The 69,806-nt window shown below is 43.9% G+C and overlaps 6 protein-coding genes and 2 long non-coding RNA genes across 11 annotated transcripts in view; 5 read left to right on the forward strand and 3 right to left on the reverse strand.

Moving 5' to 3' along the window:
• The window catches only part of SAMD8 (sterile alpha motif domain containing 8), a 21,902-nt gene extending 11,608 nt beyond the window's left edge, over positions 1-10,294 (reverse strand). Inside the window, exons 1-2 of one of the 2 annotated variants that reach the window (XM_077930641.1) lie at positions 10,073-10,294; positions 715-1,297 (exon numbers count right to left, since the gene is read on the reverse strand). In XM_077930641.1, coding sequence (XP_077786767.1) covers positions 715-1,292 — 578 coding nt within the window. In that variant the 5' untranslated portion in view covers positions 1,293-1,297; positions 10,073-10,294. The remainder of the gene's footprint in view (positions 1-714; positions 1,298-10,072) is intronic. The other variant, XM_077930642.1, reaches the window with a different exon arrangement.
• A 3,111-nt stretch (positions 10,295-13,405) lies between these two features.
• LOC114597051 (dual specificity protein phosphatase 13A-like) lies at positions 13,406-17,801 on the forward strand. The gene is made up of 3 exons (XM_028729119.2): positions 13,406-13,615; positions 15,579-15,796; positions 17,544-17,801. Exons 1-3 carry the CDS (start codon positions 13,455-13,457, stop codon positions 17,765-17,767), a joined length of 603 nt encoding a protein of 200 aa, XP_028584952.2. The 5' UTR covers positions 13,406-13,454; the 3' UTR covers positions 17,768-17,801.
• Positions 17,802-20,558: 2,757 nt separating this feature from the next.
• Positions 20,559-26,289, forward strand: LOC114597050 (dual specificity protein phosphatase 13A-like). The gene is made up of 3 exons (XM_028729118.2): positions 20,559-20,724; positions 22,977-23,194; positions 24,800-26,289. The coding sequence occupies exons 1-3, from the start codon at positions 20,564-20,566 to the stop codon at positions 24,985-24,987; spliced, it is 567 nt and encodes a 188-aa protein (XP_028584951.2). The 5' UTR covers positions 20,559-20,563; the 3' UTR covers positions 24,988-26,289.
• Positions 20,988-22,103, reverse strand: LOC144328061 (uncharacterized). Its single transcript, XR_013393305.1, has 2 exons — positions 21,718-22,103; positions 20,988-21,131 (listed from the first exon to the last, which is right to left on the reverse strand). It is a non-coding gene; the product is annotated as an uncharacterized LOC144328061 (long non-coding RNA).
• Positions 24,842-41,796, reverse strand: LOC114597052 (uncharacterized). Its single transcript, XR_003706685.2, has 4 exons — positions 40,012-41,796; positions 34,901-35,044; positions 26,287-26,465; positions 24,842-24,954 (listed from the first exon to the last, which is right to left on the reverse strand). It is a non-coding gene; the product is annotated as an uncharacterized LOC114597052 (long non-coding RNA).
• Positions 25,014-35,307, forward strand: LOC114597047 (dual specificity protein phosphatase 13A-like). The gene is made up of 3 exons (XM_028729106.2): positions 25,014-26,525; positions 33,474-33,691; positions 34,839-35,307. Exons 1-3 carry the CDS (start codon positions 26,239-26,241, stop codon positions 35,048-35,050), a joined length of 717 nt encoding a protein of 238 aa, XP_028584939.2. The 5' UTR covers positions 25,014-26,238; the 3' UTR covers positions 35,051-35,307.
• A 951-nt stretch (positions 41,797-42,747) lies between the features above and the next one.
• Positions 42,748-55,270, forward strand: LOC114597049 (dual specificity protein phosphatase 13B-like). 3 transcript variants are annotated; one of them, XM_028729117.2, is made up of 4 exons: positions 42,748-42,885; positions 46,398-46,603; positions 49,445-49,665; positions 52,065-55,269. In XM_028729117.2, exons 2-4 carry the CDS (start codon positions 46,443-46,445, stop codon positions 52,271-52,273), a joined length of 591 nt encoding a protein of 196 aa, XP_028584950.2. In that variant the 5' UTR covers positions 42,748-42,885; positions 46,398-46,442; the 3' UTR covers positions 52,274-55,269. The 3 variants fall into 3 exon arrangements, with proteins under 3 accessions (XP_028584950.2, XP_028584946.2, XP_077786769.1); XM_028729113.2 differs by lacking the exon at positions 42,748-42,885 and adding an exon at positions 42,930-43,178; XM_077930643.1 differs by lacking the exon at positions 42,748-42,885 and having other exon boundaries at positions 46,401-46,603; positions 52,065-55,270.
• A 6,349-nt stretch (positions 55,271-61,619) lies between these two features.
• Positions 61,620-69,806, forward strand: part of DUSP13B (dual specificity phosphatase 13B) — a 19,642-nt gene continuing 11,455 nt past the window's right edge. Inside the window, exon 1 of the mRNA XM_028729110.2 lies at positions 61,620-61,701. The gene's annotated coding sequence lies outside the window, so the exon portion shown is untranslated. The remainder of the gene's footprint in view (positions 61,702-69,806) is intronic.

Genomic DNA, 69,806 nt, shown 5'->3' on the forward strand with positions numbered 1-69,806 from the left:
TTTTTAAAAAATTAAGAATGGGAAGACACAAGATCTACCCACCAGGGAGGAATGGCAGATGAAGCTGATGGACTACATGGAACTGGCGGAAATGACTGGCAGAATCCGAGACCAGGGAAAAGAGTCGGTGGAAGAAGATTGGAAAAAAATCAAAGTATATTTACAAAAATATAGTAAAATTAATGAATGTTAGAAGGATGCTGGAATGAAGTTACATGGTTTTAGCAGAAATGTTATAAAGAATAAAGTAAAAATGGATTGTTAACGGGCCAAAGTGTAAAATTTAAAGTCAGATTGGGTTAAGGTAAATTATAGAACAAAAATTGAGAAAGATGGAAAGAATTTGCTGAAATAGTAAATTGAACTAGAATACAAAAAGGGAGGTGTGAGAAGGTCGAGGAAATAAGTAAATGAAAGGTAAAGTTATGAAATATTGGATGTGTTTTAATGTTGTTGGTTTTTTTTTTCTCTTTTTGCTGTTTTGTTTATGTTTTTTTTCTTTATTTTAGATGTACTGTAATGTATGTCTGTTAATTTTTATTGGGTTTTCTTTTTATGTTTTTTGTAATTTTAAAATGCTTAATAAACATCTCTTTAAAAAAAAATTAAGAATGGGAGAAGCAACACGAAATTCTGCAAAACACCTAGTTTGGCCTCAACAGTTTAGCAATTCTGATTTTTAGCACTTTTTCCTAAGCAGGTTAAAGCACTTACCTGTCTAGGAATATGTCTGGTAGTGGTGGGTATGTCTGCATGTCAGGAACTCTCTCGTGCACGATAACCATGACAAATGATGTGAAGCCAAACACAATAAAAACATATATACAACTCAAAGCTGTCTTCCAATACTCTGGGTTCAGTCTTCGCGTAGGATGTTTGTTTTTTCCATTTGCATACTGATCAGGGTTCAAATCGGCAACAGGCTCACAGTCATCACAATCCCGTTGAACCTCGCCATTGCAAAACCAGTCTGTTCCTTGAAGGGAGCCAATCACAGGCGACAGGGAACCAATGGGACTATCACTGTTATAACCAAGCTCTTCCAAAACTTCAATGTGGTGCTTCTGTAACTTGCGAATTGACAACATGAGCCGCTTGATATCACCTAGAACCTTGATTTCCAGAGGAGGAGACCTCAAGTCGTATTCAGTCAGCGTCAGTAATGTAATTCCATCTAATCTGTGCTTGTCACACAAAATGTCCACATACTCACAGAAGCCTTCTTCCTTCAGCCATTTGGCTACATGCCTGGTAGACCAACGCTGAATGCAAAGCTGGCTGTTGCCTTCCATCTTCTCTACCTGCCAAAAATCAGATGTTTTAAAGACCGAGAAGACAGTGCCCACATCATTATAGCACCAAGTTCTCAATGTTCTGGGATATAACTTTCAAATGTACTTCAGACAGACTTTCCTACGAAGTAACAAAATTACATTGTATTCAGCTGCGCATGTATACCCTTTTCAGATTTAATTTTTACAGCCCAGAGACCTAGTGCTTCCCAACTGGTGACTAGACTCTCTGCTTGGGAAGGACAAACTGTATTCCAAATCAATGTACTCGCCTACAAAAGCATTTTTTCTGGCCTGTCCAGCCACCCACACCTTTTTTAACAATGGGTGGCATACTGATGACGTGGAAGAACTGTACTTCCCTGACTCCCACTTGAAAGGAACTTTCCCGGCCAATTAGTCACAGGACAATTATTACTCATCTTGAGCAAGTAGTTATTTCTGAAACAGATATATTACGTAAAAGTGTCAAACTCAACTCATTCTGATCCCTGGCTTCACTGAGGAAGTTGACCATGTGAGGCAATGCAGGCCATTAAAAAGAGATGTGCCCTTTCCTCACTATGGAGGAACGGCACGTCTCCAACTAGGAGGTCCTCTGCTGTGCCGTGTTTTGCCTTTCCAGACAGCATCTCTTTCTTTCTTTTCTACCCACCCCATCTCTAATAGTTCTGTAGTATTACTATTGCTATTATTATTAATTAGAAAATTTGTATAGGCTTCATCTGAAGATCACAGGATGGGTCACAACAGAAAAATAGAAAATTAGAACACAAAATACATAAGAAAAAAGCAAAAACAAGAAAAAGCGTCAAAAGAATTGGAAAGCCATGGTGGTAGGATAGAAAACTAAGCGCAGCCATTTCTGAGATAGCGCAAGCCTGTGTATACCCTGATTCTGGCTTCAGTGTTTGTTAACTATTAGGAAAATACGTGCCATTTTTACAGCAACGTCTCCAAGTCAGTGTTAGAAATTTAGATACGAAAGCCAGGCACTAAATGGCACTTTGAACCTAGGTTATGGGAGCAACAACGGAATGTCCAGGCGCATTTTTTTTAATAACAATAAAATGAAAAAGCTGAAAATGAATGAATTGCAGTGAAAATATTATGTTCATTTTTCACGAGGTCTAGTCCTTCTCCTGCCCACCCCCCAATATTCTTAAGAGGGTCTCTTCTCCAGTCTTCAGAGAGTAGCTGGAAGTGGGGAGGCAGAAAAAAGGTCCTCCTTTCCTTCCACTCTGCAGTTTTAATCTGAAATCTTAGGTGAAGTACTGCGCCCAGAGCTCAGAAACTGCTCACGCTAATGAAATTCCCTGTTGCAAAATGCGCCTGGAATAATGGGAGTTTTGAACACTGCTCTAAGTTCAAGAGAATGAACTTTCATGGGCAGCACCAGCGTAAGGTCTGTTTCTTTTTTAGTGTGGATGATCTGCATGTGGAAACTTGTCCCTGCAGTGACAATAAACTGCCATGAAAACTTAGATGGTGCTAAGGGCAGGACAGAAATCTGTAGATTCTTACTTAAGAAACTTACTTACTTACTTAAAAGAACAATTACAACAAAACAAAAACTCCACAATCTCAAGCCTTCAGAAGATCACTTGCACATTCATGTAAAGGTAAAAAAAGCCAAAGGACCACTGGACAGTTAAGTCCAGTCAAAGGCTACTATGGGGAGCAGCGCTCATCTTGCTTCAGGAGGAGGTAGCCGGCGTTTGTCCGCAGACAGCTTTCCGGGTCATGTGGCCAGCATGAGTAAACTGCTTCTGGCGCAACAGGACACTGTGACGAGTGCCAGAGTGCACAGAAACACTGTTTACCTTCCCACCGCAGCTGTACCTGTTTATCTACTCACACTGGTATGCTTTTGAACTGCTGACAGGAGCTGGGACACAGCAACAGGAGCTCACTCTGTCGGGCAGATTCAATACATTCGTGTTTCACTTAATCAAGAATCTATTTGTCATTTTCTACTGACATTGCAAATTGAGTTTCAACATTTTCTTGCCTGAACACAGAGAAAACTGATTGTAAAAATACAGTGGTACCTCAGGTTACAAACACTTTGGGTTACAAACTCCGCTAACCCGGAAGTAGTACCTCGGGTTGCGAACTTTGCCCCGGGATGAGAACGGAAATTGACCGCCGGCGGCAGCGGGAGACCCCGTTAGTGAAAGAACACTTCAGGTTAAGAATGGTTTCAGGTTAAGAACAGACCTCCGGAACCAATTACGTTCATAACCGGAGGTACCACTGTATCCTAATCCTTACGTCAACCAAAGCAGACAAAAGGTTCAGAGAAAAATAAAATACAGACTCACCAGAAGATTATTCTCAAGATTTTTCAGAAAAAATCAGAAGACAGATACCTAAAGGGTTGACCAAAGAAATGCTCTTGATGCTCAAATGCTTCAATTAGGACTCCTTTAGAAGAGATGTCAGACAACAGATTCTTTGCTTGGCAAAGCAGGAAAAAGAGCACCATCCTTCAATTTTCACACAGTATGAGTCACTCACAATGCTGATCAAGCATACATACGCTCATACATCAAAGGTCACATGTGATAAGTCTTGTACTTGGGAGTAAGTCCACCGTGAATTCCAAACATTGGAAAGGTGGGAGGGTCAAATGACTTAAGAAATCATGCTCTCTCAATAGACTTCCCAGATAATTTTTCATCAGTAGCTCTATACCAGGGCTTTGCTGTTTAATTTTTACCCTACATTTCTACAAGTACATGCACCCAAAGCATATTACAAATCTTGTTTAGGGAACGGCTAACAAATATTTCATCCTGTTCCAGAGGAAACAAACACAACAGTATGTCAATCTGTACTGTAAACCAGAGACATTACAATAAACGAGGGAAACTCCTGCTCTTAGGCCCATGAGCAGTTGCAAACAGTGTTAGAAACCGAGATATGAAAGCTAGGAGCTAAATGGCACCTTAAGTCTAGGTTATGGGCGCAGAAATAGAATGTCTAGGCACGCTTTTTTAATAAGAATACAAAGCTGAAAATGAATGAACGGCAGCTAAAATATTATGTTCATTTTTCACATGGTCTAGTCCTTCCCACCCCCAATATTCTTAAGAGGGTCTGTTCTCCAGTCTTCAGAGTGTAGCTGGAAGTGGGGAGGCAGAAAAAAGGTCCTCCTTTCCCTCCGCTGCAGTTTTAATTAGAAATCATAGGCGCAGTACTGCGCCCAGAGTTCAGAAACTGCTCACGCTAGTGAAATTCCCCGTCACAAAATGCGCCAAAACAAGGGGAGCTTTGAACACTGGTTGCAAACCAGAGAAACATGGGAAACACATGTGACCAAGCCTACACCATAGCCTGCTCTACTGACTGCAACAGAATGCTTCTTCTAAGCCTAATTTCAGTGAGGGAAAAGGACTCTGTGGATGCCAGGGAAGCACTCTGCAGGTAGGTGTGGACCTGCTGAAACCATGTTGGTGACACTTGCAAACAAGTTTTACTTGCTGGGTTCTACAAAGGGTTAAGCCAGTACCTCAAAGTAGAACCAACTACATCTAGACAGACATCAGAAGAAACACTGTGGTATTCATATTGGCTACTTAGATAAATACCACGGCTTTTTCAAATAAATTTTCTGGGGAGTAGGCATCCTGCCCTGCTATTTCAAGCAATACATGGCCCACCTTTCCCAAAATGATCTTCATAACTACACTTGACACAAAGCACAGGAGCAAAGAGACAAATCAGAAGAAAAAAAAGCCAAAGGAAGACAGGCACAAATGTTTTCTACTTATCATGTATTGTGAGTTTTAGCTCCTGTAAAGGTATGTGATGCCCCAGCTCTCAGACAGAAGAAACTGCAAACAGTTCCAAAGAATTTTTATCGCGTTTTGGTTTCTAATAATTAAAACTGGATTACAGTATCAGAGACAGTATCTACCAAGCTTAGTCATCATGTGGGACTAATCACGTCTAGCAGTAAGGCTACCAATTATAATCATTTCAAATATGCAGTAGACATGTAACAGCTACAACCCAGGAAAGGTTCCTTCCAAAATGCTTCTTGTTTCCAGTTCATCCAGTACACTTCCTGAAATTCCAACCCCGTGCCTGACTAAAAATCAGTATGTAAATTGGTTCTACAACTAGAAAGTTTAGCCAACTACAGCAAAGTACAAAGACTCATTAATATATATACACTGCCAGAACATATAAAGAGCTGGACTAGAGTTATGGAAGGAATAAATACCCCTACTTTTACAAAATACAGAAGGGATGTGAGTACTGAGAGACCACCCACCCAAGTTATTACACTGGGTCTGGTTCTTAAATAACTGTCATAGCCACTTGCTATTCACATTCTAAGCAAGACGGAATAATTTATGCAACACCTACTGTATTAAGTTAACTGCACCTATATAAGAATTTCAACCAACTCTGTAACAACTGCACTGATATATGTCGGTGGCAACCTATGGCTTTTAACCTTATTCAGCATGGTCCAGGCCATTTGCAATGGGTACATGACTGCTGCTTTGGGTATTTTGCTTGTCTACTTATTTAAATTTCTTTTATTAACAGTGATGTTACAAGGCTAGCTTTGTTTTAATAAGATAGATATAAATAACACAAATTATACCTGAATTTCCAGGTCAGTTAAAAAGTACATACTGTGCTATAAAACTGGATTGTGTGTCTTCACTGGCTGGTTACACTGATCATTCTTTTATATTTAGTTACCAAGATATCCAATCCGACATGGCTTTCAAGAGAAAGAAGATATTGAGCCTCCTGCAGAGGGAGAGCTTGCCAATATACTGTAGAAAGAGAGCATGTTCACACCTGAAGCTAAATTTCAAAACTTTTCACATCCAGCTGATAAAAAAGTGGGAATGCTGCACAATACACAGAAATCCTTGGCAGGGAAACAAAGCTTGATTCCTCCAATATCTCAAAGTTAATGATACTATTTGATTTCTCACACCCGTTTGAAGCAGTAATATGCCAACTCTAGATAGCTGAATTACTCCCATGACCTTATATTAACAGAGGACCACCATTTAACAAGCAAAATAACAGCAAGCAAGTTGAAGGATTAAGAAAAATTAAGGGCCAGGTCAAACAAAAGACACGACAAGTTAATGTCCATAATAAATGTCTACTTGGGTATACAGTATATGAAAAGCCACTTGTCCAAATGTACATAAATGTTTGTGTGTTTCATAGAGTATGTCATTTTCATGCAGTTCACTAACCAATGCTACTCCATACTCCAAGTATGTAGAAGCTTCCATACTACTTTGCCTTCCTGGTCCTCACGACAAGTGCCAATGTGTTTACTTACTCCAGGAAGAAACATTAGCGCAGACACACATATTTCAATGAAAATTGATCTTAGAACTGCTGACTGTTGTAATGACAATCTAAGTTTACATTCTAAATGTTAAATGTTTTACGAGTGTGAATGAGTGGCATAATGCAATCTATACGTTACCAAAGAATGTGATATTGATAAGCAGCAACATCCTCAATACATTCCCCTACTCTACAAAGGGAAAAAACCAAAAACCAACTTTTAAGTAATAGCTGTGCTTTAATCATCAGCGTCCTACAGATCTACTGAATAATATATGGCAATGATTCACAGGCTGAATCAGCTCAACAGAAAGGCAGATATACACTAGACTAGAGCAAGCAGAACTGCATGGTCTTTCCTCATTTCACACAGCAGGAAAAAGCTGGGAATGCCTCCTCGATTCTCTGCTAAGCAAGCTGCCAGAAGTTTTCCTTACATTGGCACCAGCCTTGCAGGAAATCTGAAGAGAGGAATAAAGGTTAACTCAGCAAACCTGAAGAACAAACTACAACAGTTCCAAGTAATGCAAAAGGCATCTAAAGGAAATTTATAGAAAGACCTACATTGGCTCCCAGTACGTTTCCGAGCACAATTCAAAGTGCTGGTGTTGACCTTTAAACGGGCTTTAAACAGCCTCGGCCCAGTATACCTGAAGGAGCGTCTCCACCCCCATCGTTCTGCCCGGACGCTGAGGTCCAGCACCGAGGGCCTTCTGGCGGTTCCCTCATTGCGAGAAGCAAAGCTACAGGGAACCAGGCAGAGGGCCTTCTCGGTAGTGGCGCCCGCCCTGTGGAACGCCCTCCCATCAGATGTCAAAGCGATAAGAAACTACCTGACATTCAGAAGACATCTTAAGGCAGCCCTGTTCAGGGAAGTTTTTAATCTGTGATATTTTAGTGTATTTTTGGTTTCTATGGAAGCCGCCCAGAGTGGCTGGGGAACAAATAATAAATTATTATTGTTGTTGTTGTTGTTGTAGTAACCCAAAGCTTCTGTCAGGGACGCGGGTGGCGCTGTGGGTTAAACCACAGAGCCTAGGACTTGCCGATCAAATGGTCGGCAGTTCAAATCCCGCAACGGGTTGAGCTCCCATTGCTCGGTCCCAGCTCCTGCCAACCTAGCAGTTAGAAAGCACGTCAAAGTGCAAGTAGATAAATAGGTACCGCTCCGGCGGGAAGGTAAACGGCGTTTCCGTGCGCTGCTCTGGTTCGCCAGAAGCGGCTTAGTCATGCTGGCCACATGACCCGGAAGCTGTACGCCGGCTCCCTCGGCCAATAAAGCGAGATGAGCGCTGCAACCCCAGAGTCGGTCACGACTGGACCTAATGGTCAGGAGTCCCTTTACCTTTAAAGCTTCTGTCACCTGTTTGGTAGACACACAACAACGTAACTTGGAAAAATACATGCTTACTTTTCAAGTAATTCTAGAGTGTTCCCCAGCACATAAAATATACAAACTCAGAAAGCTAACAAAGTTATTGGAAAGGCATTTACTAGTATTGCTACTAAAACATTACTGGGCATCAATAAAAACAAAAAAACAGATGTGACACCAACTAAAGCAGTATGGATATGATCTTGCAATTTGATCTCTCCTGCAGGAATGAGATATGAAGAATGAGGGGGAAATGGTTTCCCCCTTTTTTTTAATGGGGAAAAATTACATTGAGGAAAAGTAGAAACACTTTTACACAATACTTTATCTCTCCTAATGAAAAGTGGAATACTTGCAAGATCAACTTGTGCAGTGAAGTATAATGCACATATTGTTCCATAAACTCTCACATTAGTTAGGAGTTGTCCCAGGACACAGCAAGACTTCTTTACAGAGAAGATGGCAGGACTCACCTGCAGGCTGCAGCCGCGTTATTCTAATTATTTTAAAGCCCTTTCACCACCTCCCTTTACAGCAGCCTGAGAACACAGAACAAAAGCTTTTACAGCTTATGAAAATACTCCAATAAGCTACAATATTGATTGCTGGCACTACTAGCAGCTCTCCTCCCATGCCAAATAGTAGCTGGAAGGCAATTTTCCTCTAGAGCCTGGTTTAAAGCAAAAGGGTAAAACCCCTTCATATTCTCTGCCACCCCAACTCTGATTGCCTCTGCAACTGCATACTGCAGTTTAAAAGATTCCTGCAACATGAAGTTTGTCCCAAACCTACTAAACTTCAAATACCAATACAGTACATGCTGTTGTAGAGTACAAAATGCAACAGCTAGAGCACATGTTGTGAAACAGCATGTTGAACATTTAAGTTTGGGTAGGTAGAAGATCACATCAACCTGGCAGCCCTGGAAAGGCTGCTTTCCAGAGAGGACAGGGCTCTTCAGCGAGCAATTTAAAGCTGCGCCTTCTGCAAATTTTTTTTATGAAAAACAACCCTGCTGGATTAGACTTTTAAAGCTTGGGGTGGGGTTTTTTTGGGGGGGGGGGTTGTGTTATTGGGTTATTGTTGTTGCTTTGTTTCCAATTATGCATTCTGTGGTTTTATATTCTGATTTTATTATGTGAACCGCCCCGAGACCTCCGGGTATAGGGCGGTATATAAATTCAACAAATGAAAATAAATAAATAAAAATAATAAAGTGTCATCCGGCCTACCCATCTTGTGTCCGGAATACCCCAGGAAGCTCACAAGCAGGGCAGAGATAACCACCCCCACCAAGTGCTGGAGCAGGGCTGTTTTGCACCCCTAAACTAGCCTATTTTGCAGCCTTAGAGCAGGCTACTTTGCACTCTTAGACCAGGCCGTTTTGCACCCTTAAACGATGTTATTTTGATTGATTCTACTTCCATGCCACTTTTTATTCAAATCCCAAAGCGGCTTACAAATATAAGATAAAAATAACATAAAGTAACTTCACGAATACTGTACAGCATAAATGGTATAGAATACTTAACAAATCAGTGGTAAAACAACTCCAAACCCCAAATAAAACAACTACCATCTATGTTAACAATATTAACAAAACAACTAAAAAAATAAGCTAGCAGGCTAATTTGAACCCTGAGACCAGGCTACTTTGCACCCTTTGGCTATTTTGCCCCCTTAGGCAAGGCTACCTATTTAATAATAATTAAATTTCTAACTTCGTTTTTCAAAATCATATATCTTGCAGAAACGATAGCACCCTTCAAAATATAAAATTCTTCGAAACGGGAAAGCCCGCGCCCCGACAGCTAGAACCCGCCACCCCCCTTTCTTCGGCTCCCTCGGGAGAAGCAGCAGCTGAGCCTGCGAAGGGTAGACTGCTCCCGGCTGTGGAAGCTCCCTTCGGCTCCACACAGCAGCCGTTGCTAAAGGCAGAGCCGGCCGACCGGCCAGCCAGCCAACGAACGAAACCCGCCTCCGCCGCCTCCCCTTCTTCACACACACCCCTCAGAAGCCGAAACTCCCCTCGCAAGCGCCTTGGCGGCGGGGCCGAGCCAGCCGGAACCTACCCGCTCCCTCCTCGCCGGGCGACGCGGCCCCGCTACGTGTCGGCAGGGAGAGGCCGAGGGCTTCGCTGCTGCTTCTTCTGCCGCCGCCGGTGCGCCTTCGCCATGGCACGGAGGGGTCGCCGCTGGGACTGAGGCGGCTGGGAGGCTGCGGCGGCAGCGACGGCGGAGCAGCTCGACCCTGCCAGGCAACCGACCCACCCACTCACCAACCGGGCGCGGCCACGTAGCGGAAAGGGCGGGGCCAGGCACTGACGCAGCTTCCGCAAGAAAAACAAACAAACAAGGGGGCGAGACGGCAAGCGGAAGCGGGCGGGGCCGGCGGGGCCACGCCCACGTCACCCTCCCGCCTCGCCTGCGCGCGGAGCATTCGCGTGCAGCCTGTAAATAGTACATATGCTTGGCTTAAAGCAAATAATCAGCAGTCTGGTGCAATGCATCTTTTTCCTTATTGACAAAGTAATAATTATAAATACATAAGAATAAAAATGTGACCATTCCATGTAACCATCCAAGCTCCCAAAATATCAAGACCTCTTGCGATGGTTTGACCCCCTTTCCGTTTTAACAGTACAAATTCGACAAACACCCTCCATATCTCCTCCATATAATTTCTCCTGCATATTCCCCCTCTTACCTTAATGGCACATGTCAATTTATCATTAATAGCTATATCCCACACCTCTTTATAGAATTTTTCCATTATATATTCCGCTTGCCCCTTTTAAATTTGTTTTCTTATTATTATTTTATTTTGACAAAGTAATAATCATAAATAATTGAGAATAAAAATGTGCCCCCCGCCCCATTCCATTGTAACTATCCAGCCTCCCAAAATTTCAATGCCTCTTGCGATGGTTTTACCCGCTTTCCGTTTTAACAGTACAAATTCTACAAACACCTTCCAGATCTCCTCAAAATCATTTCTCCTGCATATTCCCCAGCAGTGGCGTAGCGTGGGTTGTCAGCACCCGGGGCAAGGCAAGTAATTTGCGCCCCCTAACCCGTGGATTTCAGCACTCGAGTCTCTTCCACTAGATTGCGAGTGTGAGCGCGCGCCCCCCCCCATGTTGCGGCCGGTGCGGCCGGCCCCCCCTGCACCCCCCACGCTACGCCACTGTTCTCCAGCTTACCTTAATAGCACGTGTTAATTTATCATTAATAGCTACTGTATATCCTGCACCTCTTTATCCCATTCTTCCATTTTATATTCTGCTTGCTCCTTCCACTTCCTAGCTGTCATAATTCGTGTGATGCAATGCATATTTCTGAAGATCTTAGCATTAAATCTCAGCACGGGATACCCAAGGCATGATGAATAACAGCAACAACTAGGAAAAGGTAGAGATGACATTTTACAAGGACAGGAAGAAACACCTTGGACAGAATTAATTGCCCCACACAGGAAGAACGAGGATATAGTTTGAATGCCTCACTTGTAGTTCTATAAATCATTTAATGTGACAACACAAATGGAAGTTATTACTATTGCAGTTGTTGTTTCAAGGTATTATGATGATGACCAGAATGTAATGGAAATTAGTAAGATTTTGGAACGCAGAAAATAAAATCAGTCATCAATTCTCACACGTGGGTGGCCACCTAAATAGTATAATTTAGTATTTGAATGATTGGTTTTAGTAATGTTATTATAAGTTGGTATTGTTATAACGAGGCTATTATTGGAATATAACTGAAAACTAATAACAATTATTATCAAAAAATAACGTGTTTTTATTTTATGTTGTATGTTGGACTGTAAAATTTAAATCTGAAAAACAAAATAAATAAAAAATAAATAAAGAAGATTCAGTGCCTAACACTACAACATGAGGGTTTCCAACAGAAGGAAGGTGAGGACAGGTGACCTCACCTAGGCCCGAAGTCACCCCCCACCCAAGCAGGCTCAAAGCTTCTCAAAGCTTTTCAAAATCATTTTCTCAGCAGCTAAGCATCAGAAACATTCCGCTTGCTGTAACTAAAAAGATTGCAACAAGGTAGAGAACAGAGCCCATTGTTTTCTCAGGCCTTTCTCAGAACCACATTGCAACTTGCTTTCTCTCCGGGAACCATGCCAGAACAAGAGATTGAAACATATCTGAACACACTGAAACCCCCTCACCCCCTTTCCTGCCAAGAGTCCACAATAGTCCCAATACAGCTTTCTGTACATGCTCAGGAACCTCAACATGGGGCAGGACTCTGGGAAAAGGAGGAGAAAGGAGGAGGGATCTGGAATGGGTATATATGCTTGTGCACATGATTGTGAACTCGTGCATGCTTTTTGTGACTTATCACACTTGCTCCTTCTACCAGTTCATGGATGGTAGAGATAAAAGCCTTTTCTCCGAAACTATTCCTTGAGTGTCTGTTGACTCCCACTTCCCTTTCCCAGGCGCAATATTTTTCCCACCCGAGGGCAAAGCCTCATAAGGCTACAATAACGAGGCTATTATAGGAATATAACTGAAAACTAATAACAATTATTATCAAAAAAGCACATGTTTTTATTTTATGTTGTATGTTGGACTGTAAAATTTAAATCTGAAAAACAAAATAAATAAAAAATAAATAAATAAGATTCAGTGCCTAACACTACAACATGGGGGTTTCCAACAAAGCTGAATGTTCAGATATTGAGGACAGGCAAAATAAAGCCTTTCGCCACACAGTACAAAGTTAAATTTTGGAATCTGCGCTAATAGAGGCAGTGACGGCATCCAACTCGAATGGCTTTAGAAGATGATCAGACAGATGATCTCAGGACAGGGTGTTAGACTAGATGGGCCCCTGGCTTATTCCAGCAAGCTCTTCTTAGGTTCTGAATATTCCTTCCTTCCTCCTCCTCCTCTTCTTCTGAATATCGCCCTTTGCAAAAAGAAAAAAAAAGCTCCATCTTATCCTGTGTAAAGCCCACCTAAGGCTTGCAACATCTTTTCTCGCGCTGCTGCTCAACGTGGCAGCCAGGGGTCCAGAGAAAAGAACCCTGGGGGAAAAAATGCCTGTGCAATCCATGGCAATAATGTCTGAATGAAGAGTGCTTGCTTGAGAGGGAATTAATAGCTCCTGTGCAAGAGAACGCATGAGACTGGAGAGATCATCTCTGGCAGAAGTCATGCTCCTGTGTATTTCCTCTTCTGTTCAGCAGACTTTGCCTTTCAGCTACAATGACCATTGCTGAATGCCCGTTTGCCTTCAGGGTGTGCAAAAATGGCACCTCCTTTCCAAGCTTTGATTTAACAGGTTGCATGCTTTGCTGCAGCCCAGCACCTGTCCAATAAATTCAAAATGACAAGCACACAGGCTAAAAGAGCGCATTAAACAAGCAAGCCTGGACCACTTTCTCAGGTTTCAGAGGGAACAGTTGCTACTTTAATAAGGATGGCTGAAGAGTGTGTCTTCCTCTCCAAAGACCCTGAGTGTTCTGGAACATCCACAGCTGAGACCCCCACTCTTAAAGATCTAGAACAGCTCCTGAATTCTGGGAGGTCTTCCTGTAACCATGTTGATGAAGTATGGCCTAACCTTTTCTTAGGAGACCAGTAAGTATATCTCTGTGGAACAGCTCAGCATTTTTTTGGCAGTGCTTAAGAGCTCCGCCAACGTAACTACTGCAGCCAAGTCAATGCCCCTTCCAAGGAATGTGTCGTTCTGTGATCTGGTTGGGTCCAGTACCTTGTTATGCATGACTATACCTCATTTAAACCAATGGGGCATTCTGACACATAACCGGTGGTAGGATTGCACATCATCCTGGCTTCTTTGAGAAGACAGTCTTGCAATTAATTGTTACGCACCCGTAAGCAATTTATGTATTTTATTTCATGTGCATTCAGAATGCCACACAGAATCTGGAACAAAATGTTGGATTCTTCAGTGCATCACCTTTCTTTCCACCACCTAGTCCTTTAAAAAAAAAAAATTCTAACCCTCACAGTTGCAGTGACACATGGCTGTAGGCCATGCACTTGGTATATGAAAAAGGCGAAAGAGTTCAGCCAGTGTGGCTTCCGTCCCCTTCAGAGTGACCTAGTCCTCCCTTGTGACTTCTCATTACCTTTGCCTGACTGTTTCGGTTGCTTTAATTGTCTAGCTCTGATTCCAGTGTAAACACACATCTAGACTTGTTTATTCATTCCCGGTAACCAATTATCTGTCACATTTCCGGTGAGGCTACTGGAACCCTAAACCTGACACCACAGTTGCTTCCAAGTCCATGGATGTACCATGATTCAGTGCCTAACGTAGGATTGGAATACCACTTGTATTTTAATGGTGAATTTTGGACACAATGGAGAGGTAAACAAATTTGGACTATCATAAAATATGCAGGAGGAAATGATTAATAACAAGACCCACAAAACAGAGGACGGAGGTCCAAGAGATTCCTTGGAATCTTGTTTTTATGTTGTATGTTGGACTGTAAAATTTTAATCTGAAAAAAAAAAATGCAGTTCCTAACACCACAACATGGGGGTTTCCAACAAAGCTGAATGTTCAAATATTGAGGACAGGCAAAATAAAGCCCTTTGCCACACAGTACAAAGTTAAATTTTGGAATCTGCGCTAATAGAGGCAGTGACGGCATCCAACTTGAATGGCTTTAGAAGATGATCAGACAAATTCATGGCTACGGTGTTGTGCCATCAGTCTGAGACAGTATGATTCTGAATAACAATTGCTGAAAACCACAGGAGGGGAGAATGAAGTTGAGCTCAGATCCTGTGCTTCCCACAGACATCTAAGAGGCCATTGTGAGAACAGCGTGTTGGACTAGATGGGCCAGTGCCTTATTACAGCAGGCTCTTCTTATGTTCTGAATATTCATTCATTAAATCTGTAGGCGCAGACCATCGCCCAACTCAAAATAGTCCAGCATGAAAATCCCCAAACTCGGTTCCATGGGTGACTCTGAGTCAACTCCCTGGGGTAGTTTATTGTTGCACATTGTTTCCAAATTTATTTTTGTACATTGTTTTAATTGTCTGTTTTAACCATATTTGCACATCAGTTTCTAATGCTGTGTGTCCTCTATTTCAGAGGCTTCTACTCTGCAGCCTCTTATAGTTGTTTTAACCGCGAGTCTTTTAGTTCTTATGCTCTTACAGTTGTTTTAACTGCATGTTTTTATTTGTTTTTATCTGTTTTAATTATCAGTTTTTATCCATCCATTATCCGTGTTTAATCTTGTATTTTATTCAGATGTTTTATCCTATGCTTGTTCCTTTGTCCTTATTTGCTCCAACATTTATCAGTTAAAAAAAAAAATCCTAACTGCTATTTTATTTATATGTTTGTTTGTTTGTTTTAAATCCTGGTCTGTGACCATAATAAAGTTCATTCATTCATTAAATCTTACTGAAATCTTTGTTCCTTAATGTGGGCTATTTTCTTCATAGAATGTGAGAGGACCCAGACCACAAGTTAGAGCGGAAAGCCTGAAAGGAAAACAGGACCCTTCTTGTGTCTGTCTGCCTCTCACTTTCTGTTTTGTCTTTTCTTCAGTGTTACGGCGCACAGCAGATTTGGTTTGTGGAAAATGGGCATTAGCCATGTTTTAAATGCTGCACATGGCAAAATATTTTGCCACGAACCCCATGATTTTTACGGCACAACGATTGAATACTATGGTGTACCGGCCGATGACCTTCCTGATTTTGATATGACTCCATATTTTTACCCCGCGGCAGAATTTATACATAAAGCCTTGACCACACCAGGAGGTAGAGAAGCAACATTCGTCACAAATGTCAATATTATGTTGTGTTGGCAATTTGGTACGTCACTGCTATTTCTTTCTGGAGAGCTGGAAGTTAGGGGAGGATTGGCAGCTCTGGTGTTGCTGTTGGGTTTGTACTTTATAGTCTCATGGACTTAAATAGCAGATACTTAAGGTCATGTTTAACTCTCCCAGAGCAATAAATAGAATACAATAATAATAATAATAACGATAATAATAATATTTATACCCCGCCCATCTGGCTGGGTTTCCCCAGCCACTCTGGGTGGCTTCCAACAAAATATTAAAAATACAAGAAAACATCAGACATTAAAAACTTCCCTAAAGAGGGCTGCCTTCAGATGTCTTCTAAAAGTCAGGTAGTTCTTTATTTCCTTGACATCTGATGGGAGGACATTCCACAGGGCAGGCGCCACTACCAAGAAGGCCCTCTGCCTGGTTCCCTATAACTTTGCTTCTCGCAGTGAGGGAACCGCCAGAAGGCTCTCGGAGCTGGACCTCAGTGTCCGGGCTGAACGATGGGGGTAGAGATGCTCCTTCAGGTAAACTGGGCCGAGGCCATTTAGGGCTTTAAAGGTCAGGACCAACACTTTGAATTGTGCTTAGAAATGGACTGGGAGACAATGTATGCCTTTCAGGACTGGTTTTATGTAGTCCCAGGGGCCACTCCCAGTCACCAGTCTAGCTGCCGCATTCTGGATTAGTTGAAGTTTCTGAGTCACCTTCAAAGGTGTAGAGCACATTGCAGTAGTCCAAGCAGGAGACAACCAGAGCCTCTAGTGAGGCAGTCTGCGGGCAGGTAAGCTTGCATACCAGATGGAGCTGGTAGACACCTGCCCTGGACACAGAATTGACCTGCACCTCCATGGACAGCTGTGAGTGCAAAATGACTCCCAAGCTGTGCACCTGGTCCTTCAGGGACACAATTACCCCATTCAAGACCCCATTCATTTCATCAATTGCAACAGTACTATCCAATTGATTCTCCCAGCTCATAGGACTCCTAAATGAGATTATGGCTACAGTGCTGGAAGGAGGCGGCCTGGGCTCCAATCCCAACCAATTTTACCCAGTAGTAAGTAAGTGAATTCAATGCTGGTTATGCCCAGGTAAGTGGGGTAATGATTGCAACCTGTTCACCATGCCAGTTTTGTTTTTGTTTTTTTATTTAAAAAAACTGAATAAGAAAAACAAACAATACACACAGAGAAAACGAACAAACAGTAACAGGCTAATAAAAATTCGACACAAGGAGCTTTTGATAATAAAGTCAAAAGAAACATAACAAATCAGGGAGCGAATCAAATGGGTACAATGATAAAATTGTAAATGGAGTATAAAACACAGTTTACATTGTGCAATAAATGAGAGAAAAAAGAAAGAGGTTTTGCCTGTTTATAGACACCACCAAATGAAACCATATTTTGAAGGAATTCACCTGTGTTTTACCTTGTGTTTTTGTTTTGCGAGTGTGGATTAAGCCCAAGAAGATCTCAATTAACCAAAACTTCACACAAACTGTGTAGAGTAGAGCGCCACAATTTAGGTATAAATGAGAATAAGCTCCCCAGTTGGAGACTAAACTTATTCAGTATTACCGTAGCTGTTGGGATTAGAGGCAACAATTGTTAAAAGTACTTATTTAGGAAACATTTGAATTCTCTTTCTTTGGTAGTTTAAAATGGCACCTTTAAAGATGCTTTAAAAAACAACGTTTTCTTCATTTGCAGCTAAAATCTTCGTGCACTGCGCTGTGGGGATAAGCAGGTCGTCTTCGTTGGTGCTGGCATACCTCATGATTTACCATCGCTTCTCTTTGGTTAAAGCCATTCAGGCAGTGAAAGAACATCGGTGGATTTTCCCCAATCAAGGGTTCCTGAAGCAACTGAGAAATTTGGACATTCAGCTAAACAAAAAAAGCACTAAGCAAGAAAGCAAAGAAACAAATGCCTGATGATCAGAAAAGCAGGTCGTTTTCAAGCCTCAGTGTCATGGAATGTTTTCATAAAAGTGTGTTCTTTGTTGTCTTTTTCTATCATCATCGAAATATCAGTCTGTGCTCTCTCCTTTTGGCTTCGTTCTTTCTTTCTTTTTTTAATTATCAGATTTTCTATGGTATGATGAAATAAAAATACGCAGAGAAAGAGAGAGGGGGGGTAAAGGACCTCTGGACGGTTATGTCCAGTCAAAGGTGACTATGGGGTTGCTGGGAGTCAATGTAGGTCTTTCAGGACTGGTATTAGATGGTCTCGGCATCCGCTCCCAGTTACCAGTCTACCTGTCGCATTCTGGATTAATTGTAGTTTCTGGGTCACCTTCAAAGGTAGCCCCACGTAGAGCACATTGCAGTAGTCCAATCAGCTGAATGGCGCTGGGAGCTTACCTTCAAATGCACCTATCAGTGGTTCTAAATCAGCATCCTGTTTTGAACAGTGGTCAGCCTAATGCTTCTGGGAAGTACAGAACTGGGCCCTGAAGGAAACAGCCTTCTCCCACTTGCGGTATCCAGCAACTAGTCTTCAGAAGTAAACTTTATCTGTGGGGATTCCACTAAGCTATCATGGCTTAGTTATTGATAGACCTGTCTCATATTTAGGCAGCATGGGAGTGGGTTATTACCCCTTTTATTTCAGAGTATGTGACATTAAACCCTTGGTTCTACAACTTGATCAGCCATTGTGCTGAAGCCACAAAATCATCGGTTTAAAAATAAAGAAATGTACAGTATCTGAGGGAGACATTTGTATTGAAAGTGTTGGTGTACTATTTTGTGTTTTTTTTAAAAAGAAAACCCACAGCAAATGCTGTTAAAACATTTTGCTTTTCTGCAATTTAACCTTGAATGTTTCCAAGTGTCAGCCACACATTCGGACCTTGTTGAAATCTTGATCTCTTCTGAAATCAAATTCCCCCAACCTGCTCTAAAATATGAAATAGCGCATCAGCGTTTTAAATTGTCAGCTCAGGTGGATTCACTGATGAGCAATATAATATCGGCAAGCACAGCAGGAGTGTAGAACCCTTAATAAATAACAGTTTTGCTGCTTGTGTTGCTCAAAATCCGTAAGCCGGCTAGGAGAAGAAGTGATCTTCGGAAGCATCATAATCCACTTACTGTTCTGCCTCGCCATTACCATGTCTTTCAGAATCTCCTGGTCCATATGTCAAGACTTAGCTCTACAATCTGGAATCAGACTTTACTTTTTGTGATTAACAGGTTTGTCTTTGTGCATAAGACATATAAAACTCATTGCACCTTGGGCGTTCTTCCTAATCCACGATCCTTGTGTTGCTGAGCCTGGCAGCCAAGGGTCCGGAGAAAAAACCCCTCAAAAAATGCCTGTCCAATCCATGGCAATAATGTCTGAATGAAGAGTGCTTGATTGAAAGGCAGTTAGAGTTCCTGTGCAAGAGAATGCATGAGACTGGAGATATCATCATATATATATATAGTTAAATTTTCTGTTTTACAATTTAAAATGCTCATTTTACATCCTTAAGATATCAATGACTTCCCTTCTTCTCTTTCCATGGTTCATTTTACATATCACAAATCCCTGCATACAGTGGTACCTTGGGTTACAGATGCTTCAGGTTACAGACTCCACTAACCCAGAAATACTACCTTGAGTTAAGAACTTTGCTTCAGGATGAGAACAGAAATCGTGTGGCGGCAGTGGGAGGCCCCGTTAGCTAAAGTGGTACCTCAGGTTAAGAACAGTTTCAGGTTAAGAACGGACCCCCAGAACGAATTAAGTTCTTAACCCGAGGTACCACTGTATTTTACAAAAAAATATACCAATCAGTATTCCATTATTGCATCCATCAAAACTTATTTACACTGTTGAATTTATCTCAGTGCTGCCAGCGTTTTCAGCTTAATGCAATTATTCACCATATATTCAATGAATGTTTTCCAATCTTCTTTAAATGTATGTTCTTCTTGTTCTCTTATTCTATATGTTAAGTCTGCAAGTTGCGCATATTCTGTCAACTTAAGTTGCTATTCTTCTTTGGTTGGGACCTCACTCGTTTTCCATTTTGGGGCTAACAAAACACGGGCCATAGTATCAGCATACATAAATAACCTTTTTTGACAACTGGGAATTTCAGTCTGAATTATCCCCAACAAAATGGACTCTGGTTTTTTGGGAAGGTACTTCTGAACACTTCCCCCCAATTCATTATGGATCATTTCCCAATTTTCTTTTACCCTTTTATAAGTCCACCACATATGAAAGAACGTTCCCTCCACTTCTTTGCATCTCCAGCACTTCTCTGATTCAGTCTTATACATCTAAGCAAACCTACTCGGAGGCAAGGACCAGCTGTAAATCATTCTCAAGTACGGTAGTTCTCCTCCGAAGAATAACATGCTGTAAACTTAAAAGTGGCTTTTCCAGAATTTTCCCCAGAGGTTAAAATCTATATTGTGTCCTATATCTATTGCCCATTGTGTCATTAAGGCTTCAACAAGCTCGTCTTTTGTTTCCCAAGATTGGAGATATCATCTCTGGCAGAAATCATGCTCCTGTGTGTGTGACAGTGGCTGTTGCTGAATGACTGTTTGCCTTCAGGGTGTGCAAAAATGGCACCTCCTTTCCAAGCTTTGATTTAACAGGTTGCATGCTTTGCTACTGCCCAGCACCTGTCCAATAAATTCAAAATGACAAGCACACAGGCTAAAAGAGCGCATTAAACAAGCAAGCCTGGACCACTTTCTCAGGTTTCAGTTGCTACTTTGATAAGGATGGCTGAAGAGTGTGTCTCCCTCTCCAAAGACCCTGAGTGTTCTGGAACATCCACAGCTGAGACCCCCACTCTTAAAGATCTAGAACAGTTCCTGAATACTGGGAGGCCTTCCTGTAGCCATGTTGATGAAGTATGGCCTAACCTTTTCTTAGGAGATCTGTAAGTATACGTCCGTGGAACGGCTCAGCATTTTTTGGGCAGTGCTTAAGAGCTCCTCCAACGCAACTACTGCAGCCAAGTCAATGCTCCTTCCAAGGAATGCGTCATTCTGTGATCTGGTTGAGTCCAGTACCTTGTTATGCATGACTGTACCTCATTTAAAGCAATGGGGCATTCTGACACATGACTGGAGGAAATTGCACCTTAACATGTTATCTGATTTTTGCAATACAGTCTTGCAATTAATTGTTAACGAGCCTGAAGCATTTTATCTTTTTTATTTTGTGCATTCAGGATGCCACACAGAATCTGGAACAAAATGTTGGATTCTTGAATATATCATCTTACTTTTTCTTCCAAAAAGCCATTTCTAGCCCCCACAAGTTGCGATGAGACATGGCTGAAGGCTAAAGGGGCAAAAGAGTTCAGTCAGTATGGCTTCTGTACCCTTTAGAGCAGTGCTTTTTTCTGGGGGGGGATGCAGGGGGACGCATACCCCTAAATATTTTGTGAATCTAAGTTTGGCCTCATTGAGGGGCAGTATTTCAATATGAGTAGGAAAATGAGAGTACCCCTAAACAGTTTTTTTAAAGAAAAAAAAGCACTGCTTCAGAGACCTAGTCCTCCCTTGTAGCTTCTCATTGCCTTTCCCTGGCTCTCTGGGTCATTTCAATTGCCTTGCTCTGGTGGCGCTGTGGGTTAAACCACAGAGCCTAGGACTTGCCGATCAGAAGGTCGGCGGTTCGAATCCCTGCAATGGGTGAGCTCCTGCCAACCTAGCAGTTCAAAAGCACGTCAAAGTGCAAGTAGATAAATAGGTACCGCTCTGGCGGGAAGGTAAACGGCATTTCCGTGCGCTGCTCTGGTTCGCCAGAAGCGGCTTAGTCATGCTGGCCACATGACCTGGAAGCTGTACGCCGGCTCCCTTGGCCAATAAAGCAAGATGAGTAGGTCACAACTGGACCTAATGGTCAGGGGTTCCTTTACCTTTACCTTTAACTCCAGTGTAAAACCATGTCTTTATAGATCTGTCCAGTTCTGGTGAGGCTGAGCCCACAGACGTTTTGGGAGTAAGCAAGCCCAGCGAGCATTCTCAGGCTGATGGTATCCAGGCAGGGATGGCAGTATTTCGGTCCCAGGTCAGGAACCATGAACTGGCAAACAAGGGCAAAAGACATGGAGAGATCACTGGGAGCAAACCAGGTATTCCAACAGATTCCTTGGTCTTTTTTTAGTAGGCATAGACCTGCCTACCTCCTCCTGGCTCTACTTGCTTCCCAAGGACCATAGCAATTTAAAGGGACTGTGCTGCAGCCTGGAATCTAGCATGCCGCCATCTCGCTTCTATTTTCTGTTGGGTCCATTGTCCGTTGTTATGATCGGGTTTTGAGGAATAGGAGGCCCTTGGTGGCGAGGGCAGTGGTACCCTGAGGTTTATCTGGGCTACCGTCTCCAGGGAAAGTGGCTCAGAGGATTCTGTACTAGGGTCTTATTTAAATATTTCATTTATACTCTGCTTCTCTTCCAAGGGGCTCAAGATGGCCTGCACGATTCTTCCCACTCCCCATTTTATCCTCCCAATAACCCAGTGGGGCAGGTTAAGGTTGAGAATTGGTGAATGGCCAAAGTCACCCAGTGGGCTACATAGCTAAGTGGGGATTTGAACCCTGGTCTCCCAGGTCCTAGCCTGACCCCCTAACCACTAGACCACACTGGCTTCCAAGTCCATTGATGCGCTTAACGGATTTGGTGCCTAACCCTAAAATTCAGGGACATCCAAGGAAGCCAGATGATGGAAGATTCAGGACAAAGTACTTCTTCACATAATAAGACATTAAATTATGGGATGGCTTTAAAAGAGAATTGGGCAAATTCATGGAGGACAAGGCTATCAATGGCTGTTAACCCTAATGGCTATGTTCTGCCATCCCAGTATAATTCTGAATATCAGTTGCTGGAAACCACAGAGGGGAGAATGAAGTTGAGCTCAGATCCTACTTCGTGCTTTCCAGAGACATCTAAGTGGCCAATGGGAGAACAGCATGTTGGACCAGATGGACCATTGGCTTATTCCAGAATGTTCATTCATTACATCATAATTGAATTTTCTGTTCCTTAACGTGGGAGATTTTCTCCATACAATAAGTGGATCTGAGCCACAAATCAGAGGGAGAAGCCTGAAAGCAAAACAGGATTCTTTTCCTACCTGTTAAGTCTGCCTCTCACTTTCTGTTTCATTTTTCTCTATCCAGCGTTATGGCCCACAACAGATTTGGTTTGTGGAAAATGGGCATCAGCCATGTTTTAAATGCTGCACACGGCAAAATATTTTGCCAAGGATCCCACGAGTTTTATGGCACAACGATCGAATACTATGGTGTACCAGCCTTTGACCTTCCTGATTTTGATATGACTCCATATTTTTACCCTGCGGCAGAATTCATACACAAAGCCTTGAACACACCAGGAGGTAGGGAAGTAACATGCGTCACAAATGTTCATATTATGTTGTGCTGTGCTGGCAATTTGGGACTTCACTGCCATTTCTTTTGGAGAGCTGGAGATTGGGGAAAGATGTTCAGCTCTCTCATTGATTTGGGGTTTACTTGATGGCTGCCCTGTAGGGATCACTGAGCAGCTTTTGCCCTGTGCCTCTTCCCCGACCTTCTCTTTGTTTCCAGGCAGAGATTATTGGCTTCTTAAATTCTCTGCCTACCTCCTGCTTCCATTTCTCTACTCATATGTACAGTGGTACCTCGGTTTACATACGCTTCAGGTTACATACGCTTCAGGTTACAGACTCCGTCAACCCAGAAATAGTGCTTCAGGTTAAGAACTTTGCTTCAGAATAAGAACAGAAATTGTGCTCCGGCGGCGCGGCAGCAGCAGGAGGCCCCATTAGCTAAAGTGGTGCTTCAGGTTAAGAACAGTTTCAGGTTAAGTACGGACCTCTGGAACGAATTAAGTACTTAACCCGAGGTACCACTGTATGCTCATCTGGTTCCCATTTCCTTGTTATTTGTACATAGCTATAACATATTGAGGTTCCAGGTGTCTCCAATGCCGGTGTGTCATTATCTACCCTCCTCTCACATTATATATAAACACTGGAGTTCCTTATCACCTTGACATCACATTGCCACGACACATTGGAAACCATGTTTAAATCTTCTGTCCTTTGTCACTGTTCTTTTTCTGGACATGGGTGGCACTGTGGTCTAAACCACAGAGCCTCCTGGACTCACCAACCAGAAGGTCAGCAGTTCTAATCTGCGCAACAGGGTGAGCTCCCATTGCTCTTTCCCAGCTCCTGCCAATCTAGCAGTTCGAAAGCACACCAGTGCAAGTAGATAAATAGGTACCACTGCAGCAGGAAGGTAAACGGCGTTTCTGTGTGCTGTGGTTTCCATCATGGTGTCCTGTTGTGCCAGAAGCGGTTTAGTCATGCCGGCCACATGACCTGGAAATCTGTCTGTGGACAAACGCTAGCTTCCTCGGACTGAAAGCAAGATGAGTGCCGCAACCCCATAGTCGCCTTTGACTGGACTTAACCGTCCAGGGGTCATTTAACTTTGCCGTTTACTGTTCTTTTATGCCCAGGTGGCAAAAGAGCTGTGAGTTTTTATCACTGCTTGAGAAAAAACAATATAAGAAACCCTGTTGCCAAAAACTACTAGATTCACTGTTCTTTCAATCTTGTCCTAAGTACATTTTGAAACTGCAGTTTATCCCAGCACTGAAAATTCATCAGAATCCAACAAAGAAAACTGTTAAACGTGCGCACACACAAATACATACATACAGTGCTTTTTCTGCCAAACATTGATTTTAGCTAAACTGTGAAGTAAGCCCAAGAAGATTTCCATTAACTTGACACAAACAATGTAAAGTAGGGCCCCACATTTAGGCATAAATGAAGATAATATCAGAATTGGGGACTAAATTTATCCAGTATTAATGTAACTGCAGAAAGTTAAATGTACCTGTTTCAGAAATGGTTGAATTCTGTCTTCTCTGTACTTTAAAAATGCCATCTTTTAAGATGATTAAAAAATGTGGTTTACTTCATTTTCAGGCAAAATCTTAGTGCACTGCGCAGTGGGGATAAGCCGATCGTCTTCGTTGGTGCTGGCATATCTCATGATCTACCATCGCTTCTCTTTGCTTAAAGCCATTCAGGCAGTGAAAGAACGTCGGTGGATTTTCCCCAACCGAGGGTTCCTGAAGCAACTGAGAAATTTGGACCTTCAGCTCAGCAAATAAAGCACTAAGCAAGCACCCCGGAACGCAAGTTATTTTCAAGCCTCACTGTCCTGGAATATTTTCATTAAAATGTGTTCATTGTAGTATTTTTCTAATTGTAGCCATGCTCTCAGAAATAATGGCTATTTCGCGTAGTGTTAGCAGGGTCCACCCAAGAGGCAAGGCGAGCCCCCAACACCCACCAAAAGCAACCTCTACAGCGAACTCTCAGCAAACCAATGAACCCCTCTCCTCCATTAGGAAGGACTTTCTTACAAATAAGCAGTTCAATAGTGGGGAAGCTTGTCTTGGAAAGAAATGGACTCCCCTTCTTTAGAGGTTTTTAAGCAGAGGCTGGATTGCCACTTATCAGGAATGCTGCAGCAATGGGTTTCCTACATTAGCATGGGACTGAACTACAGTGGTACCTTGGTTCTCAAACGCCTTGGTTCTCAAACGCCGAAAATCTGGAAGCAAGAGTTCCGGTTTTCGAATGTTTTTCAGAAGCCAAACGTCCGATGCAGCTGTCATCTATTGTTTCCGGGGCACCTGCACCAATCAGAAGCTGCACCATGGTTTTCGAACATTTTGGAAGTCAAACGTACTTCCGGAACGGATTAAGTTTGGGCTTTTGTTTTTGCTATTTATTTTGCGTTTTGGTTTCTGAGGCTTTTTTGGGTTGATTTGTTTTTGTGACTGTGTGGAACCCAGTTCAGCTACTGATTGATTGATGGTGTGACTGCAGGAATGAATAAAAGCCCCCCATCCAAACAATGACTATCATCAGTGCAGGTAAGGAAAAAAAATGTAATTTTAATTTTTATCATCTACAATATTGTCTTATTTATTTTATAGTACAGTACATTGATTATTGCTTTCATTTTATGTGTGGATCAATGGTCTTGCTAGGTAGTGAAATCCATGTTAAATTGCTGTTTTAGGAGTTGTTTTTAAAAGTCTGGAACAGATTAATCCGTTTTGCATTACTTTCTATGGGAAAGCACGCCTTGGTTTTGGAACGCTTTGGTTTTGGAATGGACATCTGTAACTGAGTCAGTTTGAGAACCAAGGTACCACTTTAGATCACTTTCCAGGACCCTTTGAACTCTATGATTCTATGATCTTCCATAACGATCTTCAGAGTACATAATAATATAATTCAACTCAAAAGAACTATTTTTTCCATTTCGAGGAAAAATAGGATGTTGATCTCCACTTGTGCTTATTGCATTTTGTGCTGCCGTGTCAGCAAAGGCTGTTCCCACATTAGGCATGGGGATGGGCAGGGGACGAAAAAGGGACATCTCTCAAAAGGCGCACCTGCTTCTCCCTGTCAAATGTCGAAAGGTAACTGGAGCTCATTGGGGCTCTGCAACGACCATGTATCATCGCATGACAACGGATGACCCCTTTCCAAAGACAACCGCCCCCTTTTGCAAAATGAACAGCCGCAGATCCGCCTCACCCTCCGTCCAAGAGTTGGAGCATGTGATGGACAGCTGCAGGATGGAATTAAATGAGATAGATGAAGTGTGGCCCAATCTTTATATAGGCAACATGTAAGTGTGACCCGGAACGAAGCCGCGGCTTGAGCGTGGGGTAAAAGGTACTGTACAGCGATGTAATGTTATAACCAATGAATTCACATTGCTAACGGAGGACAGATCTGTGCACGCTGAAGTTAAAGTCTGAAAAGAGTTTCCCTTGTTTTTCTCTGTCGTTCAACATGGGTGGGAATTCCTGGACAACCTTCCTAACAGAAAGCACATTACAAAAATCTGTATATGACTGGGGCAGGAACAGCACAGACAGTCCTATCACAGAGACACAAGATAATATATTTTATTATGTGCTAAAACTGAAAATCTAAATTCTAGCAAAGGAACCCACTTTCTTTGCCCAGAATACCTGTCCTATCTACACCCAAGTGATGCAAACCGCCCTCTGCATTTGGGGTGCCCAGTATGTCCTGTGTTAGATACAGATTTTTTAAAAAAAGAATTTACAGTTGGGTGAGAACAAGGTGTGATATCCAGACAGATGGAGAAAGATGCAAGGAATGTAGACAAGGTATTCAAACTGAGAAATCTGCGGCCGAGTGAGGTAGCCTAGCAGAGTACAGAAATTCCAGTGGCTACTGAAACCTTATACTGGCGAATTTAAAATGCACGTCTTCAAGAAACATGAGCGGTGATGGACTTTCTAAATTGAAGGTTGAGTTTCTCAGGAACCCTAGCTGTGGGCCTGGTTACAGATTGTATGTCTGAATATTCTATTGATTAGTTATATGTTTATGCACCAAGAATTTGCTCCTCTATCCATATGCAATTTACAAATACAGCTCATATTGTTTTATCCTGCTCTGTATTTTGAAAGTATAATCCTCTGGAGTGATTATCTGCATTTTATATTGGCAAATATACGGTGGATTAATTATACAGTTAGCATGCGCTTGTCAACCTTTGATGCATAAAAAAATCAGATCTGAACCCTGAGGTAGGAAATGGCATAGAGTATAATGTGCTCAACTGATCCCAACCTCTGCTCTTGAAAGGGATACGCAACCACTAGACTGAGCCTCTGTTTTCAAGAAAAGATGCTAGAGAGTTAAATGATTTAGATATCTGCAAGAAGTCACATGACTGAAGGCAGAAGTTCTGAGAAGCAAACACACTAGAGTCCAGTCCCGTCATGGCAACTGGCACATGTCATAATGTATCATTCTAAATTCCGGTGCAGATGGATTTCAGTTGATCCGAAGCCTACAGAAACTAAAGGGTAACTAAAGCCGTCTGCAAAAAAATAACATTCCGTGTTCTTGCAAATTGGATACAGCGTCATGTGACTGTAAGTTCTCCAAGTTACATTATCCCCTACCAAATTGTCTGGGTTGAGCAATCCTATACTCGCCGTTATCACAGAAATGCCACTGCTGCGTGCCTGTCTTTTCTGACGCCCACTCAATCCAGGATGGGAAGGCAGAGTCACCCACATGGTGAGTCAAAATGCAAGCAGCAAATGACTTTGGGATGATCAGAGCACTTCCCCAACAGCCCCGTCCAACACTGCAAAATATACCGTATTTTTCGCTCTATAGGACGCACCCGACCATAGGACTCACCTTGTTTTATAGGGGGAGAACAAGAAAAAAAAATTCTCCCCTTCTCTGCTCAGCGCCCCTTCAGCAAAGCGGCAGGAGAAACGGAGCCCCTTCCACTTCTCCTCCTGCTTGGCTGAAGGGGCGCTGCACAGCTTTCCCTCTCTGCTGAAGTCAGGAGAGTCTTGCTCTCCTGGCTTCAGCAAAAGGAACCTGAAGCCTCCAGAGCGCAGCGGGAACTCGCGCTGCGCTCCGGAGGCTTCAGGCGGCTATCCCTGAAGCCTGGAGAGCGAGAGGGGTCAGTGCGCACCGACCCATCTTGCTCTCCAGGCTTCAGTGAAAGCAACGCGAAGCCCCCGGAGCGCAGAGGGAGCTCTCCCTCTGCGCTTCGGAGGCTTCGCATTGCTATCGCTGAAGCCAAGGAGCCTGCATTCGCTCCATAGGACGCACACATATTTCCCCTTCATTTTTGGAGGGGGAAAATGCGTCCTATAGAGCAAAAAATACGGTACTCAATGATACTACCAGGCCCCCACTCCATCAGCTAGTATAGTACTCGACAGGACTTGGAGCTGGGAAGCTGGAGACAATATTTCAAGCTCCAACAGTGGAAGGGAGAACTGTTAGGGCCCAAAAAGTTGGAGCACCTGGCACTCAAACCTCTGCTGCAGACGCCACAGAGGAGCTCCCTTATCACTCAAGCGCAGCAACAAACACATATGGCCATGGCGCATTAGTTCCCTATGCCCCAGTCCCATAGAATCGCAAACGTTGGAAGTTGGAAGGCACCCGAGGGTCATCTAGTCCAGCCCCCGGGCAATGCAGGAATCCCACATCATTTGGCTCCATTGTTGGCCACTTCCTGTTGCTAGCTATTAACAGCATATTTTGTATAAAGCTGTGCTATTTAAGATGTCCATGCAGCGCCTGCTATTGGTCAAAACGTCTCATGAGTGAGCAGCAATAATTCATTAGGACCACATGTTCCAAGCTTGTTAAATAAATCATCCAGGTTCCTCTGATATTTGCCGCCTCAGCCTCTTATCGGAAAGAAGAGTTATACCCTGTCACTGAACCTTTCCCTTTGCAAGCTCCTAGACTATTTAATTCATCTGACCATTTAAAAGCTAGTGTTGGCCAGCATTCAGACAAATCCACTGTTAATAGAATTAAGTAGATCTGACCACACTGAGGTCTACCCTATGGGATAGAAAATAGTACTTTAAAAAGAGTTATAAAAAAAAAGAAGTTTCCAAGAAGAAGCTACTGAGCTAGACTCCACTAGTTTAGCAACTAAAGGAACTCAGACTTGGTAGAGATCTGGAGTACTTGTCCCATTTGAGGGAGTTTATACTGTTTTTGCTATACTCATTTGCAATCAGGTGCAGTCAGTTGCAGAAGAATCACACCCATTCTCTTTGAATCTCATATTCGTATGTATTTTGCATCTCCTATTATCTGTATCTTTCCTTGGCCTTTTGTCATTGTAAAGGGTTTTTCTTGCTGCATTTTCTTGCTATATATCTTAATCTAATTTGTGTAACTTCCATTTGCCTCACTGCTTCCCTGTAGTTTACAACTGACTTGGACCAAACACAGACCCTCCAAGTGTCCCTATTTTCCAGAGACAGTCGCGGATTTACAGAATCTGTCCCAGTTTCTGATTTATAGAAATATAGAAATACTTTATTGTCACTGTACCACTTGTTTACAGTGAGATTAAACGAGCCCCCCTCCCCTCAATCTCTCAGTCCTTGTTACACTCTGTGTGCTGTCATATGACCACCAACCCCAAACGTCAGCTGCAATGTTGCTGTCTTCCATTCAGCAGCCTCACGCCCCACAGGTAGAAACTGTTCTTTAACCTGTTGGTGCAGCTTATCATGCTTCTATATCTCCTGCCCGAGGGCAGGAGATTAAAAAGGTGCTGGCCAGGGTGTGAGTCATCCATGAGAATGTTCCCTGCGATAACATCTAGCGGACTCAGGGCACAGCCCATGATATCGTGTGCTGTCTTCACCACCCTCTGTAGGGACTTTCTGTCAAACCAGCGTACCACACCGTAATACAGTATGAGAGAACACTTTCTATTGTGGACCAATAGAAGGAAATAATCAGTTGATTTGATCCCGGAATGTCCTGCTTTTCCTTAGGACATCCCTATTTTCATCAGAGAAATGTTGGAGGGTATGTAAACAGCAATTGTGTTTTCCGTGAATTGCCGTTCGTTCCAATTCAGCGGTAAAAAGTGTGTTTTCCAGGGGAAATCAGCGGAACAATTGCAAAACTGCTCGGAACCACGTCTAGAAAGGATGGGACAAAGGGGAAACTGCTATCTAAGACCAACCGTTTCGGCATCTGAAAAAAGAACCTCTAACTACAAATCCTTCTGTCTCAATAAATCTTATTAGTGTTTACGAAGCTGCAGGACTCTCATAAGTTGCCACAAAACTGCCTCACTGGAATACGTCAGTATTAATTTATGAAATATAGATTTCTGATTCGGTGATTCATACTACTACAGGCAGATCTGCCTTATTGGAATTTGATCCTACCCTACACTCTATTTAAACTTTCCCTGACACTATCAATAGGACAGAAAGAGATGCTGAAAGCACAACCCTTTCAGATCAGTGGCAATCATTTTGAAATAAGTATCTGATGAGATCCTGCCAGGGGAAGCTTACGCAATCCACTGGATTGTCGTAACATCAGGAACATACCCTGTCCATATGTTCAAGGAGCCACAAATGAAAGAAAGCTTTCCCCGTTATGGAAATAAAACAACAAATCCAAACAGCGATTCTGTTAGTGCAGCCTGTCTTCATTCTGAAGACGTAAACCTAGTATAAAATCGGCACATTTCACATGCAACATCTGTTTCAAAAGGAAGGATGGCGACTTTCTGTGTGTGTGCCCTTCCTGTCCAGATGAAATCATGATTACATCTCTATGAAAACATTATCCACAGCCCTCGGCTCAGAAAACCGTTCATCTGTGCCAAGTGCAGCTCGGCAGTAGTTCACGGCAGGACACAGAGAATGCCCTGCGCTAATGAAACCACATGGTGATATCTGTGCCCTTCGAATGTGATTGTCCATACTGGAGGAGGTTTATCCAGATAATCGGTTCAAAGTGTGCCCTCTATTGCATCAGCCTTTACAGGAAAATCCTGCAAATCTCGATTAAGAGACCATTGTGCTATATACAAAAGATCAGTCACAGGCTTCCGAAGAAGTTGAAGCCCAGATATCTTAACATGGCTCTCTTGCCCTTTATGATTTCAGAGGGGGAAAGTCCAGTCACAGTTTCTCATCCTAACCTACCTCACAGGGTTGTTGTGAGGAGTCAAAGGTGACTATGGGGTGCAGCGCTCATCTCGCTTCAGGCTGAGGGAGCTGGAGTTTGTCCAAAGACAGCTTTCCGGCTCATGTGGCCAGCATGACTAAACCGCTTCTGGTGCAACGGGACACTATGACGGAAACCAGAGCGCACAGAAACACCGTTTACCTTCCTGCCATGGCGGTACCTATTTATTTACTCGCACTAGCGTGCTTTCAAACTGCTAGGTTGGCAGGAGCTGGGAGAGAGCAACAGGAACTCACCCCATCGCAGGGATTCGAACCGCTGACCTTCCTGATCAGCAAGCCCAAGAGGTTCAGTGGTTTAGACCACAGCGCCACCCACGTCCCATGTGAGGATAACATGCATGGAAGAACCACATACACCACACTTAGAACATGGGACCAAAACATCAGGAGAAGCACTTAAAAAAAAGGTTGGTTGGGGGCAAGGAATTCATGTTTCAGAGGCGTATTTAAATAGCAGTTTTCTAAACAGGTATCTGAAAGTAGGCAGGGATGATTCTTATCAAGCCTCTGCTGGCAGGCAGTTCCACAGGACAGGGCCTGCCACAGGAAAGGCTTGGCCCACCAGACCTCAGAAAAAATGAAGATGCAGCTTTGGGTCTGGGAGCTGTGGCAATAATGATAATGATATTTCTCTAGGAATTTGAAGTGGGATTAGCAGTTGCGTTGCCTCCTGAAAGGAATGCATATGCACTCACTATGCTCTTCTTACATATTTGTTTAAATCAATAATCAATATCCAACACTTTCTCATTCATCGGAAACTAAGCCCTGTATCACTGTTTCCACCATGAGAAGATGAGCCAGTGTGGCATAATGGAGAGAGTGTTTTTGGTTTTGGTTTTATAATTTTTGTTAAATTTCTGTTTTACGTTTTAGGATATTCACTTAAACAACCTTAAAATATCGATGACTTCCCTTCCTCTCTTTCCGTGGTTCATTTTGCACAACATAAATCCCTGCATATTTTACATAAAATAAACCATTCAGTATTCCATTATCACATCCATCAAAACTTATTTACACTGTTGAATTTATCTTAATGCTGCCAGCGTTTTCAAATAGACACAATTTCCCCCCATATATTCAATAAACATTTCCCAATCTTCTCTAAACGTATGTTCTTCTTGTTCTCTTATTCTATATGTTAGATCTGCAAGCTGCGCATATTCCATCAGTTTAAGTTGCCATTCTTCTTGTAATGGTGAGAGTGTTGGACCTGGGAGATCAGGGTTCAAATCCCCACTCATAGCTTAACCTACCTCACAAAGTTGTTGTAAGGGTGAATCTGGGAGGAGGAGAACCCTGTAAGTCACCTGGAGATGCTTGGAAGATAAAGATGGTATAAAGGGAAACGGACCACTGACCAGTAACACTGAGCCAGTGTGGTGTAGTGGTTAAGAGCAGTAGTCTCGTAATCTGGGGAACCGGGTTCGCGTCTCCGCTCCTCCACATGCAGAGCTGCTGGGTGACCTTGGGCCAGTCACGCTTCTCTGAAGTCTCTCAGCCCCACTCACCTCACAGAGTGTTTGTTGTGGGGAAGGAAGGGAAAGGAGAATGTTAGCCGCTTTGAGACTCCTGAAGGGGAGTGAAAGGTGGGATATCAAATCCAAACTCTTCCAATCCATTCGGTCCAGTCATGACCGACTCTGGGGTTGCGGCGCTCATCTCGCTTTATTGGCCGAGGGAGCCAGCGTACAGCTTCCGGGTTATGTGGCCAGCATGACTAAGCCGCTTCTGGCGAACCAGAGCAGCACACGGAAACGCCATTTACCTTCCCACCGGAGCAGTACCTATTTATCTACTTGCACTTTGACATGATTTCAAACTGCTAGGTTGGCAGGAGCAGGGACTGAGCAACGGGAGCTCACCCCGTCGCAGGGATTCGAACCGCCAACCTTCTGATCGGCAAGTCCTAGGCTCTGTGGTTTAACCCACAGCGCCACCCACGTCCCAAAGATGGTATATAAATGTAATAAATAAATAAGGGCATGGGATTCATTTCTGCTCACCTGCCCACTTTCATATCTGTTTCCCGGCAGCACGGCGGCACACAACAAGGAAGAGCTAAGGAAACGGGGTATCACTCACATACTGAATGCCGCACACGCTGCCTGGGGAAGCAAAGGAAACCAAACATTCTACGGACCAGAGTTCCATTACTATGGAATAGCAGCAGAAGACTCCCCAGACTTTGACCTCAGCATACACTTCCGCCCTGCCTCCGAATTCATCACCAAAGCCCTAAGTGTACCAAATGGTGAGTGCCTTGGGATGGAGCAATGGGGAAGTTTCTGAAACAACAATGGGATATTAGCTCCGCCCCAGGCATGATGGAGAACAGCAACAACCGGGAAAAGGTAGACAGAACATTTTACAAGGACAGGAAGAAACACCACGGACAGAATTGCCATACACAGGAAGAACAAGGATATAGTTTGAGTGCCTCTCTTGCAGTTTTATAAATCATTTAATGTGTCAACACAAATAGAAGTTATTAATATTGCCGTTGTTGTATAAGGGATTATTATTTTGACCGGAATGTAATTGAAATTAATAAGATTTTAGAACGCAGAAGTAAAGAAAATCATCAAACCATCCATTCTAGCACGTGGGGGGCCACCTAAATTATATAATTTGGTATTTGAACAATTGGTGTTCATAATTGTATTATAATTTGGCATTGTTATAATGAAGCTATTATTGGACTGCAATTGAAAACTAATAAAAAAAAACCATTATCAAATGGTGGGTGCCTGCCCTGGTGGAACCGCTGCACTGATGTTTTAGGTATTAGCAGCAGCATAGCATGGGATGCTGGTGTCCGGGGCAGACAAGCAACCATTTTGAGATAGGTCAGACTGAGAGACAAAGTGAATGAGTGGCCCAAGGTCACCCAGTGAGCTTCAGAGCCACTTGACAATTTGGATTGCTTTAATACAAATTAAAAAAAGGTAAAGGTACCCCTGCCCGTACGGGCCAGTCTTGACAGACTCTAGGGTTGTGCGCCCATCTCACTTAAGAGGCTGGGGGCCAGAGCTGTCCAAAGACACTTCCGGGTCACGTGGCCAGCGTGACAAAGCTGCATCTGGCGAGCCAGCGCAGCACACGGAAACGCCGTTTACCTTCCCACCAATAAGCGGTCCCTATTTATCTACTTGCACCCGGGGGTGCTTTCGAACTGCTAGGTTGGCAGGCGCTGGGACCGAGCAGCGGGAGCGCACCCCGCCATGGGGATTCGAACCGCCGACCTTTTGATCGGCAAGCCCTAGACGCTGAGGCTTTTACCCACAGCACCACCCGCGTCCGTATTTAATACAAATTAGGAACCCCCAAAATCCCCTACTGGAAGAGCTCAAAGGAGTTCCCAGTTGCTCTCTTCTTAAACCATTTCATCTCCGTTCCAGGAAAGATCTTGGTCCACTGCATTCTAGGCAGAAGCAGATCAGCAGCCCTGGTTCTGGCTTACCTCATGATCTGTCAGAATTTCTCCCTGGCTGACGCCGTCAGAAAGGTCCTGCAGAATCGAGCCATCTCCCCGAACCGAGGGTTCCTGAAACAGCTGCAAGACTTAGATCTGGAGCTACGGTACAAGATCAGGCTGTGTCAGCTTCTGTAACGTGAAGAAGAAAGCAAAACGGCAAAGTGACAACATCTGACAGAGAACTCGGTTTCCGCTGCCAATCTCAGCAATTAAGCTTGAGGCTGCGTTATTAATCTTGACAGGAATTTTGAATGCTTAGTTTGGGAGCGGACCTTGACATCTAGAACATCTAGATGCTGGTTAGGTGCTTGAATTTTCTGGATCTCTTTAAGGGAGATTGAATTTGAAGCTTATAAGATTGAGAAGGGGCCACAGTGCCCCCATAGAGCATCTCACATGCAGCTTTCAAAGTGCTTTCAGATTTTTCAGAGCGCTCACATATAGCATCTCACTAATCCTGGCTTACCACAACTTTGCAAAGATAAGTCATTATATTTAGACAGAAATGTATAAGATTCAGGTGGTGGTCGTGGTGGTCTGACGCAGTCGAAATATATACACTGGTACCTTGGGTTAAGTACTTAATTTGTTCCGGAGGCCCGTTCTTAAGCTGAAACTGTTCTTAACCTGAAGCACCACTTTAGCTAATGGGGCCTCCTGCTGCCGCTGCGCCACCAGAGCACGATTTCTGTTCTCATCCTGAGCAAAGTTCTTAACCCGAGGTACTATTTCTGGGTTAGCGGAGTCTGTAACCTGAAGCATATGTAACCTGAAGTGTATGTAACCCGAGGTACCACTGTATACAAATTAAAAAATAAAAAATTGTCCAGTAGCACCTTAGAGACCAACTAAACTTGTTCTTGGTATAAGCTTTCATGTTGCTACTGAACAATTTTTTTAATGTATAAGATTGTACAAGTAAGGAGCTTTTTGAACCCTAACTGCTGGAAAGCCCTTTGCGCTGAATTAATAGTTATCTAAAGAACGGGAATGCATTTAGATCTCAAATTGTAATGTGTTACTGGGGATGGATTTTTTTTTAATGGACAAAATTATAATCATAAATAAATAACAGTAAAAATGTGCACCCCACCACCGAGACCGTTGTAACTATCCAACCTCCCAAAATTTCAACACCTCTTGCGGTGGTTTTACCGCCTTTCCGTTTTAACAGTACAAATTCTACAAACACCTTCCAGATCTCCTCAAAATCATTTCTCCTGTGTATTCCCCATCTTACCTTAATGGCACATGTTAATTTATCATTAATAGCAATATCCCACACCTCTTTATACCATTCTTCCATTTTATATTCTCCTTGCCCCTTCCACTTCCTAGCTATCATAATTCGTGCAGCTGTCAATAAATTTGTGAGCAAGTTCTTCACAGCCTGTGAACCTTCCACCCCATCGTAAATTGATAATAATGCTACCTCTGGACTTTCGTCCAGCTTTCACCCAGTGATTTCTGTTATCTCCTTAAACACTTTTTTGCAATTTTTTTTTTAATGTACATATTTACATCCCTACCACACGTGAACATAGTGCCCGGTTTCCTGGCATCCCCTCCAACACAACACTGAATATTCCTTGTCTATTTGATTTAATCTGACTGGTGTTAAATACCGGGTGTGGGTAGATTTCTGTGGAAATACAGGGCTGGTCCTTCCATGAGGTAGTGAGGTGGCCACCCACCTCAGGTGGCATCAGTAAGATGACAGAGCTGCGAGTGTCATGCAGCCTGCGTTGTGCCACCAAAGGCTAGGCACACATTCGTGGCTTAAAAGGCAGCGAGTTCATTTCCCCCTACTGCATTTCAAGTTGCATTTGCCCTTGCTGCAAACACACACAAGAGCGGACACGAAAGTTTTCATCCAAGGCACATTACCTGCCTGGTTTCGCTGTGCCTGGCACTGTCCCCTGTCCCAGTTGCTCCAGGAACATATCTGGGAAGAAATGGCTGCTTTGGATGCCTTCCTTTTCTATCGCATCGAAAGGGAAATCCTTCTGGATCAAGATAAGGGAATGTCAGGGAACGTGCTGAGGAGGGCTGCACTGAGGAGGAACGGTGGGAACCTCCCCCTGCTCCTGGATCTTCCCAGGAGCAAGAGGACAGTATAGCTTTGGAACAGTGGTTTGCAGAGGGGCATAGTTCAGAAGGCAGAAGCTGGGAAATACTGGATGGGGAACAGCTAGGTGAAGAAATACGGGGAGAGAGAGGGTTAACAGATTCACTGTCTCTGGAAAGCATTCCTCCACTCTCCCCAAGGTCAAGAAGAGCTGAGAAAGTGGCAGAACAGAAAGCACACAAAGCACAGAGGGTACAAACTCAGATTTCAACATGTAGAAGTGACGTGGATTAATAATAAGGGAGGTGTGATCCTTAACTGGGAGCACCGCCACACTAGGAGATGGGTTCTTTGTTCTCTCGCTGTGATTATTAAAGTTTCTAACTGGTAAGAAGACTCCTTTTCCTTTGTTCTGCTTATCTACTGCCACGGGAGGGAGGAAGCTGATTCCCTGAAGCCTTCTGGTTTGCAGGAGAAAGGAGCCTAAAGCGCAGTGGCATAAAGTTCTTTGCCCTATTGATCAAACACAGCTCCAGTTCATTCTTGTAGTTCTCCAGAGAACTTCCCACTGGGTTTGGCCATAAGTCTTTGGATTTTTTAAAATATCGGCAGGCATATAGGTGCCCTACATCTGTTGCACAGTGCAGTCAGATGCACACAACAACTGATGGTTGGCATTATAAATATCTTCTCTGTATCACTGTGGCCCAGAGAAGCTGGAACACTTCAAAACCACTACAGAATTAGTAGTACCCCGGCATCCTCCTTTTACTACTGGCGCGAATAGCCATTGCCTAGGGAGAAGTTATCCTCTTTACTTTCAAGGCTAAAGGATCGTTTAACATTCGTCAAAACGCCAGAAGCTATCGTGAGATGCTTCGTCTTGTCTGCCAGAGACTTTTCCCTGCCTGGATTTTTTCAGGCTGGGAAACTTTATTAACAACTTTAATATTTAGTAAGCAGCGTTTATATGGCACCCAGAAACAGTGTTCTCCGGCTGGCTAACACTGATGAAACATTAAGATACTGTATAATAATAATCGCAGAACAATAAAAGCAATACAGTGGTACCTCGGGTTACATACGCTTCAGGTTACAGACTCCGCTAACCCAGAAATAGTGCTTCAGGTTAAGAACTTTGCTTCAGGATGAGAACAGAAATTGTGCTCTGGCGGCGCGGCAGCAACAGGAGGCCCCATTAGCTAAAGTGGTGCTTCAGGTTAAGAACAGTTTCAGGTTAAGTACGGACCTCCGGAACGAATTAAATACTTAACCCAAGGTACCACTGTAAACAAGTCCCATCATGAGCAAAACAGCAAATAGACATATACCGTATTTTTCCGTCTATAAGACGCACTCATGTATAAGACGCCCCCTATTTTGGGGGACTCAGATTTAAGAAAATGGCCTCGGCACTACCTGTGTATAAGACACCCCCTAATTTTACATAATTTATTTGGGGGGAATCCTAGTCTTATACACAGAAAAATACGATATATTTGAGTCTATTGTTGTTTCCAGCTTTGGGAGACTTTATAATCCAAAAAGGATTTTGACAATGTCTGCCAGATCACCCCTGCCCTACAACCTGGCTGGCACTACTCAAAGAACTCTTTAAAAAGCAACAACAACACCCTGTTTATTTCTCTTTTACAAGCACTAGAGAACTCTTAAAAGATTTGCAAGAAGATAAGGGCAGATGACTTTGCTGCAGTGACATCTCTTGCCTGCTCTTTTGGAAATACTTGGGTTTAAAAAACCCACAACGTTAAAGACCTGCTTTCTTGATAAGGTTTGTACGGAGGCCCCAGTCATCTCACGGACTATTGACCCATACACCACTAATCCAGGGAGAGAGCCAGTGTGGTGTAGTGGTTAAAAGCAGTAGTCTCGTAATCTGGTGAACCGGGTTCGCGTCTCCGCTCCTCCACATGCAGCTGCTGGGTCACCTTGGGCCAGTCACACTTCTCTGAAGTCTCTCAGCCCCACTCACCTCACAGAGTGTTTGTTGTGGGGAAGGAAGGGAAAGAAGAATGTTAGCCGCTTTGAGACTCCTGAAAGGAGTGATAAAACAGGATATCAAATCCAAACTCTTCTCTTCTTCTAATCCGCTGCCACCAACCAGGTCTTCCCCAGTAAATCACTTAGTCTCACTCAGGTTCTCACAGATAGGTAGCCGTGTTGGTCTGCCATAGTCAAAACAAAAAAAATTCCTTCCAGTAGCACCTTAAAGACCAACTAAGTTAGTTCTTGGTATGAGCTTTCGTGTGCATGCACACTTCTTCAGATACACTGAAACAGAAGTTGCCAGATCCTTCTATATAGTGAGAAGGTGGGGAGGGGGAGCTGAAGGACACTGTTGCCATCAAATGCCATCAAATGCCAACAGTGTCCTTCAGCTCTCTATATTGGACAAACAGGCCAAACCTTACGCCAAAGAATAAACGGACATAAATCTGACATCAAGAATCACAAGACAGAGAAACCAGTAGGAGAACACTTCAATCTCCCAGGACATTCTATACAAGATCTCAAAGTAGCTGTTTTACTACAAAGGAATTTCAGAAATAGACTGGAAAGAGAAGCTGCTGAATTGCAACTCATTACGGAACTTAAAACCATGGAGAAACCTGGTCTGAACAAAGACATTGGATTCTTATCTCATTATACATGACAAAGCCATTTTTCACCTTCTCACCCCTTGCTTTTTCCTGTAAGACCTATTGCAGTCATTAAGAGTCGTCAACAGGCTCATCACAGCTATCTGCCAATCACCCATTCCCACCACCCTTCTGAGTAATACCCCTCCCCACCTTCTCACTATATAGAAGGATCTGGCAACTTCTGTTTCAGTGTATCTGAAGAAGTGTGCATGCACACGAAAGCTCATACCAAGAACTAACTTAGTTGGTCTTTAAGGTGCTACTGGAAGGAATTTTTTTTGTTCAGGTTCTCACGTTAACAAAGAAGAGTGTAGTTTATTTTAGACACAAACTTTACCTGCATTCCAAACATTGTTACTCTTTACCTTCATAGTCTTATTTTATCCTGTCTCTGTCTCTTCTACCTCCCCTCACACAAGAACCCACTGCCCTAACTGTCTCTCTATTTCCAACTGCCTGCCAACTGCTTTTCCAACTGCCCTTCCCAACCAACCAACCAACCCACTAAAACCAACCAACTACCCACCACCAACTCTAACAAAACCTCAGTCTAAGCCCTTTTATAAACAGGTAGGCTCCGCCTTTGGCTTTCCTATTTTCTACATTTTTAACCCTTTCTCTCTCCCCTGTTCAAACATTTTCAAATGAATGGGCAAACGCCACAGCCTTCTCGCTGATTAAAAAGTTTTAAAATCAATCCATTTGATCAAAATAGCATTGCACTAAAAAAAGAGAGAAAAGTGAATGAACAATGAGTATGATGAGAACCCGTGGCTTTTAAAGCTGCCTGCCAATTCTGTGTCTGAGTCATGCTTTCTCTGCCCATGAACTGTTCACAATTTCCCTGCCCCACCACCCAAGCCATGCTCTCCCTCCACCACACCCATGTATTTGCCAGCTCTGTGGTGGCCTCCAAGCAAACACGATACGCCAGTTTCCAGTGTGTTTGGCCATCTGAGTCATTTGCAGTGCCTGCCATTAGTCACCTTTAGATAGGCATGGGTGGGGATGTAGTCATTCAGCACACATAGGCTGCAGCAAAGAGTAAAGTCTAGGAAATAGAAGGGAGATTAGGGTGGATCTGGCACCCATCTTAACACCCTAAATCCATGACATTATATAGTGTTAAGGATAGGAAACACAGAGAGAGAGATACAGAAAAATAATCTGAAGTCATATTTCATTTAGTCCATACGGTTAAACAGTAAACACAGAAGTTTTATAGTGGTCCAATTAAATCTACGAATCCACAGAATGGGCTTCACAGCAAATGAAAGTTCAAGAATCTACGATTATGACCAGGACCCACAGAATTCTATCTTTAGTCGGGTACCGTAATTCTAATTTTCAGAACTCTGTTGATCTTACCTACATATTAACAATGAACAGGGACACTGAACAAGGAAGGCCATGCTATCAGTGTTGAAATTGGGGAATTATCGTCGTATGAGAGAGCAGCCATTTCGGTTATTGCTTCCTCTCATTTCTTATGCGGTTGCAGAGCAACATCTAGTGGCCAAAATGCAATCTCTAGCATCTGTTCTCCACGGCTGCCTTGTAAAATGAAATATTTTTAGGCAATGACAAGGCATTGGCAAAGCCTTATGGGATGGAGGGGAGGGGGCAGAGAGAAGAGGCTGTCAAATTTGAGATGGTCTCGAACAGCTCAGCGCATGATGCAGTAAGTCTGTCTCCTTTAAGAGTGTGGACTGGGGGACCTGGTTTAAATCTCTAGTCAATTAGGCAATATTTAGGGAAAGCCACTTTCTCCCTGCCTCAGCCCCTCTTCAGGGGCATGGGGATATTTGTATTGGCCTAATTTACCATTCTGATAAGTACCCTTACCACATGCTTTCGATCAGTCCAGGCCAAGTAGTTTGACTTCAATGTGCTCAACCATAAGTGACTTGCCAGGAGAACATAGGTCGGGATGGCCTCATGCAGGAGGAAAATTTTATCACTGCAGACCAGGGGTTGGCTTGTTAAAGATTCACACTCTTCAGGCAGTGGGTCATGCTTAGGAAGACTAGACTGGCAAGCTGCTTCCTTGAAGCTCACTCGAGTGACAACTTTCCTCAAGGGATGCAGGTGGCACTGTGGGTTAAACCACAGAGCCTAGGACTTGCCGATCAGAAGGTCGGCGGTTTGAATCCCCGCGATGAGGTGAGCTCCCGTTGCTCAGTCCCTGCTCCTGCCAACCTAGCAGTTCGAAAGCATGTCAAAGTACAAGTAGATAAATAGGTACCGCTCCAGCAGGAAGGTAAACGGCGTTTCCGTGCGCTGCTCTGGTTCGCCAGAAGCGGCTTAGTCATGCTGGCCACATGACCCGGAAGCTGTACGCCGGCTCCCTCGGCCAGTAAAGAGAGATGAGCACCGCAACCCCAGAGTCGTCTGCGACTGGACCTAACAGTCAGGGATTCCTTTACCTTTACTTTTACTAGATAAGTTTAAAAAAAAAAAGGGTAAAGGACTCCTGGATGGTTAAGTCCAGTCCAAGGCGACTATGGGGTTGTGGCGCTCATCTCGCTTTCAGGCCAAGGGAGCCGGCATTTGTCCACAGACAGCTTTCCAGGTCATGTGGCCAGCAGGACTAAACCGCTTCTGACACAACGGGACACCGTGACGGACACCAGAGTGCACACAAATGCTTTTTACCTTCCTGCCGCAGCGGTACCTATTTATCTACTTGCACTGGCGTGCTTTCAAACTGCTAGGTTGGCAGGAGCTGGGACCGAACAACGGGAGCTCACCCCGTCGCAGGAATTCAAACCGCCAACCTTCTGATCAGCAAGCCCAAGAGGCTCAGTGGTTTAGACCACAGCGCCACCAGCATCCTACATGTTATGGGTGGATCACATCATTTGGTAGGTACGCACACTTGAGACAAGACGCATAAACGCATGCACACAAATCATACTGCAAAAGGTAATCTGGCGTCAGCGATCCACTTTTTCTGCTCACCAGGGCTGTTAATAGCCTTTGTATTTTAGTAGCAGTGCAGAAGGCCATTTTGCAAGGAGCTCTCTTTTAACCTTCTGCAATGCCACGAAATACTTGTTGAAATTATTTTGCTAACTCAATAGGATGCTGAGAGGCTGGCCCAATCCTGCTCTGTCTATGGATAGGAAGCCCTGGGGAGCACCTCTGCCACAAGCCGCATCCCGTGTTGAATTTTCATAATCTTCAGTCGCCTGCAGCTGGTGTAATCTCACCCTGAAACTCCTGCAGTTACCCAGAAGGTATTCTTTCCCTCTTTCTCTTCCAATTACAGGATGCAAAGCGGCCCACGCTGCTTGAAGCGAGGCTTAAAACCGCAAGCACTTAAAATAACAGAGTATCAGCAACTTAATCCACAAGCTCGCAGAGGAGGCGCGCTGTTTATCCCCGTGTTGGACGTCGGCGACTAAGAAAAGAAACAGAGCGAGGAGGAGGAGGAAGGCTAGGAACACATCAGTCACAGTGAACACAAGGAAGCACGGAAGAGAGTCCGAGGAACTTGCAGAAAGAAGACAGAATATTAAGTCACAAAGAGGTACAACGGTAACAAGAAGGGAGCTATGCCCACCACCTTGAAAGAGGCAGTGGTACACTCCCTCTCAAAGAGGTCCTCTCTGGAGCCAGAGGTTTTGGGAAACTACCGTCCAGTCTCTAATATTGTTTTCATGGTTGTAGAAAGTCAGCTGCAGGTATGCTTGTAGAAGATCTAGGTCTCTTCCAGCCTGGTTTCAGGCCCAGTAATGGCCTTGGTCTCCCGGATTGATGATCTCTATCGGGAGAGAGACAGGGGTGTGTGTGATCTTGTTGATTCTTCTTGCCCTCTCAAGAAGACACACCATTGACCATGGTGTTCCACTGGAGCGACTGCAGGAACTGGTAGTCCATGGCACTTATTAAAACGGTTCTGCTCCTACCTGCATCGTCACTCCCAGGGGGTCATTGCTCGGCTCATGGCTTTTGGGCTGTGGGATCCCACAAAGGTCCACTCTGTTTCCTATGCTATTTAATGTCTGTATCAGTGTTGGGAGCTGCCATCTGGGGATTTGAAGCATGGTGTCATCAGTATGCTGTTGATATGCAGGTCTCTCTCTCCATTTCAATGGAAACAGAAGAGGCTGTGAAAGTGTTGCACAGGTGCCTTGGGGCAGTGATGGAATGAACCGAGGACTCAATAAACAGAGGCTGAACCAAGATAGGGCAGAAGTGCTGTGAGTGGGTGGTTCATGTGTCTGAGAATTTAGGTGCACGTCCTACTCTGAGAGAGGTTATGCTCCCCTCGAAGAATCCAGTTCATAATCTGGGAGCACACCTGGATTCAAACTTTTCACTTTTCTGTAATAGGAGTGCTTCATGGCCAACTTACGCCAGTTGGGTTCCTATTGAGGATATTCAGCGAGCCAACAGTGAAATGGGATTGAGGATTGGAGTGATCATTCTGTGATAATTATGGCAGTGGACAAAGCTATATTGTAACTTTTGAATATTGTTGTTGTTTAGTCGTTTAGTCGTGTCCGACTCTTCGTGACCCCATGGACCAGAGCACCTATTAGGCATTTCCATTCTCTTTTCTGTGCCAGGAGTTTTTTGTTTTTGATCAAAATTTTATAATTTCGTTTATCTTCAAACCAGCCCGTGGGGAGTTGGGGTAAATTGGCAGATCTATAATTCTTGTATTTTTTCAGTAAGTTTAGCTTCATGTCCTGACATTCTTGATCAAACCAGGGTTTGGAGTTTTTATATACTGAGGATTGCCTACTTGGCCTGTTCCTTTTTTCCTTCAGGGAATCTTGAAGGAGTGAAATTAACTCCTGAAATAAATTTATCTTTAATTCATGGCTTGAGGAAGTTATAAGGTTTTCTCTCTTAGTGAGGAATTCCTTTGAGCATAGCCTACTTGAAATTTCCTTATGCAGTTCATCTGTCCATCTGATACGCGAATATCTGAGCTCCAGAGCTGTAGGGCTCGAATGCTCGATTTTCTCAGCGCAGGATAAATCCTTTCCCGCAGCTACGAGTGCACTTAATGGCAGATGGTCACTGTCTAAGCGCTCCTCCACTTTGCATTCCAGAACTTTGTTTTGAAGATCATACGACACGATTATATAGTCAATTGTGGAGGCGCCATTGTTAGATATAAATGTGAATTCTCCGACCTTCTCCCCCTCTGTACGGCCATTTAGTATAACCAAGTCCAACTTGTTGACCAAGTGTAATAGGCATAAGCCGGCATAATTGCAGCCTTTATCCTTTGAGATTCTAGCTGGTATTGGGTGGGTTTCCTCTATAATGGGGACTGTTTCGTGGAAATGGGCATACAAAGCCTCATCAGATTGTCCAGTTCTGGCATTTAGGTCGCCTGCCACCACTACAGAGGCATCAGGAAATTGATTTAATAGTTTGTCGAGATACTGTTCTAACTGAGCCCAAGTATTTCTTATCAATCTTTTCTCTCTTTGTGGGGGTAGGTATACGTTAATCAGCAGCAAGCTGTGGGTTCTCCACTGTACTTGCACAGCTGTGGCCAGATGGTCTAGTGGGTCTAGTTTTTTAAATATGGCCCTTAGCCTTGTTGAGATTAAAGTAACTAACCCACCTTTAACTCGCCCCCCTCTAGTACTTAAAAGACCTGGGAGGGAGAACGCAGAAAAACCATTTAACTCCACTTCACTTGTGCTCCAGGTCTCCTGGAGAAACACAATGTCATGTCTCTGGATATATTTAACAAAGGATTGGTCAGAAACCCTCTTTTGCCAACCTGCAATATTCCAAGTTAGCAAGGCAAGGTTGCACGTTGTCTTGCCAAAAATTGATCTTAGTCAATTTGCCTTTGAAAGATTTTTTGGGCCTATCTTTTTATCTGTTGGTTGGATTTCATTCATTTTGGCAATATCCATAGATGTATTATCGCCCAGGTACTCAATGGAATCAGTTGAAGGGTGCAGCGTGCTAACATTAGTGATCAGTACTCCTTTTTTTGGCGAATCTACCTTGAGGTGTTCTATTTGACTGATACCAAGTTCATCCTCATCCAGGTATCTCATGCTGGTCCAAGAGCGCGTTGTGGTTGTCATAGGGATGGTTTCCTTCTTAGATGGTAGATTGTTGCTGTCCCTTACGCACTGTGTTAGATCTGTTGCTGTCAGGTTTATCTCTGCAGCTGCAGAGGTATTATAAGGGTAGTCTTTCATGGTTGCCATAAGGATGGTTTCCTTCTTAGATGGTAGTTTATCCCTTGCGCACTGTGTTAGATCTGTTGTTAACAGGTTTACGCCAGGCACTCCTGTCTTCCACTGCCTCCCACAGTTTGGTCAAACCCATGTTCGTAGCTTTGAGAACACTGTCCAACCATCTCGTCCTCTGTCGTCCCCTTCTCCTTGTGCCCTCAATCTTTCCCAACATCAGGGTCTTTTCCAGGGAGTCTTCTCTTCATTTTGAATATTATTATTATTATTATTATTATTATTATTATTATTATTATTATTAAATAGGCTAGTTCACCAACCACAGCCATTTCTGGACCAGGTTGCCTGACCTCAGGTGTCCATGCTCTTTTCCTGCTTGGACTACTGGAATACACTCTACCTGGGACTGCCCTTGAAGACAGGTTCCTATTCATGTGGAGGAAGCCTAAAAGGCCATTAACTTGGTATAAACAAGCTTCCAAATTGCCCCCTCTTAAAAATCAAACCCCCCCATTGGAACCTTGGTTTTAAACAAAGTTTTTAACCCCCTGCTTCTCTCTCATTTCCCAAAGGCCATTTTGGTTACATCTGAAGTTCATGAAAGCACAAAGGCAGGTATGAGCCATGCTGGAAACAGCTCCTCCAAGAATCAAAACTCAGAAAGTCGAAGCCGTTATGAGACACCAGCACTTTCTGAATTGCAGAGGCTAGTTTGGAGCAGAGGAGGATCCGACAACCATGTGGATCAAGTCTGGCCCAACCTCTACCTTGGAGACGCGTAAGGAAATGGAAGGATTGCATCTTGTTACTTACCAGTCAGAAGGAGAGCAGAAGGTTAAAAATCCTATAAAATAGCAGCAAACAAACTGGGATCTCAACATCCAAATCCCACAAAATAGACTAGTATAAACCGGTTCTGTAAACCAACTTTCTATCAGAAACATGGACAAATTAAAACCGACATAACCTTTAAATGCTCATTTGAGAAGGGAAAAACACAGATCAAGCTAAGTACAACTAAAATATAATATTACAATTAAATACAATTAAAACATACAGTGGTACCTCGGATTATGAACTTCTAGAGGTCCGTTCTTAACCTGAAACGGTTCTTAACCTGAGGTACCACTTTAGCTAATGGGGCCTCCCGCTGCCGCTGCACGATTTCTGTTCTCATCCTGAGGTAAAGTTCTTAACCCAAGGTCCTACTTCCAGGTTAGCGGAGTCTGTAACCCAAAGTGTGTGTAACTCAAGGTGTTTGTAACCTGAGGTACCACTGTAAAATTGCTTTACATAAAACTATTACATTTTGTGAAATTTAAATGTTCAGATCCCAACTTGTTTGCACACACATACAAAGTCCCTCCACTGCCAAGGAAAACCTCTTTTGCTCTCTGTCGCAGACACATACATGACCTTTGGGAAGCAGGTGAGATGACTCTAGGACCCTGTCTGAACCCTCATGCCTCCTTCCCCAAATCCAGCAAACTCAGTGCCTGAGCACCCTTTGTGCACCCCTAAATCTGCCCCTGTTGGCCTCAACATTGGGGACCCACCTGCCCTAAATATTTTACTGTATTAGGGAGGCTGTAGGGACCTGGGCGCCTCAGAGTTGGCGCCTATGCCTTGCCTTATGGGTGGGGCAGCCCTGGGTGAAAAGGGACAGTCCTGGATTTACAGAAGCCACTCCCGGTTTCTGATTTGATCCTAGAACGTCTCACCTGTCCTTAGGACGTCCCTATTTTCATTGGATAAATGTTGGAGGGTATGAGGCGATGAGGTGAGTAAGGGCAATGTAATAGTAATAGTAGTAGTAGTAGTAGTAGTAGTAGTAATAATAATAATAATAATAATAATAATAATAATAATAATAATAATATATTTATACCCCACCCATCTGGCTGGGTTTCCCCAGTCACTCAGAGATTTTACTAGTTGGGCCAAGGGCTACATTGTATAGAAACAATTTCGGATGTGCAAAGACTTTATTAAATACTTGGGTATAATGATTTCATCAGATATAGACCAAATTGAAAAATTAAATTTGAATCAAATTATAAATGAGATTTCTTTTGATATTGAAAGGTGGGGACCTCTAAACCTTTCCCTTTGGGGAAAGGTAAATGTTCTCAAAATGAATGTTGTTCCAAAGCTTTTATACATTCTTAGAGGATTACCAATACATATTCCCAAATTTTACTTCCAAAAAATAAATCAACTACAGTGGTACCTCAGGTTAAGTACTTAATTTGTTCCGGAGGTCCCACATTAACTATTGGGGTCTCGCACTGCTGCTGCTGCCACGCCACCGGAGCACGATTTCTGTTCTTATCCTGAAGCAAAGTTCTTAACCTGAAGCAATATTTCTGGGTTAACGGAGTCTGTAACCTGAAGCATATGTAACCTGAGGTACCACTGTATTTAGATCGTGCCTATGGGGTACAAAGCCACCAAAAATTATCACTACATAAAATGCAACTTCCAACTCCCAAATCTGGAATTATATCACCAGGCCTACCTGCTGAGTAAGACTAATGATTGGGGAGAAAGCAGGAATCCCAATGCGGCTACTCTCGAATATAGTTTCTTTGAACCTCTTGTAGGGTGGACTAAACTCGTCCCCAATTTTATGAAATATCCTATTATCCTGGAGACTATTAAAGCACCTATAAAAATTTGGATGAATATAAATAAAAATAATAAGAATGACCCCTATCAGCGTGAGAAATTAACAATATGGCCAACCCAAAATTAAAAATTGGAAATCAAGTAATAATTTGGCAAAATTGGATGAAAAAAGGTATTTTGCCTTTGAATCAATTAATTGATGAAAATTACAAATTTGTGGAAGTCATAGGTATATCAGTATTCAAATCTGAATTGTCAAATTGTGTTATTAGTGTTATTATGGTTTTTGTTGTATGTGTCTTTTGCGGTTGTTGTTTGTATTGAAAAAATGATTAAATATTTTTTTTAAAAAAACAACAACATCTAGGCGGCTCCCAATGGAATATTAATATTAATAATAAAAATAAAAAAGTGATAAAACATCAAACATTAAAAACTTCCCTAAACAGGGCTGCCTTCAGATGTCTTCTAAAAGTCAGATACCGGTAGTTGTTTATTTCCTTGGCATCTGATGGGAGGGCGTCACTGCTGAGAAGGCCCTCTGCCTGGTTCCCTGCAACTTCACTTCTTGCAGTGAGGGAACCGCCAGAAGACCCTTGGCACCGGACCTCAGCATCCGGGCTGAATGATAGGGGTAGAGACGCTCCTTCAGGTATACTGGGCCGAGGCCGTTTAGGGCTTTAAAGGTCAGCACCAACACTTTGAATTGTGAACGTGACACAGAGAGACCTGTAGTCCAAAAGAAAGAGGGAGAACAGAAATTATTCCTCCAACTCCATGGCAAGGGAGGGAAGCCCTAAAACTGATTCTGCCTGACAGAGCAGGTTGTAGGGAGCCATGGTCCGGTAAACAGGGAATGTGCTATGAATTAGAGATGAGACGCAGGTGCTCATTGCTTCTTGCTTCCTTGAGGCTCAAGAGGCCTCTTAAATAAGCCCATGTCAACATGGAGCAGGATCAGCCGCAGCAACCCTTTATCATCTTTTGACAGATGGGCAGCTCGAAGCAAAGCCATTCTGCAGAGCCTTGGCATCACCCACATCCTCAACGCAGCAGACGGGCCGTACAACATCAACACGGGCGCTCGATATTACAGAGACCTGCCAATCGAGTACTACGGGGTGCAGGCGTTTGACGACACCTCGTTTGATATCAGCGTCTTCTTCCAGGATGCTGCGAATTTCATCCACAATGCCTTGAAGGCTACAGGAGGTAAGAGGGAGATAGCGGGAGGAGAAACAGCCTTCGAGATGCGAGAGGCACTCGGTTGCCAGCTGCGTGGGCCCAAAGCTGCTGCTGTTCCCTTTAATCTTGCCGCATTTAGCAAGGGGCTTAAAGCTACTTAAGGATGCTTTGCTTAATTGGTCTTTCTTGCTCAGGGATGGGCTTCCCCATACTAGATCTCCAGGAAAGGAGGAGGAGTGGCACATGTGGGGTTGTCACTCTTTAATGAACCTCTTCCTATGCGTTTGATGGAAGCTTAGCACTGGAGCAGGTGAAACCTTTCCTAGGGTAGTGATAGTAGGTGGCATAGAAAGCATCGATTGAGTAATTTCTCCGTGTCTGGCTGAAGTTGAAGCTGCAGAAGCAAGTCTAGTTTGGAAAAAAGCAGGAAGTTATTCCCGTCTCCCAAATCCTATATAAAAAGTTATTGGGCTATATCAATCAATCTGAGAATTGTTAAAGTTGATTAACCACCTCTTTTCTCGTGGGCCAATGCTGACTTTACATAAACATGCATAGCTCAACCACTGAGCCTCTTGGGCTTGCCGATCAGAAGGTCGGCGGTTCAAATCCACAGGATGGGGTGAGCTCCCATTGCTCTGTCCCAGCTCCTGCCAACCTAGCTGTTCGAAAGCATGCCAGTGCAAGTAAATAAATACGTACTGCTGTGGCGAGAAGGTAAACAGCGTTTCCATGCACTCTAGTTTCCGTCACGGTGTTCTGTTGCACCAGAAGCGGTTTAGTCATGCTGGCCACATGACCCAGAAAGATGTCTGCGGACAAACGCTGGCTCCCTCGGCCTGAAACAAGATGAGCACCACAACTCATAGTCGCCTTGGACTGGACTTAACCACCCAGGCGTCCTTTACCTTGATTTTTACCTTCTCATTGGCCAATGCTGACTTTACATAAACATGTGTAACTCAAGCATCTCATTGTAGGTGTCTTTTTATGATAACCCAATGCAGGGCTTCTAAAGTTCACCACCAGTACATAGAATTAGCAGAAGGAACTGCATCTCATCATTGGCCCTGGGTGTTGTATAGAGTCTCGTTCTGCCTCCGTCATGGACTCTTCAATGCTTTTCCAGGGTATCTTCAGACGGGTGTACCTTCAGGGAGAGAAATCCTTCCCACAGTTACTATTGTGTGTCAAGGCCCCAAGGCCTCCCCCTTTATGTTGAATAATTGCATCTGGACACCGTATACTGTATTAGGTTAATGGGCAAAATTTAGACCACAACTTTATTGGTTACAGAATGTGAGTGGTATTGGCTTAGGCATTGGAATTGAACCGATTATATCTGACACCTGGCCGCCATGCAGGAAGTCTCACAAGGGTTAAACCACCAGTAGGGGGAGCCCTGTTGATGCACACCAACTCGGAGCTCCCCCAGGGTCACTGGAAGGTCATGCCATGGCCCTAGCCTCCACCCGGGCTTCGGACAGGAACCACGACACCCAGATTCCTTTAACGGAATACCCTTTAAAATGGAGGGGGAGGTGATGGCCACACCTCCCCTCCCCCAAACCAGGCTTTACCAATGCCTAACCGCCAAACCCTATAAAAGTTGTGACGATTGCTACAAGGTAGGCGAAAACCAAATGACCAGTGCCAATTTGCCAAGTGGAAAAATTCCTACCAGGCCCCTCGGAAAACCAAGGCAACCAACCGAAGTCCATAGCACGGCCAATACGACGAACACATGAAAAGAGGGCAAACCAGAAGGGAGATCCCCTGTGTGGGAATAAGGCTCTGCCTTTGCTGAGGCACACCTTGCACCCGGCATGCCACAGCATGCCAAGGAGCCTTCCACTCATGCTCCACAAACTTGTGGCCTCTTGGCTAGCAAATAGGGTTTTCCCCCTGACCATTTGTCCTCTCACAGATTTGGTTACTCGACATAATGCTTGGCTGGAGCATGACCAGGGACGCAGATGAAATCAAGTACCGGGGGAAATTTTAGGGAAACACCTGCTAACACGTGTATTTGATAACGCTGGAAATGTGCTTAGATGGAAATACGTCATGTTCAGAGTGGTTTCACTGCTGTTTCCAATTGCTGACTTCTGTTAATAAAAGGAGCCTCTGCACAGCTAGTCAGCAGCTTGCTTGGAGCATGCTTGCCAGCTTGCTCCTGCACCGCTCACCTGCATCCAACCTCCTGTCATCCTCCGTTATTCCTACACCCTGGCTGCGTGGCTGCTTAAAAGGGGTAAGCCACGCCCCCCATCTGACTGGATTGGCCGGCCGGGGGTCGTGATGCGGCCGGGGTCTCCCTGATGAGGTGGGGGCCTGGCCCAACCTCCGCTGTGTGTGGAAGCGCTGGTCTTAACCTTCTATGTTCCACACCAGTTAAATGCTGTTCTTTTGTTATTTCTTTGCAGGCAAGGTATTTGTCCATTGTGCCATGGGGTTAAGCCGCTCAGCCACTTTAGTACTGGCCTATTTGATGATCCATGAAAACCTGACACTCGTGGAGGCCTTAAAATCAGTGGATTCAAACCGAGGGATCTGCCCAAACACAGGGTTCCTCATCCAGCTACGAGCCCTGGACATCAGATTAAATAATGAGAGGAGAGGTGCATTGGCATAGTGATGCAAGCCCTATAAAGACAGGCAATGCTGCAGCACCAACGCTCAATTTGGAATAATTACTTCAATTTGGAATAATTACTTCAAAACTGCTAAGCTTTTACTTCAGTCCCACACAACACCCTAGATGGCCAGTGTCCTCCACTTCTAGGTATGCATGATAAATGATGGCTCCTCGATAGAGTACAACATTGGTTTGCTGGACTTGAGTGGGATCACACTGGTTATTTAGGGATGCCATATTTTGAAGAGCGAAAAAGAGGACACATTTGCCGGCACCTGGGGCGAGGGGCAAGGAGTGAGGGAGCAGGTGCATTCTACAATGTCCCTTCAAAAAATACAAAAACAAGGACATTGTCCTTTCCTGCATCATGCAAAATTCACACAGTCTGTCTATGTTTTGCACTTGGCTGTCTATTACCGCATATGTAACACAAAAAGTAGCCTGCTTCCACAACCCCGGACATTTTGGCAAATTCAAAAAATCCATCCAGACAGAACTTTTACCCCTGAAAAAGAGGACATGTCCTGGAAAAAGAGGACGTGCGGCAACCCTAATTTGTATACCACCCTTCATCCGAAGATCACCGGGTGCTTCACAACAGAAACATACAAAATGAGAACACAAAATACATAATCCAAGCAAAAGCAAACCAATAACCGTCCCGTCCCACACACCTTTAAAAGGCCATAGAATAGTTATGCTATCATCACTGTCTTTTTGAGAGAGGGAGAAGCAGAAAAAGAGGGAGAAAGGCAATAGAAACAGGTCATGTGTTGCAGTTAAATATAGGCTACAGAATGGAGAACTCCAGGATTTATTACATAAATATCTTACCCTTCTTCAGGGGAGCACAAGGTGATTTTGCCGTTCTGTTTTTGCAAGTACTCTGGGGGGTCGGTGATGCTGGGGGGTGATGACAGCCATAAGATGACCCACCGATCCTAGTGGCTGAAAAAGGAATTTTAACCTAGGTCTACCCAGACCGTTTCCAGCACATTTGCTCCCTGAATGAAGCTAATGCCTTAGCCTCCATCCAAACATGTGGTCAAATATGCACGGGCATCGATGTGCTGCAGGTCCCGCCCACATTTTGTCTCCCACCTAATTTGCAAGTTGATGCTGCATCCTGCAAGCATGATACAACGTTGCCCACAATTGTGGTCACCTGTGCTGTGGCTTCACTGCCCTGGCATCTACCCGTGCCCAGCTTGGTGCCAATATTCTGCACGACCTGCAGCTAAGGATCTCAGCTATGTGCTGTGTGAAGCACTCCTGCCCATCTGTCCTGACTCTCCTGGCATTCAGCATCATTGGACGAGCCCTGACCCCAGTATTATCATAGATAGATCCAGCATCGCCTGGGCTCTGTGAGTGCAGCTTTCTCCTGACTGAAGTGCAGAGAACATTCGCAGGGAAACCAAAATGCTTGTTTACTATTGTACTACCAACCTTACTGTATGCTTGTGAAATGTGGACCACTTATAAACGCCATTTCCTACTCCTCAAAAGATTCAATCAACAGTGTCTCCGAAAAAATGTAGACATCACTTAGGAAGACAGGCGAACTAACGCCAGTGTACTGGAAGAAGCAAAGATCACCAGTGTCAAAGCAATGATTCTTCAACATCAACTTCGTTGGAGCGGTCATGTTGTGCGGATGCCTGATTATCGTCTTCCAAAGCAACTGCTCTATTCCAAACTTAAAAATGGAAAGCGTAATGCTGGTGGTCAACAAAGGAGGTTTAAAGACTCTCTCAAGGCAAATCTTTAAAAATGTAGTATAAATACTGACAACTGGGAAACACTGGCCTGTGAGCGCTCCAATGGGAGAACAGCCTTTACCAAAGGTGTCATGGACTTTGAAGACACTCAAACTCAGGACAAAAGGGAGAAACATGCTAAGAGGAAGGCACATTTGGCAAACCCTCACCATGATCAACTCCCACCCGGAAACCTATGTCCCCACTGTGGAAGGACGTGTGGATCCAGAACTGGCCTCGACAGTCCCTTACGGACTCACTGTTAAAACCGAGTTCATGGAAGACAAACTTACTTGGCTATGTGTGATCATCAAAGAAGATTATCAGAGAGGCAGAAGAAACTTTTTCTACAAAAGCACACAAGGAGCATCTCCCAAGGCCCAAACTCCAGCTTGACAAGCCCTGGAGCTCCCTGGCTCTGCTTTCCTCCTCCTCGCTGTTTACTGCTTGTTCACCTGCTCTCTCCAAGCAAAAGCAGCAGTTGTTGCAGATGAAGAGCTTCTTCTCTTCCCCAGATCTTATCACCCTGGACAAGGATTCAGATGAAGGGGCTCAGATTGTGTTTTGCAAACTGCACTGGTCAAGCAAAGGTCCAGATTCAACGCATTCAACAGATTCACATGCTAGATATCTGGTTTTCATCCATGCTCATTTTGTTTGAAAAATGTTCAAGTCGGGGGGGGTGTACTTTAACTTCAATAAAAATAGAAAGCTGGACTGAAAGGAAATTTTCTGTTTGTTTTTGATTGCCGATATACAATCTGTAAAGAGATCACAAACTATTCAATCCTCTACAGAAGTTTCCTGTAATGAGAAGTGGCCATTAAGAAAACACACCATTTAAACATTAAAACAAAATCAAATGAGGCAAAGCCAGGCAAGTGAAGGCATATTATGGATGAAATGAGAGTGGAATTTGCTTTTAAAAGGTTTTTGTACATGCTTTTGTATAAAACAATGTTTGTGTAGCGCTTCATGAACACTGTATAGTAATTTCTACAACCACTTAGAGGTCTTAAGTTTGAGCAAGCAGTATTTAAAATACAAAATAATATAAAAACAAATAAATGTAAATAATAAACAAGTCCTTTCCTGCAAACTCATCTTTTAATGCTGAAGTTGCAAATGTTGCTAGACTACAGATTCCATCATCCCTGATCATTGGCCATGCAGGCTGAGACTGATGGGTATTGGAGTCCAACAACATTTGGACAGCTACACATACCCCATTCTTGATCGAATAACTTAAGACAGGATTCCTCAAACTCTGCCCTCCTACAACTCCCACAATCCCTAGCTAGCAGGACCAGTGCTCAAGGATGATGGGAATTGTAGTCTCAAAAACATCTGGAAGGCCGAGTTTGAGGAAGCCTGTTTTACAGTGTCATGTTTTTAGATAGTTATTCCCACCCTGAACCTATGACAGAGTGGATTGGCAATATGAAATATATATATAATACAGTGAGAGTTTAGTTTAGTGAAATTTGAAATTAATCCACAATCCTAAATGAGATTTTGGCATGCGCTTAGATTCCCACACAAGAAATAAGGTAGCTTTAAAAGTATAGATATGTTCTCTTGATCCTGAATCACTTGTTTAGAGTGCCACTTTGTTAGGCTGGAAATAATCCAGCTAAAATCCATTAGGGAAAAACAACCTTTTGGTGGATAGGGTGGGAAAACAGAAGTGTTACGATTCTCTGCACCAGCAGATGTCAGTATAAATCCAGCGATTTAGAGGAATGAAAGCCCATAGATGACCTATAAAAGATCTCATTAATTATTTTAACAGCTGTAGGCATTATTTACTTATTTCAAGGTGATCCCTCACTGGTTGGGCTATCAAGTTACGATTTTCATTGTGACATGAGCGAGCTACTCAAAATGACCCCCTTACCCCCCAAAATTATTTAACGGCCATTTCAGCTTTGATGGTCACTGCACCGGTGCCCTTCTCTGACATAGTATGACACACATTTGCCACCTGCATCTGACTTCATAAAGGATTTGTGAGGTCATATCCTTGGCATAAAATGTGGCGTAGCAAGGAGCCCACAGCAATCTCACAGTTACGGAGCTGTCTCCTCTTTCGAAGCATTTGTGGCTTTGTTCTTAATCAAATATATGACAGCAGACAGAGCATCTCGCTTTACCATCCCAGTTTCTGCTGGCATAAAAAATATGCAAGCCTTGCTATCTGTTCAGTTGCTTTCCCCACATCCTCTCACCTGGGTAGCAGGTAGCGGGCCCTCAAATAGCCTAGGATGCCCTGATGACGCTAATTGATAGCTGAGAATCTGTTCAGATCTGGGCTGCTCTCCATCGCTGCCCCAGCTGCCTGACACTCCGAAATGTTTGGGAGCCCGCTGGAAGAACACAGATCATGGTTTATAATTAACACAATTAAAAATAGCAGTTGAATAAACTGAATGCAGCAGGACAAGGGGAGCTGTTGTGTAACCAGCAGCCTGTGAGGAAACGCCAGAAGAGTTGTCATCGTCTAAAACAGTCAAGTGCAGTCAGCGGACCTGAACCCCCCCCCCCCAAAAGGCAAGTACTTTTAAGCTTGTTGACAAACAGCTACTCGCAAATTCAGTGCATGCATTGTGGGGTAACACAATGCTTTCAGCACGGGAGCAGTCGGACAACCGCAGCTGTGCGCCATGCCGTGTTGTTTGTTGTGAAGGGCATTCAGATAGAGAGTTGGTTGTGGAGTTGCCACTTCTTTGCAATTTGGACCGTGCAACATGCATCGGAGCAAATATGTGGCAACCTGTCTGTGCAGAAGGGGAAACCCAGTGCAGGTTGTTTCAAGGGTATCTTTTAAATACATATATGAAGACAGAAAAGCTTTAGCCAGGCTGATTTTTGCCCCCCAAAGGCATGACCTTCTAGATACGTATCTGGAATCAGTGTTAGAAACCGAGATATGAGAGCTAGGACCTAAATGGCACCTTAAAACCTAGGCTATGGGTGCAACAACAGAATGTCTAGATGCGCTTTTTTATATATAACAAGAATACAAAGCTGAAAATGAATGAACTGCAGCTAAAATATTATGTTCATTTTTCACAAGGTCTAGTTCTGCCCACCCTCCAATATTCTTAAGAGGGTCTTTTCTCCAGTCTTCAGAGAAAGGCTGCAAGTGGGGAGGCAGGAAAAGGTCCTCCTTTCCTTCCACTCTGCAGTTTTAATCTGAAATCTTAGGAGCAGTACTGCGCCCAGAGCTTAGAAACTGCTCACGCTAATGAAATTCCCCGTCGCAAAATGCGCCTGGAATAATGGGAGTTTTGAACGCCCATTATTCCGAGTGAAAAATGTGCATCCTTCCAAACTTCAAATCCCTGATTTCAGCAGTGAGGGCACCTGGCAAATTGCTGCATACCTCGTTTATAGTTTCATAACAGGAAGAGGGTTCCAAAACACTGTGCGAGAGCAGAGCGGGGACAGATTTTGTGGGACTTCTAATGGCGCCTTTGGCAGTGACTGGCTGAGCTGCTCTAATGTCAAAGAGGGGCAGGGCAGGCAGTCATTGGCTGAGCAGCTCAGATCCAAAAGATGGGCGGAGAAGGAATAAAAGTCTATGGAAAGGAGGGCATAGGAGGCTAGGAAAAGTGGGGACAGGGGATATATAATCAGCAGGAGGTGATAAGTTGGGAGGTTACTGAGAAAAGAAAGTTGCAGTAGGTGATGGTCTGGAAGAATAAGGACAGAGGTGAAAGCTTGAGCGAAGAGTTTGAGAGAGGAAGGAAATCTGGGGTAGGGTGGTGGTGAAGAAACAAGAGAAATCCATATTGCTGCAGGGAGCTGAAGTTCACATGTTGATCTGAAACAAGTCCCATATTGGGCTTGTATTCCTTGAGTAGGATGCAAATTTCAGACGCAACCGTTTTGTCTTTTAAATGCACTGTTTGTGTTTGAGCATATTCCTAAATCTGGCAATTCACTTGGAATTTAAATATCACATGTTGACATCCTGCTTTTCCATCTCAACTCTGAGATGTTTAGCAACAGATTGCTTGCCTGAAAAGCTGACATTTAAGAGCCGGAAAGATCCTATCCCAACAAATTTGCTTTAGCTTTCAGGGATTTTGTGTATGTGTGTGTTTGAGAGGGTGAGAATATCTGATGGGCAGTGTCATATCGTGAATGTTCTCAAGCAAAATGGGATTTGCAGCATTCAGTGATTTGCAACTTTGAAGGAAGTCCCGCTTATGAATTCAATTAGACTTACTCGCAGGTGTTATTTGATTGCATTTGTTTGCATCTTTACAAACGTTCTCCTAGTGAGGAAATGGGCTATCCGTAAGTCTATTTAAACAGGAAAGATGTTAAGATGTGGTATGTAAACTAAGCAAGATCATGAAACTCAAACTAATTTCTAGTAATTGTCAGCATGATGTTCACGCTTATGCAAGCATTTCACATTCTTTGCTCAAGCTATCAAAGGGTTTATTTTTAGCAAGACATATTGTAGGGTTGCATGCTCACTCTGTACTTGACGTTCCCTGTCTCCTCAAAAGACGGCTTTGCACTTCCCACTTCTTCAAATTGCTGAAAGTTTTAAGGGCCAGCTTTTACAGGATTCTGTGGATGACTCATGTTGCCATTTCTAATACAGTGGTACCTCGGGTTACAGATGCTTCAGGTTACATACGCTTCAGGTTACAGACTCCGCTCACCCAGAAACAGTAACTCGGGTTAAGAACTTTGCTTCAGAATGAGAACAGAAATTGTGCTCCGGAGGTGCGGCAGCAGCAGGAGGCCCCATTAGCTAAAATGGTGCTTCAGGTTAAGAACAGTTTCAGGTTAAGAATGGACCTCCGGAACAAATTAAGTACTTAACCTGAGGTACCACTGTATTATTATTAGGTTGGCAGGAGCTGGGACACAGCAATGGGAGCTCACCTCATCCTGTGGATTTGAACCACTGACCTTCTGACTGGCAAGCCCAAGAGGCTCAGTGGTTTAGACCACAGCACCATCCGCATTCTATATCTGCACAACTGTGTGTCCCAATCACACAGAGCTTGTGCACTGGAGTTTTTCTTCAGATAACTGCAGGCAACTTGTTGTTCTTTGAAACAGGAGATCTAACATCATGGTGGGTCTAAAAGTGCACTCCACTCCAAGCAAACACAGTAATGCCCAACGTGTGAGAACTGGGCTTGTGTATCTCAAACTGCAGCAGCTGGACATTACCCAGCATACAAAGACTACTAAATTAGCATGGTTATATAGGAAACTTGTTTTAAAAACAGCAGCAGCAGCAGCAGCAACTCTTAGGCAAAGGTAATTTGAATAGCAAAGAAGCAGACCCTCCAAGTGTCCCTATTATCCAGGGACAGTCTTGAATTTACAGAAGCTGTCCTGGTTTCTGATTTGATCCCGGAATGTCCTGCTTTTCCTTAGGAGTTCCCTATTTTCATCAGAGAAATGTTGGAGGGTATGGAGTTATGTCACTCCCCAAGCCAAGGAGATAAGTACAGTGGTGCCCCGCAAGACGAATGCCTCGCAAAACAGAAAACCCGCTAGACGAAAGGGTTTTCCGTTTTGGAGGTGCTTCGCAAAACGAATTTCCTATGGGCTTGCTTCGCAAGACGAAAATGTCTTGCGAGTTCCTGCAGGGTTTTTTTCCTCCCCCCCCCCCCTTTCCCCAAGCCGCTAAGCCGCTTATCAGCTGATCCGCTAAGCCGCTTAACAGCTGATCACTAAACCGCTTATCAGCTGATCCGCTAAGCCGCTTATCAGCTGGCCCGCTAAGCCGCTAATAGCACTAATCCGCTAAGCCGCAAATGGGCTTGCTTCGCAAGACGAAAAAACCGCAAGACGAAAAGACTCGCGGAACAGATTCTTTACGTCTTGCAAGGCACCACTGTAACTATACAACCATTAGAAGACATCTGAAGGCAGACCTGTATAGGGAAGTTTTTTAATGTTTAATGTTTTGTTATGTTTTTATATATTTTGGAAGCTGCCCAGAGTTGTTGGGGCAACCCAAGCAAGATAGGTGCAGTTCTTCTTCTTCTTCTTCTTCTTCTTCTTCTTCTTCTTCTTCTTCTTCTTCTTCTTCTTCTTCTGGAATAGGACATCCCTATTTTCAGCCAAGAAATGTTGGAGGGTATGAAATAAGGCTGAGCCAAAAAGGCACGGTTCTTTTTGCAACCCATATTTGGTAGCTTCAAAAAGCACTGCCCCAGTCAGTGTCATTTGGGAACTTGGCATAAAAGGGTGGGCAGAAGCATTTGCCCATTTGGTGATTTCAGAGTAAGGGTGGTTAGCTGCTGTGGCCCGAAACTCAAGCTTGGAGGTGGAGGAGGTGCTGGCCGAGTCTGGGGCTGCTGTACCACTGGGTGAGGAGCCAGACTGGGTTCCTGATACTGAGCCTGGTGGTCAGGAACCTGCTGCACCCAAGCCAGGGCCCCCAAGGGATCCTGAGCCCAAACTGTCTGAGGAGCAAAGTACGTTCCACTCCACCTTGCTTGCCCACAGGAAAGAGAAGCGCTTTCCTTCTGGTTAGATAGGGGCTAGCCCTTTAAGGACGTGCACTCTTCAGGCAAAGAGGTGGAGCTTAGGAGAGGGACTAGTGAGACATCAATTCACCTCTGGACTTTCTTGGAGTTAGTTGCTCCCATGGAGCTCTCCGTGGTGCTGCGACCATCAGCTTGCCTTTCAGAGAGAGACCTGCTGTAGGCAGAGAGAACATCTGTGCCTTGTTTGGCTAGGATCGCCCATGTCGCCGCATAAGCCAGATGTGATTGACTACATAGTATCATTATGTCATCACATTCACTATAGGATCCCCGAGTGATCGGGATCACATAGCAAAGGAGAAAGAAGGCTGGCTAAGAGGAGGAAAGCTTGTCAAAGTAGCAGGAGCCTGAAAGCAGATACTAAATCAGTGTTTCCCAAACTTGGGCCTCCGGCTGTTTTTGGACTACAATTCCCATCATCCTCAACCACTGATCCTGCTATCTGGGGATGACGGGAGTTGTAGTCCAAAAGCGGCTGGAGACCTAAGTTTGGGAAACCCCGTCCTAAACGAAGGCAAACTTTTACATTATTCGAGATGCATTGGGTTGCAAAATGTAGGCACTGCACACTCGTAGAAATTAACCTTAAATAATAACAATGCCCAGTGTTCATGTAGCATATTTAAAATGCCGACAGCACTTCACATTTTCTCAGTACTCCTTACAAGAATCCCAAAAGGGAGGGTAGTGTTATTATCCCGCCCCCATTGCAGATGGGAAGTTGGGCCACTTAGCTAAGATCACCTAGCGAGTTCAAGTGAGATTCCAGGGACTTCTGGACTCCCACCCATAGCCACTACACCTGCCAGAGTCCTGAATTGCACATTGGCAAATCACCCTGAGCATTTATCACAGCTCTAGCCAAGACAAAAGGTAAAGCTCTTCTTTATGATGGATTTGCAGGGTTTTATGTTGTCCCTTCAGCTAGCTGCAGAAGCCTCCTCCCTCTATCCTTAGCAATCCTCCGTTGCCTTTTGATATCCTCCCGTCAGCTCTGCCACTTGCCTTTCAGTACTTACCACCAACGCTGCCTTGCTTCTGCTTTTCCTTACATCTTTACCCTGCTGTTTCACTGTCTGTGTGATGCAGGAAGCAGAAGTCGCAAGTCTCAGAGCTGCCTTTTGAGGTGCAGGTAATTATTATGTGCATCTGTTATTATGATCTTGGCTTCGCTAGGTGGAAGGCATGTTGCTGCCGCTGTGATAAATTTGCAGCCCTGCTTTCCTGAATCCCCTTTCCCTTGATACCAAGCGCAGACTGCTTCTAATTCCATCTTATTTTTTTAAAAAATCACACACCGTCTTAATCGCTGCCACACAAGGCCTCCTACTAAATATATTTCACAGGATTGAAATATAAAGGATTGGAGCGATTATTCAGAGAAAGCAAATTGCAAGTGGGGAGGAAGAAATCAAATGACACTTCTGTTTCCCCCCACGTTCCCTGTGAGTCTAAAGAGACAGACTGCTCAGGTTTTTTAGATTTACAGCAGAGAATTGCTTAACCACAACGATGGAAACCAAACCAAGAATATTTATAATCTAGCACAGTCTCTCTGTACTACTCCCACAATTCAAGTATTCACAAGTCCAGGCGGTATTACACACCCTCCATCATTTCTCCAATGAAAATAGGGATGTCCTATTCCAAAGCAACAACAACAACAACAACAATAATAATAATATAAAAAATAATAATCCTCCACCCATCTGACTGGATTACCCCAGCCACTCTGGGCAGCTTCCAACATATATAAAAACATCATAAAACCATACAGGGCTGCCTTCAGATGTCTTCTAAAGGTTATATACTCACTCATGTGACACACACACACACACACACACACACACACACACCCAAGCCAAGGAGATAAAGAGATAACACATTTGCTTCCCAAAATTCTCATTTTCTAATTATATTGTTAAGTATCAAATATTCAGAGAATATTCCAGTACCAGTAATTTGGAGAAATGTTGGAGAGTATGGAGTTATGTGACCCCCCCCCGAGTCAATGAGATAACACCATAAAAGGTAAAGGTAAAGGTACCCCGTACGGGCCAGTCGTGTCCGACTCTAGGGTTGTGCGCTCATCTCACTCTAGAGGCCGGGAGCCAGCGCTGTCCGCAGACACTTCCGGGTCACATGGCGAGCATGACGAAGCTGCTCCGGCGAACCGGCACCAGAGCAGCACACGGAAACGCTGTTTACCTTCCCGCTATAAAGCGGTACCTATTTATCTACTTGCACTTAAGGGTGCTTTCGTACTGCTAGGTGGGCAGGAGCTGGGACCGAAAGACAGGAGCTCACCCCGCCGCAGGGATTCGAACCGCCGACCATGCGATCGGCAAGTCCTAGGCACTGAGGTTTTACCCACAGCGCCACCCGCGTCCCTAGATAACACCATACCCACCAACATTTCTCCAAATGACTGGTAATGGAATATTCTCTGAATATTTGATAACAATATAATTAGAAAATGAGAGTTTTGGGAAACAAATGCGTTTTGGTTCTAGAATCTATTCGACCCCTTCATGGTTTCCATCTCTAAGATGCCTCTGGCCGTATAGTTTTACAGCGTTCCAGGATAACCAGGAACTTTCAATTTCTGCCATCCAAATTAGCCCCTTCAGCTCTTCCACCTTCCCTTGCAAGAGCCTCAGATGTGCCTTTTCCCTGCCACATTGCTTGGGCTAAACTCTCTTGCGGCCACATTTTCTTCCTTGCATCTCAGGGCTTGGTAATGAATTATGTCTCTGGGAAGAGGCAGGTGGAGATTCCATCTATTTCACCGCATCGTTTAGCTTGCACTGCAAGGATGAACTAGCTGATCCCCGGTCCCTCTGGGCTGGCTTGACCTTTGTGCTAATTTGATTTATTATTTTTAGTGCATTATGCTACACTCAGCCTTCTCGACTGTAGCAGGGGCTGTATGCTAATGATTTATGGGAGACATCTGGGATTCCACGGGCTAGCATACAGATTGTGTCACTGCTATCCGAGAAGCCTCCATTGATCCATCCCAAAAACCCAGCAAAGCAACAGAGTGTCAAATTCCAATCAGCTTCAGTTCACAAACCCTAATTGAACAGGTGGCTACAACTGTTCTGGAGTTGACCGTATCCCATCTTTTAAGAATAAAATCAGAAACAGACGAAATGCTTTCGTCCTCATTTCCCACCAAAAGATGATCTCCATATTCTCTGCCTAACTAACAGCAGCAGGGAGGAAAGTAATCTTTGCCACCTGCTCCAAAGGGGTGGGTAGGGACGCGGGTGGCGCTGTGGGTTAAACCACAGAGCCTAGGACTTGCAGATCAGAAGGTCGCAGTTCGAATCCCTGCAACGGGGTGAGCAGTCCCAGCTCCTGCCAACCTAGCAGTTCGAAAGCACGTCAAAGTGCAAGTAGATCAATAGGTACCGCTCCAGCGGGAAGGTAAACGGCGTTTCCGTGTACTGCTCTGGTTCACCAGAAGCGGCTTAGTCATGCTGGCCACATGACCGGGAAGCTGTACGCTGGCTCCCTCGGCCAATAAAGCGAGATGAGCGCCGCAACCCCAGAGTCGGCCACGACTGGACCTAATGTTCAGGGGTCCCTTTACCTTTACCAAAAGGGGTGGAGAAGTCTGAGTGCCTTGATTTGGAGATAAGATGTTTGGCCCTCCATTGCCATAAAATATTTGTCCAGGGGTGGGTCTAAACACAGGGGGAAACCGCTAGAAATAAGTCAGAAATTAGATCATTTAAACAGAAGAAAAATCACGCTTGGAAATTTCCTTCTCTCTGGTGCCATCTGGTGTTGCATGTACATACCACATTCAAATCGCTGTTTCTTTACTAATGTTAGTCGAGACCCAGGCCCCAGGTGGCTGACATAAGTTAGTGCTGCCACAGTCAATCAAAATTTTCATATTTGATTGCCTCCCCCCACCTCGTTTGGCTAGGGTGGTCCATGTGAAACGTCCAGAAAGCCCCACCCTCATGTTGCCACATAAGCCAGATGTGATTGGCTACATAGTATCATGATGTCATCACATTCACTACAGGATCCCTGAGTGTTTGGGATCACACAGCAAAGGAGAAAGAAGACTGGCTAAGGGGAGGAAAGCTTGCCAAAGTAGCAGGACCACAGCCTGAAAAGAGATACTAAATCAGTGTTTCTCAAACTTGGGTCTCCAACGGTTTTTGGACTACAATTCCTATCATCCCTGACCACTGGTCCTGGTAGCTAGGGGTGATGGGAGTTGTAGTCCAGCAACAGCTGGGGACCCAAGTTTGAGAAACACTTCGGAGTCTAGTTCTTACTGCTTCCTCCATCAACACACTGAAAAGACTGTTGCTTGCTGTCCGGACACAGGAATAGGTTAAGGCTGAGAGAGATACTGGGTAGTCTTGCATCAACCAGTGAGCTTCAAAACTGAGTGGGGATTTGAACCCAGGTTCCACTGGCTTGAGTCTAACACACTTCCACATTGCCACATTGTCCTCCCCAGACCTTTTTGATACGCCCGATTGTGACCTTTGCAAAGAGACCATTGTTCTCCTGTCGAGGCTTGTTGTTGTTTAGTTGTTTAGTCATGTCCGACTCTTCGTGACCCCGTGGACCAGAGCACGCCAGGCCCTCCTGTCTTCCACTGCCTCCCGCAGTTTGGTCAAACTCATGCTGGTAGCTTCGAGAACACTGTCCAGCCATCTCGTCCTCTGCCGTCCCCTTCTCCTTGTGCCCTCCATCTTTCCCAACATCAGAGTCTTTTCCAGGGAGTCTTCTCTTCTCATGAGGTGGCCAAAGTATTGGAGCCTCAGCTTCAGGATCTGTCCTTCCAGTGAGCACTCAGGGCTGATTTCCTTCAGAATGGAGAGGTTTGATCTTCTTGCAGTCCATGGGACTCTCAAGAGGCTTAGCCTTTTTCAATTGCATCCAAAGGAACGGCGGCAGCTCAACTCAATCTGCCCCGGGCTGCCCTCCAAAGGCACATGAACCGAGAAAGGCATTTATACGTTGTTCTCACTGTTAGCCTCTGTAATTTCGTTTGACCTGAACTTGCTGCCAGATCAGCTAGCAGGCACTGTGGTAAGTTGGGCAATAAAATAAATAAATAGCATGCTGGGGGATAGGGCAGTAAAAAGATTACTCAGTGTAGGGACAAATGAGGTCAACAGAAATAGGGTTGTCGTGGATATATATGCAACAGGAGTTGGCTTTAACCTTGATAGAATAGTCTCTTGAAAGACCATATTTCCTAGGGCAGCAGTAGAGAATCATTGGGACTCCAAATCCCATCAACCCCAGCCAGCATAGCCAATAGTCAGGGATGATGGGAATGGTAGCTCAGCAACACTGAGAGTGGCTGCAAGTTCCCCACTGCTGCCCTGGGGACTCATAAACAACTGCAGTGGTACCTTGGTTCTCAAACTTAATCCGTTCCAAAAGTCCATTCCAAAACCAAAGCATTCCAAAACCAAGGTGGCTTTCCCATAGAAAGTAATGCAAAATGGATAAATCCCTTCCAGACTTTTAAAAACAACCCCTAAAACAGCAATGTAACATGAATTTTACTATCTAATGAGACCATTGATCCATAAAATGAAAGCAATAAACAATGTACTGCAGTCACACAATCAGTCAATCAATCAATCAATCAATCAATCAATCAGTAGCTGAACTGGGTTCCACACAGTCACAAAAAACAAAACAAAAAAAGCCGCAAAAACAAAAACGCAAAATAAATAGCAAAAACAGACAGACTTCAGTGTAACACTCTAAGCAGAAGTGTGGCACTCAAAATGGAAGCGTGGCACTCAAAATGGAGCACGTTTGGCTTCCAAAAAATGTTCACAAACTGGAACACTAACTTCTGGGTTTGCAGTGTTTGGGTTCCAAGCTGTTTGAGTACCAAGGCATTTGAGAACCAAGGCACCACTGTAGACCTCAAGACTGATGCCTCATTTAAGAGGGTGGTTTTGCTGGAAGATCTATTTCATTGTCCCAAGTACAGGCAGAAAGAATTCCCCAGTGTCTTGCAAGGAACACAAATTGTTGACACGGTATTTTACAAGCAAATTCAGAATCCTCGTGGGGAACAGAGTAGCCATAAGACCTTGCTCCACACTGGAGGGGATGGGACAGGATGGAGAGAGAAAAATTACTCGTTGCTAATAATATGCAATGGATAATTTAAAGCTGTGGTGCAGATAGATATGCCCTCAGAACGGCCAACTCCAGTTGGAAATGTGACCTTAAAGCAAACAGATGTAATTTCTCGAGCGTTCCTGCTTACTTTGGCCCTCGGGTTCACTATAAAACTTGGATCCAAATTATGTCTGAGCATACTGCAGCAGGCATCTAGCCAAAAATATCTTGTTTGATTGGAAGTCAGTTAGAAACAGAGGCATTTTCACAAATTGTATTGAAGCTAGTCCAAATACTTTTGCAAGCCTTTGCCCGACTTTCCTGGAACCCTGCTTCAACCAGTTTTGAACCACAATGGTTGTAGGAGCATAAGTCTGAGAGATCAAGAGACAAAGGATAAGTTAAAAGTTGGCCTAAAATATCAGGCATATTGGAAGAAGTGTGCGTATACATTTTTGGGCAGACTTCATTAACAAACTGGTACAGCAGACTGATTTAAAAGACGAGAATAAGAAGAAACTAAGAGAACCCAAAATTGGCAGATTCATCCAGAGAATTTATGATCAGCTCGTATTTGGAAGAATCGCCTCAATCCATGGACCATTTCTTCAAAAGAAAACCTACAGCTCCCTCTTCAAGTGCTTCGCTAAGGAAAATGAAAAGTCCTAGTGAGATATTTACCACTTTCTGCACCCAACCAATCATACCCCACTCAGCTAGTTATACAGCGGTCAAAAGTCAAGTTCATTATCTAGGTGGCTGCATGTACTATTCCAAGCATACTGCCAGCATCCTTTGACTGCAATAAACTCATCTAGGTTGAAGCAATCAGAAGGGTCTAAGATATTGTATAATTGTCCTCCATTCAATATAGCAATAATAATAATAATAATAATAATAATAATAATAATAATAATAATAATAATAATTTATTTATACCCCACCCATCTGGCTAGGTTTTCCCCAGTCACTCTCCCAACAGAATATTAAAAACACGATAAAACATCAAACATTAAAAACTTCCCTAAACAGGGCTGCCTTCAGATGTCTTCTAAAAGTCAGATAGTTGTTTATTTCCTTGACATCTGATGGGAGGGCGTTCCACAGGGAGGGTGCCACTACCGAGAAGGCCCTCTGACTGGTTTCCTGTAACCTCACTTCTTGCAGTGAGAAGAACCGCCAGAAGGTCCTCAGCACTGGACCTCAGTGTCCAGGCTGAATGATGGGGGGGGGAGACATTCCTTCAGGTATACTGGGCCGAGGCCATTTAGGGCTTTAAAGGTCAGCAGCACCAACACTTTGAAGTGTGCTTGGAAACATACTGGTATCCAAGTCAGAACGGATGCATGGAAGTGATTTTCTCCTCAAAGTGCTCTGCAAATATGTCTCAGCATGGTACTGAGAGTTCAGGTAAATTACCAGGCAGGAGGCCATAAGGAGGAGACGACTTGAAAGAGTTCTGCTGGTTGCCACTCTGAAGATGCAGTGGTGGCAGAGAAGGAACCTGAATTTGCTGCCATCTCTACCACAGATTGCCACAGTCAGGAAGCACAGGCAAGCTGAGGAGGTGAAATCCAGATGGGAATGACATAATCGCCATCAGCGTGTCTTGCTGTATGTGGAAATAGATTTCTTCCCTCTACTTTCCATGGAAGTAGTGTAAGTAGGGTGGGAAAATAGGGACATCCATCCTGGAAGCTACCTGGGCAGGTATTCAACCTGGGAAACAACCTATTCTGATAGTTCATATAATGCACTGAAAGTTATTAAAATAAGTTTGCATCATGTTTCCATTTCAATATAGAATAATCAGACATGTTTTTCACAAAGGCAGGTGACGGCTTGGTCAGAGGCTTAGGGAGTGTTGACAAAATAAAACAAACCCATCCACTGAATATTGCTGGCAACGAAGGAACGAACTTGGAATTTCTTGATCATCATCATCATTTTATTTGTATGTCGCCTTTCCATAGTTAAAAACAATGCTCAAGGCGGCTTACAGCATGACCAGATGTACATAATTACCAACATAACAGAAGTCATAAACAATAAATAAAACACATCAGAAAGTACACAACCAAATGGAAAACAGTTTCCACATAACTCATAAAATCTAAAACTAAGAATACAGCATTAATATGAATCACAATTTAAAATGACATAGATAAAAAATAAAAACAATTTTTAAAACAAAACAAAAACAAAAACAGCACTCCTGTATGGAGCCTTTTCCTTTTCCTTTTTGACTGCCTGCACTCTCATATTCATTTACCCAAGAGCAAATTCCGTTTAACTCAATGAAACTCATTTCCGAGCAAACTTGCATAAGATTGCACAGCCTACATCTTTTCACCTATTACATATAATCCTTTGAAATTGTGTTATGCCTTGTTGGGGGGGCAGAGAAGTGTGTGCAGTCGGGAACTTGCCCAAAGCGTAGGAATGACAAGCTTTTGGGACTATTCGATGCTCACTCTAATCCTCTAATTCCAGGGTGCCCCGGGAATAGCTCCTCCTCCTCGAGGCTTATGTTACAGGGGAGCACTGTCATTTCCCTTCCATTCAGACTGAGTGACAGGGAGTGTCATTCCTACCTTTGTGTTGCTGAGACAGGATTACGGCCGCGTGCCCTGCTCAGAGCTGCTACCCACAGGGACAATTTGGAAGCTCAAGTTGATACGCAGCATCAGCTGCCTCCTCCGATTCAGGCTGGGTTGCTAAGGGCACATCTCACCAGTATCAGACACTGGTTCAAAGCTCTCCTTTCATCGGCCCCAACCAATGACTTGTGATCTCACAAACCATGTCCTATGTAGTGACATCACAATGAAGGCAGCGTGCTGCGTGATGTGATAGTAACTCACCATGACAGCAGCCTTTCCAGAGAAAGGAAATGAGCAGTAAAAAACAAACACACACACAAATGTCCACACCAAAATACACATAAAACAAGCAGCAAAAATAGCCATTTGGTTTCCAGATTGCCAGGGATGTGTGAAGGCTCCCTGAGAACTTTCACATCTTATCCGAGTTGTGTATTGTTGCTGTTTCTAAGCTCCCTTGAAAGCTCCCAGATGCTTCACTTGAAAAATGAATCTTGCAATGTGGGTT

Source organism: Podarcis muralis, chromosome 6 (genome assembly GCF_964188315.1).
Source record: "Podarcis muralis chromosome 6, rPodMur119.hap1.1, whole genome shotgun sequence".
NCBI classification, from domain to species: domain Eukaryota; kingdom Metazoa; phylum Chordata; class Lepidosauria; order Squamata; family Lacertidae; genus Podarcis; species Podarcis muralis.

Excerpts from the sequence above, each read along its gene's own strand:
- LOC114597051 (XM_028729119.2), top strand. The coding sequence starts at position 13,455 with ATGGCTGAAGAGTGTGTCTTCCTCTCCAAAGACCCTGAGTGTTCTGGA. Across the intron at positions 13,616-15,578 it reads AACCTTTTCTTAGGAGACCA|TGTTACGGCGCACAGCAGAT; the intron begins GTAAGTATATCT and ends TCTTTTCTTCAG. Across the intron at positions 15,797-17,543 it reads AGCCTTGACCACACCAGGAG|CTAAAATCTTCGTGCACTGC; the intron begins GTAGAGAAGCAA and ends CTTCATTTGCAG.
- LOC114597050 (XM_028729118.2), top strand. The coding sequence starts at position 20,564 with ATGGCTGAAGAGTGTGTCTCCCTCTCCAAAGACCCTGAGTGTTCTGGA. Across the intron at positions 20,725-22,976 it reads AACCTTTTCTTAGGAGATCT|CGTTATGGCCCACAACAGAT; the intron begins GTAAGTATACGT and ends TTCTCTATCCAG. Across the intron at positions 23,195-24,799 it reads AGCCTTGAACACACCAGGAG|GCAAAATCTTAGTGCACTGC; the intron begins GTAGGGAAGTAA and ends CTTCATTTTCAG.
- LOC114597047 (XM_028729106.2), top strand. The coding sequence starts at position 26,239 with ATGGGGATGGGCAGGGGACGAAAAAGGGACATCTCTCAAAAGGCGCAC. Across the intron at positions 26,526-33,473 it reads AATCTTTATATAGGCAACAT|CACGGCGGCACACAACAAGG; the intron begins GTAAGTGTGACC and ends GTTTCCCGGCAG. Across the intron at positions 33,692-34,838 it reads AGCCCTAAGTGTACCAAATG|GAAAGATCTTGGTCCACTGC; the intron begins GTGAGTGCCTTG and ends TCTCCGTTCCAG.
- LOC114597049 (XM_028729117.2), top strand. The coding sequence starts at position 46,443 with ATGAGCCATGCTGGAAACAGCTCCTCCAAGAATCAAAACTCAGAAAGT. Across the intron at positions 46,604-49,444 it reads AACCTCTACCTTGGAGACGC|ATGGGCAGCTCGAAGCAAAG; the intron begins GTAAGGAAATGG and ends ATCTTTTGACAG. Across the intron at positions 49,666-52,064 it reads TGCCTTGAAGGCTACAGGAG|GCAAGGTATTTGTCCATTGT; the intron begins GTAAGAGGGAGA and ends ATTTCTTTGCAG.